The sequence below is a fragment of the Nothoprocta perdicaria genome, unplaced genomic scaffold, assembly GCF_003342845.1.
Source record: "Nothoprocta perdicaria isolate Ctin4 unplaced genomic scaffold, notPer1 scaffold_125, whole genome shotgun sequence".
NCBI classification, from domain to species: domain Eukaryota; kingdom Metazoa; phylum Chordata; class Aves; order Tinamiformes; family Tinamidae; genus Nothoprocta; species Nothoprocta perdicaria.
In genome coordinates, this window is record NW_020454372.1 from 2044391 (window position 1) to 2116479 (window position 72089).

The 72089-nt window shown below is 38.3% G+C and overlaps 1 protein-coding gene across 1 annotated transcript; it reads left to right on the plus strand.

Annotated features, from left to right (window-relative positions):
- Positions 1 to 25306: 25306 nt before the first annotated feature.
- On the plus strand, positions 25307 to 51767 carry PPP1R3A (protein phosphatase 1 regulatory subunit 3A). Its single transcript, XM_026033232.1, has 4 exons — positions 25307 to 26100; positions 46708 to 46766; positions 46878 to 47014; positions 49233 to 51767. The coding sequence occupies exons 1-4, from the start codon at positions 25307 to 25309 to the stop codon at positions 51765 to 51767; spliced, it is 3525 nt and encodes a 1174-aa protein (XP_025889017.1).
- Positions 51768 to 72089: the final 20322 nt, after the last annotated feature.

The window sequence follows — 72089 nt, forward strand, 5'->3', positions numbered from 1 at the left end:
GCGGGAGGTTTATCTTTCAGCGCGATACTTCCACTATGTTCAGTGTCTTTACAAAAGATTTAACCACTGTCACTAGCAAACATGGCCAGCCACTTCTTTCTTCCACAAAAAGCGCTCATTTTCCCCTCAGACTTATTGGTGCAATATTACTATTTTTCTGCTTTTCTAAGTTTTATTTTTAAAATAATAAACATGACTGCTTAAATTTCCGAATATCTTACCAGATTAATACTGCAGCTTACGTGTCAGGTACTAGCATCATTAAAACAAGTTGCTCTGTGGGAAGCAGATTCTATAAACCGGACCCAAAGTCCAAGCTAACACTTAAGCTGAGTCGGGTTTACTCACACAGACTAAAGCCCTGAGCCACGTTAGCATGGCAGTGTAAGTTCAACCAGAATCTGAGGTGCTTTGCAGTCAAATCCCCTTGAAAGAGTGATTCTCTTTTCTACAAATACTGCATTTGTCACTATTTTGGCCTTGCCAAGGGTTTCCTAAGATGTGAGGAAGACTCTTCTGCCTCTTTTGTCCTGCAGACATATGCAAAACACTGGCACAGCCCCATTCACTTTGCAAAGCACCCAGGCTGCAGAGCATTGCCTAAGAATAACACATCTGAGATCTCGTCTAGCGCATGTGCAAATAGAGACTTACGCAAGCAAGCAAACACAATTCAGCATTTTGATAACARCAATAGCAGGAGATTTTCCATGATACTAAAAGCTTCGTTACACTGATTTAGAAAGACTTTTTTAAAATGAATTTATACTTATTATCATTACTTTATGACTCAGTGTTGCTCCCCCTAACAAAGGAAGTGGAAGTCAGTGTACAGGATAAAGCATCCATCTCTTACAGAACTATTTCTGGATGAAACTATATAAAGACAAACTATGCAAATTATTCAGTATTATGTAGGTTATTATAATAATATATATAATATATACATTATAAGCACTTAAATGGACTCACAGAAAGCCTATTTTTTTTGGTGGGAATAGGAGGAAAATGAATTCTGAAAAACAGTACCAGGGTTTTTGTCTACATCAGACTTAGTTCTCTTTTGACTTATCACTATAAATTACAGTGACATCCCCTGAAATTAAGAGATCTACCCCTAAAATCTTCTGCAAAAAGACAGAAGAGTGTAGTTTAGCAGCCATGAGAGAGGACTGCAATAGCAGTTTGGTCATACATCTAATGAAAGTTCTGATCAGGCTAACTAATTTATCAGTATAACTTCTTTGTAAGTGCCCACAAATCCATTGTGGGGTTTCTGAAAGTTCTTTCTTCTGCTGCGTAACCCATAATGAAAAAAAAAAATCAAATTTGTAGTAACTCTGTATTTGTGTCTATGTTAAGATCTTAGTGTGATGCAGAGGAAGCATATGTAGATTTATAACAACTTTATGTTGTCTTGAAATAGAGGCTGAGCTCAACATGTAGTTGAAATAATTTACCATCTATCTAAGTATCACTTGCACAGCTACAAGTGCACATAAGCAGCATTCCTTTCTGAACAAAAATATTTGAGTGATATATCACTCAGTAAACTATTTTGTATAAATGAAATTTCAAATATTCCGGAACTCCAGATCACTGTAGACTTCTGTAAACAAGATAAACCCAGGCTTGCCAGGTTCTTGTGACTGTAAGTTATTACCTGAAAGCCTAATGAAAAGTCCATAGAAATCAACAAGAATCTATTGACCCCCGGGAATTTTAGACCAGGCTTTTGAAGAAGTTTGGTAAATCACCCCTCCTGCACATCACTTCATTCATCTGTTCAGCGACTGCAACGTACCTACACACGCTGTGACAAGTGAGAGTCTGTCAAGTGACTCCCACAGCATTTTCCCCTTTCATCTGGGAAACTCCTTTATTCGCGATAAGCCTCAGCGTCCTGGCATCCACATACCAGCCACGGGGAGGAACCTGTTTGTAAACCAGATGCTTTGACACAGCAAGAACTTGGAAGGGAGGCAGCAGCACTTGGCAAACAAACTTGTAATAAGTGCACTTTGCTCAAAATGTTTATAATTTGTTCTTGAAAAATATGCCAGGAAGATGGGCACTAGACATACTGCTGCACTCTGAGTTTGAAGGTGGGGTTACGGAAAACTGCCCAAGGAACAGTAAAAAAAAAAAAAAAGAAAGAAAAAAAAAAGAAAAAAATCTGGTGCAAAGTACAGGTATAGGTAACTTTTACTATGAAGCACCCCGGCAGCACCCGCTTTCCAAGCCGTAACAATACTCTCAGATCAGGAATACTCTCAGGTCAGAAAAACTCTTGGATCAGCAAAATTAGGCAAATATCTAAGCATAAAGAGAGTCTTATTGATGTCATGTGAACCTCACATTTTCTCAAGAATTAGGCACAAAAGGCATTACTTTGTTGAACTGAGATGTGTGTGATACCTACTAATGATTCATACAATGCTTTTTCCAAGAGAACAGCACCTGGAGCTCTTCCTGAAGACATTCTGTTCAAAGAAATAAAAAATATCTCAGGTGCTCCAAGCACGAAGACTAACCTGAAGGTTTTTGCCCATGACAGTCTGTGCTCTGCAGGCACCGGAGTTGCATGCAGAAATGCTGAAGCGGGGTAGAGGATCATTTTTCTAAAATAAAGTTTGGCAAATTTATTTTATTTAGGTTATTTATTAAGGTTAATGCCTTAACCACTAAGGCTTTTGCTGGAAGGCTGAATGCAGAGTCTGGGAGGAGGATGGGATGGAAAACTAGCTTGGGCCAGTTTTGCTGGCTCTTGAAATGCAACAGCTTAGGCATGAAAAATAAACAGTGCAGACTGTTGTACTCTGGACATGATCAGTGTGACTGTCAGCCGGGCACTCAATGCCACAGAAGAGGAAAAGGACCCAGATTAAACAGTTTTAGAACCACTGACATAGACCTAAGTCTATGATAGGTAAAATGGAAAGAGCTAATCAAAAGAATACCTAAGGATTAATAGAGTAAAAGCAAAGTCATAATCAAAAAAATTTTTTTCTGTGTTTAATTAAGCATGTGAATAGTTTCATTGATACCTACTGGGAATACACATAAGTAAAGATAAACACACAAGATAGAAGTCTGAAATGGCAAATGGTGCATAAACCCAGGAATGATTAATACGGAATAGGAAGGGCTTAGGGGAAAAAAAAAAAGAGAGAGGAAAAAGAGAGGAAAAAAGAGAGAGAGGAAAAAGAGAGAAGAGAGAAAGCCAAATATTTTTAAAAAGAATTAAGTAAATTTCAATCAGTAAAATTAGTACTGTACTGTCTGTTTTCTGGAGATATTTTAAATACATGAAAGCAAATTTAACAGTGATATTATTTTTAAAGGCAGAGCTCAGAATACATTAAAGGAAGTATATTCAGCTTCCTCGGATTAGTAAGCAGGCAAGATTTGCATTTAAAATAAGAGTCCAGATCATGCACTGTCTCAGACAGGGTTAAACCAGACCAGAAAAAATTGCAGGGTCAGGGCCAAGGCAGCTGCCTGCATGGTTGTTATGTCTGTCATTGTTTGTTTTGTCTTTTTGGACTTGTAAGCTCTTCGGGCTAGCAACACTCACCATGGGGCCCATGCAACCTTCCCTGGCTTCGYTGGGCACCAGGGAAGGCTTTGTTAGCCCTGCGTTTAGCCTACGGGAGTCAGCCCCTGATTGAGACTTTTAAGCTATAAATGCAATACAAACTGCGCGACTCTCAATATCAAGCATGGACATTTAGATAAGGCGGTGCTTGTAGGTTGCTTCTGTATTTTGTCACTGTGTCCCACCATGAAGTTGTGCCCGCACAGAGCCAGAAGGAGGTTTCAGGCCCAGGCCACYATTAGGATTAGTGAATACAGTATGAAAAAACAAACAAACAAACAAAAAACACAGTTGAAAAGTCTGTTTAAAAGCAGTTTTCAAAGATGCACGTGCTTATTTTCACACCAGGCCTGGCAGCACAGMCCCCTGGCAATGCCACCGGGCAAAGCTGGGGCAGGAGGGCTCTGCTGGCTCTAGCCTTTGGTGGAGGCAGATGATTTTCCATGTGCCGGGAATACCAAGCGTTGCAACAGCAGGCAGGGGCGAGGGAGGTGCCGCAGAAACGCTGGCCCAGGCCGACCCCCCGCTTGTAAACAGGCCGCTCTCCCGTGGCCAGGGGACACTAGGCCCGCGGCGGCGCCGGGCGCGGGGCGCCGCGCGGCGCTTTGGTGCCCCCGCGTGGCGCGCGGCGGCGCAGGGCTGCGGGCCGCGCTCACCCCGGCCCTGCCCGGCGCCCTGCCGGCTCCTGCCCGCCTCCTGCCCGGCGCCTTGCCCGCCTCCTGCCCGCCTCCTGCCCGGCGCCCTGCCCGCCTCCTGCCCGCGCTAACGGGGCCGAGGCGGGCGCGGCGCTTCCAGCCGGAACCGCCTCGGGATTCCGTGGCATTTATCGAGGAATCGCTTTGTTTCTCACGTGGAATTACATGAGACTTTGCAGAGCTGGGCCTCATGGTGCCGGGGAGCTGGGCGCGGGTGCTTGGAGTTGGGCTTTACTCGAGCCAAAGGGACACGGCGTCGTTGTGCAGCCCCTACATGACACCCCGTGCTGAGTTGGTCGAGTGGTCCACGGTGCCAGGACCACAGCAGATGGACATTTCCTTCTTTGTCTCATGTTATTCACCTAGCCAGTATTCCTGGTTCATCTCRTTGAAGTCCCATGTGTTCTGTGTCTCTAACATTGTGGCAAACATCAGGAATTACTTCTAATACCTTACAAAACTGGAGAGTTTTGAATCAGTTTCAGGCTAARTGTTCTGGAGTGCACTATTTCTGCTGCAAGAAAATTCATTATTGTAATAACCAATGTTTGAATTTAGTCTAGTAGAAAAGGTAGGAACACACAGTGCTTGCYCCAGAAAGAAGATGGACCACTAATTTTATTATACTGCTACAACGAGTAGCAAAAGCTTCTCATAGTGCAGCCTGTTCTCCCATTTGTTCTAAATCTTGCCCTTTCTTCATGACAATGAGCGTCCAAGGAGCTGTGTCCACCTGCTCTGGGCAGTTAGGGTGTGTGGAGAACTGTGTGGGCACCTGGTAAAGGTCTGTGGGGACCCTCAGTGCACCTCATTACAGAGCCTGTTCTTGGACCTCTTGGATTGAAAGCTGAAGGTAGAAGTCAAATGTTGTTTACTGTGTAAATGTTTTAAATGTTGAATGTAACTGCAGACTGCCATTCCTAGAGGTTTTAAAGCCTTTTTTTTTTTTTTTTTTTTTTTTTTTTTTTTTTGTAGTTTTTTTTTTTTTTTTTTTTTTTTTTTTTTTTTTTTTTTTTTTTGGAAAGCAGAATTCTGTAGCTTCTGAGCCATATTTTCAGAGTGTGACCTAAGAAAACAGACTGCAAGTCTAAGTCTGACAGTGGAGAGTAAACTAAAACTTGCATCGAGTCCAGTGGGAATTTTTATTTGAGCTCGTGAAATTCTAGGCTCATTGAAAACAATGGCAAAACTTCTAGGTTTCCAAGAGTCCAATAATTTCCTTCTGTCCCTTGGTTATTAGGAACTACTCTCAGGTAGTGACAAACATTTAATTTCAGAATTATTTCTAGAAGTAATCTGTCTAGAAATTCACTGGTATTATATATGATCCCATGTATTATTTCAGCATATGAATCAGTTTGGGGACTGAATAAAAATGCTCTATATGCCTTATGCCAAGGTTGAACTAAATGTACAGTAATATAAAGGCTACATCCTATCTTGGTCCATGTGTACATCTGCTAGCTTATGACTTATGAATAAAGTCACTTGTAAGTGACTAGAAAAATACATAGAAGGATTCGTATTGAAAAAAAAAAAAAAAAAAAAAAACAGTACAAACATTGCAAACCAAATGAGAACGAATCTATTACCATGTATTTTCTCCAAGTGAGGGCCCAAAGTATTTTGGAATTCAGTGATGGCCCATCCGGCATATCTAAACATCTCCAGGCTGCTTAGAGTTGGCATTAGCTGAGTCATTGGCTACTTCCAATGATAGCTCCCTCATAGAGAAGCTGTATTTAAAAAATCAATAGAGAAATCAATACATTTTTACCCAAGTTATCAGATGTTCTCCAGATACTTAACTTGCTAAATAGTATTTGATTCAAATAAAATGTATCTCACATCCTTTGTATTACAGTGAGAGCCGATATATATTTCTGTTTCCTCCCCCCTCCATCCGCCATTGAGTAGCATTTGCACTGTGGCACCAATTTATGTGGAATTTCAGTGTGTTTGTGAAATAAAATTGATTAGCATTTTCTCTCTTGGAAAAGTATCTTAACATCATCCCAACAATTATAGGAAATCAAGTTGTATAAAAATGCTTTTTAGTTTTATTTTCCAAATAAAGAAGTATAAAAACGCAGCATAATGAAGGGCTACACCAGAGAGCTCTATGAGTAGTTTGAAAAAGCAACAGTCAATGAAGTGGAAAAATGAGGGAACAAAGACTGGATTTCACAGTAAACTGTTTCCATTGCATTTCATCTCTAGATATTACATTGATATTTTATGTGCATACAAATTATATTCCATGGGAACACTAAGGGGTAAATTAACAGTGCATTGCACATAGATTAGACATGCAAATGATAAAAATGGGAGGTAAGTGTGTAGAAAATGTCTCTCTAAATCAGCATGTACTTAACACGTTGACAAACAGAAGCATCAGGAAAGCGTTTTAAGACATGCTCCATTTTCCAGGGAGATGCGCAGCTTTCAGTAAACATTTTGGTAATGCTGTGCTCAAATTCTCTCAGAACAACATAGGTCTTTAATAAAGATGRATAAACATTTTTACAAGCTAATTCTTAAATACAAGAAAAAAGGAAAATCCACAGGCTATAGGGTTTTATAGTGCTAATAGAACACAGCACTTCTGATCTGAAGATGACAGTCACACTGCGATAGCCTCCTTTACTCAACTTTTAGTGAGGAAGGAGTTTCAGTTATTTACCAAGTGTAATAACCAAAGAAACCCATCATTGGAATTTGCAATAGTGATAAATCTTATTGACAGATCTAACCAAGATTTGATGGAATGGGGAAACTGATATTATAAAAGTCTGGGGAAAAGACTGATTGTGTGGGTACTTTATGCTGTGCAATATGGATTGTATCTGTTTAAAGGGATCTGCATCCATGTGATAGAACTGTAGAGTGTGATGTAGCTGGCAGGATCCTCTGGTATTTTTACTCTATTCTGGTCATCAGAAATTCCATCTAACAGTAAGTTGGTAGCAGTGATGTTGAGGTTAGATATCACCTCTAAATATTACATACTACTATAAACTCCTGTCTAGATCAGCTGGACTCTTTAYTTAAAACAATTTTTACAGCATCAAGGTGGTTACAAGTTACATGTCATTAAYTGTTGACTCATATCTGTATCTTAGATCTATATTTGTTCTTCCAGACAGAGGTCTGTGGAAACTGTCCCACAGTTTTTCACTTTCTTTGTGAAAGCAGAGTCAAGATCCTAAGTCATGGAGCTCAGCAACAGTAGTTCAGACATTTTGGAGGAAGTAGTTAGGAAAATGGCAGTGCAGGGTCATACAGAGCTCTCTTGGATAAAAGGATATGAAAATGTCTGAAAGAAAGTTAAGGATTTGTCATACTTGAGCAGTTGGACTGCTGACACAAATTGCCAATATCAGCCATTATTTTGTTTCAGACACCATAGGTGTACAAAAGGACACATCTCTCTACTCATTCACTTGCCTCAGTCAAGAAGATCGATCTTGGACAGTGTTGTGCTTGGCAGCCAGGATACATGTGATTTACCCAGACCCAACTAAGACCTCATAAAGATTGACCTAGCACCCTGCCTTCAAAACCATTTCKAGTTGGCCTTCTGACTCTCAAAACATCTCATTTTGAGATGAATGTCACTGCTGAGAGAGCTGAAAAGCATTACTGCAAATTCCTTAATTAAAAGTCATAGTTCTGACACARTATTATCTAGTATTTATTTCTTTTGAGTCGCAGATCACAGTTTTGTGAACTGGTGGCCCTGTCTGATCTGCTTGTCAGATGTCCTGTTCTTGATTCTCCTGTTGATTCCCCTTGAGTCAGTTCCCCATATAGTGACTGTGCTGTAGACCTGCTTGCCAGCTATATTCAGAAAAGCAAAATCAATATATGCTCATGCACGCTTCTGAATTCAAGTCAAAGAGGAAAAAAATTTCTCAAAAATAACAATTTAGAGGATGTATAGGAAAGAGGAGAGAGCAAAAGCCTTTTCCTTTCCAAGGCCTCCTTCTGGTCACGTAGCCAGCAGAGAAAGGGTGAACTGCAACTGAGAGTGGTATGAGAAAATGCCAGAAGTGGCCAGGAAGATGCTAAGGCAATCAGTGACAGAATGTGCAGATAAACTCTGTTGGAGAACATTACTTCCATGTTGCTGTTACCCTGTACATTGACCTCAACCCTCACTAGCCCCCATTCTGCAAACTGGGAGCATTTCTCTTGTGACTGAGCTGCAGTAGACACGCTGTCCTTACTTCTCTTTCTCTCATAATGTGTTTCCTTTTGGCTCCTCCAGTTCAGAGGAGCAGCTGGTGTCATTCTGTGCCATTTTAAGAYTCTGGGCAGATTTTGAGCTGTCTCCAGGAGCGTGGGACAGTAAAATTCTGTGAGCTGGTCTGCACTGAACCAAGAGTAAAGCCTTTTGAACCTTCTTTTATACAAAATAATGGTGTTGGCACTTTTAGGAAAATAGAAATCGTTTGTTTCAACTGTCAGATCATATATTTTGGTGAAAAGCCATGAATATTGAATATATTGAGCACCTTTCTCCCCACACAGTTAAGAAAGTATATGATTCTATATAGCAGGTAAGCAAACCCATCATTTAGTCTGTCACCCCTTATAGGTCACAGAACATAGAAATACATAAAGGCATATTCAACATTGAAGTCTTCAAAACTTAAGTCTTTAAAACACATACTATTCTTTTTGTAATGAATAAAGATATGCAAATGGTCTTTGCCTGGATGAGAAAATTCCAAACAAAGACAGGATTTTGTTTGGATACCTTGCAAAAATTTGCAAACCTGCAGATAAAGAAGTCTTACTTTTTCAGAACTGCTGACTGCAAACTTAATTTGCCTTTAAAAAGCAAAATGCTGTTTTCTGTTAGAATAAATATTTTGTTTATTCTTTTAATATATACCCACTGTAATTTACCATCTAAATTAAAGCATACATTCACAGAAATATCCACATGTTCTGTTAGGCCATGCTTTTTCTTTGATCTTTCAAGTGAGAAAATTCCATTGAAGTACAGTTAGCAAAATTAATCTCTCCAGTTGCTTTTTGCATGTATACATCAAACTGTCATTCCAAAGAGCAATTCATTTGCCTGATATATTGGATCTTGGACACTTATCAGATTACTTTGTTAATTGCAGAAGTTTAGTAAGCACCTTGTTTGTTCAACGGCATTTCATTCATCTCTTCATGTTCTATTAAATAGATTTCCTTTGATCATGGAGACTCTGATTTGGACCTTCATACATTTTCCTCTTGTTAATTATTTTAAACATTTGGTGGCAGCTTGTGTAAAGGAACTGCCAAATGTTTGTACAATCATTGCCCTCTTGCAGTGCAAAGAGAAACAGCTTCAGTAGAAATATTAGCTTGGAGAACATCTAATAATCCATTAAGTTGTGCATGTTCATCTAAACCATGGTTCAAGTCTTCTGAAGATAGAAGAAATGCAGCKAAGTGCTTAAAAACTGATCTAAAAAATAGTTTTGAATTTAATTTAAACAAATATGCATCAAAAATAGTATTGTTTTCTCAGTTTTAAGATACATCGGATTGGCCTAAAGTCTTTATGCTTTTGATACACACTAGTCACCAAGATAGCTGCAGAATTATTTCCTTATAAGATCATTTAACTTCAAAACTTCATACTATACAGGTCACATGTTCTGATGATATTCAGAAGGGAATTGTCACTTTCAGACACCTAATATCAGTCATTCTTCTGTCTAWATTTGGATTGCAGGCTCAGGAAAGTGTGATGGCAGTTATTAACTGCTCTCAAGAAATCCACTTTCAAGATGGATTTATTTCTTGATTAATGATGGAGATTATCCAAGTATTAATCCTAGTTTTTTTATAATATCACAAACTTGATATCATTCTTGTTCTCTCCACCCTTAAAATTACTATGATTACTCTAATTGTTAGAAAGCTATTATTTGATTCAGATTTGCAGAGTAATTATCAGCTAGTAGCACATCTGCCATTTCTTACTAAATTTTGGTTTGTATTGTTGCATCTCAATTAACAAAAGATTTACAAACTGAAGCATTGCTGCATGAATTCTAGTAAGGCTTTCAAGCATGACATAAATTTTGCCCTGATTGATTATGACTTTTACTGTGTGTCATTTAATTTGTTGCATTGCATTTCAGAATTGTTCCGTGGACTCAGTGGTTGGTGTTTTACACAATGATTTCTCAGTCTGCCTCAATGAGATGTGTGTGCAGAGTTTTTAAGTGATGGAGCACTCTTTATGACATTATTTTTACTTCTGTTTTGCAGGTTGTGTTCACATGATCTTTTTTCTTTGATTGTGTCACAGGCTACAGGGATTAAACAGAATTACAGTTTTAATCTCAGCTCTAAGGTGGTACTACTAACATAATGGGATAATTATCTCCACATATCTAGCTTATTTTTCGTGAACAAGAGGAAAAGTGAAGGCAGCAGACAGAGTCCCTCTTAATAGTGAGGGATCACTGATTTGTTTTTTTTATACCACTGATACTTCTTACAGATAGTTGTTCAACTTGTTGCAAAATTATCAACCACTTAAGAATGCCAACATTTTGAGCATTTGAGCATTCATTTATAGACATATACATACACAGATGCTCACATACACACACTCACTCACATGCATATAGATATAGCTATATATACTTCTAATGTCTGTGAGCATTTCTACATCAAATTAAAAGCTCTCTACCTTAAATTGTTCAAAATGTATCAAAAATTTACTAATAGTTTGGTTGATAAGCAATGCTGCTTTCTCAAAACTGTATACACTGCTACATCATCAAGTTCAGTTATGTATGTGTTTCCTATAAAAATGCTTTCAAGATTTTTTTATAAGCTATTCTCAGATAAAATCTGTTTCAAAATATCTGCATGCTTTTCCCAAATGCTTTCTGCAATCTCTGTTTTTAAAACAGGGAACCATTTGGAAATATAGCAGGCCTGGCACTTTCTCTTGTTTTTGCTGGATCACCTGTTCAGTCTTAGCCCTAYAGATACCAGGTTATTGCTCCACAAATATAAACTAAGCCAGGCCATGTCTTCAGAGGGTCCGAGTAGGTGTGATATGTGTTGAAAACACACCACTAAAATGTATGTTAAAGCAGTTAAATAAAAATGGTACAGATTTTTTTTTTCTGAAAGCTCCAAAAGGTTTTTTTTAAGAGCTGACTATCCTGTCTGGAYAAAAAATAAATCTCTATATTTAAACTGACTTCCCAGGAGCAAGTCTTATAATGGAGACTTTGTTTGCTGAGCTACCATATTTTAGTAAAGTCTGTTACATATTCCTGTGCTGAGGAATCCATCAGAGACAAAATTGAAATAAAGTCCATGAGCCTGCACCTAACCAATTTAATGCTGTCTTCGTTCCAGTGAAATTTATCCCTATTTCCATGGTTGTCGGTAGGATCAGAGTCAGACCTTATGTCATCTTTCTGCACTATTAGGAACTACATTGTATCTTAGTGTAGTTGTTGAAAGTCTTGTTCCAGTATGTCTAAAGAATTCTTGATTTATCACTGAGGTCCTTGAAATTTTGGGATCTAAAGTTCCTTTATGGTGGTGCTGGTAGGGCCATATCTAAATGGTAACACAGTAGAGTCACAGGAAAATTCAAAGTGAGAAATTTAGACTACCACTGGAAGACAGCAAAGTGAACACAGGAACAGAGTGTAAACTGGCAGAAGAGCAAGAAATAATTGACACAGCTGGCTAGATCCTTGGTTGTACCAGAAACAAGTAAGACAGAGAGCTGCTATTCATGGGTTTTGTATTCAACTTTCTACCTAAATCCATCCTAAACCCAACCTAAAACAGCCTTAAAGATCACTGGAGAACCCAGCCTCCAGCTTCTTGCCGACACATACTTTATACCAAAGTAACGCTGGGACAACATGGTGCATGAGGCAATGAGGTGGCATTCAGCTGGTTGAGGTGCCCCTTTTGAAGGACTTCTTCTGTGCCTGGGTGCTCCCAACCAGTAGTCTGTGCTGGCAGAAAGGATCAAAATTGGTTCATGATACAAAAATTTGTTTTAACCCATGTCCCCATGACCCATACCTAAATCCTCCTTAGCTCAGATAAATTTATAAGTAAATTTTACAGTTTGGCATATAATATGTATTAGGCATATTATAACTACTGTGCAGTTGTGACACTCAACGACTGGATAATACCAATCTGGGAAGGTCCTGGATAAAATTAGACTTCAAAGAAATTCAAAAGTTTAGGTACAGGAGGGTACGTTTAAACCCACCAACCATAACTGTATGCTGTAGGGAGGCTGTACCGTTTTTCTGTGGTTATGGTTGAAGCATTTTCACTTTCATACTCTCTTTTTAGATAATGCTAACTCTCACAGATGCTTTGAATGTGCCTTTTTTCTTCCCTCATGGTGTCACTACAGCCCAAATTTGCCATATCCTCATGGATCCACATATCCAAGTCTCAGCACAGCGGCAGAAGGCACTTGTGTTTGGTTCTCCTCCAAGGGGAASCTTTCTCTCCCCTACATTGCTGCAGGGACCACATGACCTGGGTAAATGTTGGGTGAACATAAATTACATAGGTTTTAATAGCTGGACGGGTTAGTGCCTTTTTTAATTTTTATTTTTTTTTTAGCTTTCATTTGTGCTTCTGAGTGGTGGGGTTCTTTTCAATATGAAAGACGTTGTGTCTCAAAGTTAGCACTCGTGCTGGGCAGCAAATGTATCAGAAATTAAACTGTGTACTACTTTATGGAATTAAACATTTGACTCAACTTTTAAAACGAGCATTTGTATAAACTGGTGAAGGTTAACTGCAAGAGAGTGTTATTAATTGACTTTTAATAAGTGTTGTTAAAAAAAGAGGTTTCCATTTTCAGGCCTAGGTTTCATTTTACTTTTCATGAAGATAAAGTTTATTGAAAGCAATAGCAAATGTATAATTTCAAGCACGATTTCATTAGGTGCAAGTTATTTTCTTTAGCACAAGAGAGAAGAGAGCAATTGGCACAATTTGTTTATAAGGGCCTACGTGACCCCATTGCAGCTATTTATGTCATACACTGGCATTTCATCTGTGTACTCCTGAAGTAGATCTGCTGTAAAAAGATGACCTCTCTCGTTTATGCACACAACAGAGGTGAAAATGGTCAAAATGCTGAGATTATGTCTTCTTGATATTTTTACCAACCTCAATAATGCATTTCAGATGGAAAATATTGCAGTTGTCAATATGCAATTTGGGGTTATTGTGTTAATGTCACATTTTCTGTAGTTCAGCATTTGTACATTTTGTTTTCACTAAGAGAACACATCACATGTACTGCCTCAACATTCCTGTACAAGTGTATTCACCCATTTTATTTTCATGAACCTTTCTGCCTTCTCATTAAATAGTAATTTCCTGTGTGGAAATCTAATGTTCTTGCTAATTGTAGGATGGTATTTCAAAATCAGGAAATTATGTAGTTTTAGATGTTGGATGGATTTGGGGTTTTGGAATTAAGACAAAATGCCTAACTTCAATTGTTTCTTATTTCTTTAAAATTTTCACTTCTGATTGTTTGCAAATTACTACTTTGACATTTCCGTCACAAAATGACATACCAACCCTACCCCTTTTGCTGTGATAAAAAAACATTATTAAGATTACAATGTCAACCTTTCAAAAGTATGGAAAAGATGACATTTTATCTAATTTGTGCCTTCCTTACTTGGTTCTCACCTCAGTTGAAAGCATTCTAATACAGCTTTTAATTATATGAAAGCATCATTTTTTTCTGTTATTTAATATACAAAATAAACATGTTCCAGAGGTAAAATAGAAATGTGCAATGAAGAAATGTTGGATTTTGTAGCACAAGATGAAAAGTGTGCAGTGAACTGGGTTGAGGATTAAGGAAGAAAACAGGTTGTCAGTGTTGCAGGCTGTCTAGAGAGGTTGTGGAGCCTCCTTCTCTGGTTGTTCAAAACCTACCAGGACGCGACCCTGTGCCACTTGCTCTGGGTGACCCTGTCTGAGCAGGGGGGTTGGACTAGAGGATCTCTAGAGGTCCCTTCCAACCTCAACCATTTTGTGATTTTGTGAAGCAATTAAAGTCTGCCTTGGGAAATGTACTTCACTCAACTACTGCAGGATTGCTAGACATGTTATTCATATCACACTTTTCACAACTGGTCACTGATTCACTTCTGATTCATACTACAAATACTCTGAACATTCAGCTAAAAACAGGGTATTAGGAGCTGAGCTTTAAGCATATAATATGGTACACAATGGTTTTACAAATGTAATGTCCAAAATCAGCATGTGCATTTTACTTCAGTTCTTCTGAGTCCAAATTTCAAAATGGTCATCTGTCAACATAAAATGTTCTGCATTTCTCAGCATATTGAAAATAATTCATATTAGGATTTTGAAGGTTTAGAAAACAGCAATTGAATACTTCTGTCTTCATAGCAGGCTTATATATGGTAAATAAGCCACAGATACACTCTGAATGAAGATGATAAAAAAAAATGGTTACTCACTGCATGAGTGGAATCCTCCTTCATTGGGGAATGCACGTGTTATAYAAAAAGTTAAAACATATTCAAGAAAGCTTAAGAAAGTATATTGACAGCCACATAATCAGTCTGGAAATATTTAAGTTGGGAGTTTCCAGACTATGGTATGTGTACCACTAGTGGTATGAAAGTTATTTCAAAGTGGTCTTCAAATAAAATCTGAGCATTTGAAAAGAAGAATGTCTTTTTTTTTTGGCTTGTGAATTCCTGATACCACATTTCCACAGGAAACCTAGACCTGGAAGCGTGTGTATGGTTCAATATGTGACACATTTCCACCATGATTAGCATGTAAAGCTCTATTCTCTTTCCACAGCAAACTACAATTGATTACTTAAGATTTAAGGAGTGTCCCTATAAGCAACAGGTCACAGTACCTCAAGTGCTTTTCTTTTTTAGGCTTCTTCCATTCCTCCTTCCTTASTTTAGCACAGAAACCGAGTAAAATGGCAGTGTATGCTTCTAGGAATATCCTCAGGTGCACTTCACAGGGTTTTGCCAAGTGAGCTAATGGAGCAAGTGAGAACAGTAGTAACTTGTTGTCCTGTGTAATTTTAATTTGCTGACTACTGAAGAGTGGTGAGCATTAAATTTCACCCCAGGCATTCTGGTACATACTGCAGTCAGAGACTTTTTTTTCACTTGCTACAACTCAAATCTGTCCCTGTCCCTCCTCATCCCTGTTTCATTCTAATCCGACTATAATTGCCTGTCATTTGCAGTTTGCTTTTCTCAGACTTCTCACAGCTCCTGCTTTCCCACCCAGCACATCTGTGCTCCTTGTCCCAAGCCTGATTGCACTCTCCTCACCCAAGCACATCCCCCGATCCCACCTTCCCCAGGCTTTGTCCCCGTCTCAACTTTGGCCATGCACTGGGACTCTTCATGCATTAGGCACAGCAGAACCCTTGCAGCTTTTACCTCTCAAATACACATTTTCAGTGAGCAAATATTTCAAAACAAATTTCACTACGTGTTTATAACTTGGCAAGAGATGGATGTTCTTATGGGAATGTTTGCTCTGCTTGCCTGATGAAAAAAAACCTTCAGTATTTAAATTTCAAGTGCTGCTCCTATAATATGTAGACAGGGRAATGTTTATTTCCACCCTCGGCCTCATGTATTTCTCAAAATGCTCAAAAATTTTAGATGTAATTAAGAATAAATAATAAATATGGGAAAAGGCAAATCATCAGAAGGCAGATTCTTTGCAAAAGTGCAGCAAATTGTTAAGCAACTGAAAATAAAGTTAGCGATAAAAAAAATTCTCAAGAATCAATGTAGGGAGCTCCCATATAACAGAGCTTAATTTCTTTCAATGTGTTTCTCAGCCATAAGTATGAAACTATTCTGAGTGTTACAATACAAAACCTAATTTAATGTTCTTTTTACAGTAGGTTACTGGATAGACATATACATTTAACAAATATGTACCTAAATACTCACCTACGTTTAACAAATGAGCACCTAATATCATCCTATATTCTATGACAGTGTAAACACTTATGTAAAAACACAACTCAAAATTTAAAGCATAGATATAAACTTAAGCAATAATACTACATTTTTTACAATGAAGTGCATTTTGTATAGGTGACATTGCTCGAAAAGTGACTATTTCTTAAAGAGTATTCTTAAAAAATGGAAAAACTAGTATTTTACTAGTGTAAAATACAATGATTGGCAGACTAACACACACAGTATTTCCACTAGGTTAGGTGATCACTAACATTTCAAAGACATTCACAGCTGACATTGGAAACATGTATTCCTGCCTACTTCCTACTCTATAGAATATAAATGTAAATATGTGGGTGTACTTGTTTGAAATATATAGTTAAAATACATATACATATGTATTAATTTGAATGCAATAGAACAGCAATCTGATTAATACTGGGCAACTTAAAAGAAATTCATTGGCAATCATGAATAATGGATTTACTCTTACACCAAATAATCTACCTGCTGCAGCTGATAAGCAAAATTATTAAAATAATTTCAAGCTAATACATTTTGGTAATAATCATTGCTAATCATTGCCTTACATAAGCAAGTACTGTCTTTTGCTATTTTGAAGTGTACATACAAAATGATACAATATATATTAAAACAGTGCATCTAGACAGAGTCCTAAACAGAATTTCCCATAAAGTTGTAGGACTTCAAGGGCAGGAGATGTCCTTTATAGTACTTACAGATGTATCTGTTTAAGAAGTTTGCTGCTCCTTCTGAGAAAACAAGTGAATTAGGGAATGGCCATTGAATATTTAGAAAAATGTTCTGCTGCATGGCTGAAGTAGTAGGAGATGTGTAAAACCAGTCAACAGGAATGCTCTGAGCTTCATCTGATGGTAATAGAGGTGCAAACTTCCCCATAACTAAATCATAATTTACATTCCATTTTTGGTATTCATTCACAAACTGCAGTCTGTCAGCATACAGCATTCTCCACAAAGGATCCAGCAGATAATGTGCTTGATACAGAGAATTTGGTGCTGCGGAGAAAGGATAGTGTTCCCAAGGCATGAAATAACTCAYAGCAAAGCAAGTCTCCAGCTCCTTCTGATGTCCTCGCTTTCGTGACTTTCGGTGTTGCCTGAAGTCCCCGTGTACAAAGGCAGTTAAGTTTGATGGGTGGATACTCCAGTAATTTCCTTTGCCATCCTCACATCTTCCCACTTTGATGAAACAATCATTTAATGAGAGATTGTGCCTTACACTATTTCTCCAACCTCGACCTTTGCTCCTGTAGAAAGGAAAATTATCTTCAATGTATTTGTAAATGGCAGCTAAATTCAGTTTATTTGCAGGGGAGGAGAGAATTGCCTTTGCAATCAAGGCTATGTAAGATAGAGGTGGTTTTTCCAAAAAAAATCCTTCATTTATACCCATAGAAAGACTGGTTTTGTTGCATAAAGGAGATTTGGAACTTCTAGGTGGGATACTGCAAATCAGTTTTCCTTCTTCTCCTTCTCCAAATGCACGAATTTCTGGAATTCCTTCTCTCTTTTCAGAAATATCTTCGGTCATTATAGCAGCATGAAGTCTAGCCTTTGTTTTAAGCGTCCTGATATTTCACTGTAAGTACTCAGATGAAAAATTGATTCATCGAATATAAACTGCAGGTGGAATGTAAGTTCGACTCTAAATGTGCAGCACTAATGTACCCAGATTCCTATTTTATACTCTGTTAAGTCAACATCCTTACCAGTGAAAACTGAACCGCCTATGTTTACAAAAGTCAAGGTGCAAGTCCTAGCTGAATGAAGAAAATACAAAATAATGATACTACGTTAAGTATGAAGATAAACAGACTGTGACGTTAGCCTTTCATTTCATTATAATCTGAGAAAACACCCTTCAGTGTTCCCCACTGAAATGTAATGATTAATGAAACAATGATTGTGGTTAGATAGAGTTGTGAAAGGATTAGACCCTTTACTGATATGCAGAACAAACTGAAATAACATGTTGGTTCCTGTGCTCTACACTTATTCAAGCATGTTGTATTTAGTACAATAAACATTTGTTTTGTGCCCTAACAGAAAGCACTGTGTGAAATGAAACTTGCTATCAAATTTCTAGTTGTAGTATACCTATTCATGGTGAAACGGAATTAAAGCACAAATTGCTCCCTCTCCACCATTTTTTTTCCTCTTAACTCTTTGATAATAATTGTGCAACTGTTTTTCAAGCAGAGTATATGCGGGACCAGTCCTGCTGGTCCAAGAAACTACTTGAGTGAATGAGTACCACTCAGAGCAAGTGAGCACTGTACACTGGGACCTGAAAAGTATGAGCTGTGACATTGCCTTCAGAGTTCTAAAGTCTGGTACCACTCAGGATAAGATGATGACTAATCTGGASTCATCTGATTAGTCATAGAAGCTAATTAACTATGTTTTCATATGCTTTAAAGTAAAGCAAAATTAAATAGAAGTTTAAAAGGATAAACTTGCTCTTCAGAGGAATAATTCGCTTTGTTTACTGTATTGTCTTCACAAAATCACAAAATGGCTGAGGTTGGAAGGGACCTCTAGAGATCATGTAGTCCAACTTCCTGGCTCACGCAGGGACACCTACAGCATGTGGCACAGGGCGGCATCCAGGCAGGTTTTGAAGACCTGCAGAGAAGGAGACTCCACAACCTCTCTGGCCAGCCTGTTCCAGGGCTCTGTCACGTGCACAGTGAAAAAGTTCCTCCTCACATGGAGATGAAACTTACTATGTTTTAATTTGTGCCTATTAGCCCTGGGTTTGTCACTGGCCACCACTGAGAAGAGTTTGGCCCCATCCTCTTTACATTCTCCCCTCAGATATTTGTACATACTGGTAAGATCCCCTCTCAGTCCTCTCTTTTCCAGGCTAAGGAGGCCCAGCTCGCTTAGTCTTTCCTCAKACAATGGATGCTCCAGTCCCCTTCATCATCTTCATTGCTGTACGCTGGAATGTCTCTACAAGTTCCACATATCTGTTGTACTGGGGAGCCAAGAACTGCACACAATATTCCAGGTGTCTTCTTTTGCTTTTTTATTTTGTTGTTGTTGTTCAAATGTGTAGTTTACATTGGCAAATGAGATCAGTTCTTCAGAGCATCCACAGCTGCTGTGAGGGGGAAGTCTTTTCAGGGGGAAGTTGATGCCGTTCTTCAGGGTCTGTGGGCCTCCAAAAGAAACTCAGGTCATTTCCTTTGACCACTAACCTTGGCACACAGAGAGACAGAGAGAGARACACTGGAAGTCCTACTAAGCTAATCTCTTATCACATGATATTGGAGCACATCCTAGTTCATGCTTATTCTGATCGGGCAATTTTAGGATATTTCCCAAGATAGATTATGGTCTTTCAGTCCCCAAGGCTATCTTTTAGTTATTCCCCAGAGTGTTTTTAGATTAGGGAGAAAAAAAAAAAAAAAACCAAAACCAAACCTTAGGATATAACATTCACTTTGGGACATTTTTGGTCATCTAGTATAGAAGTACCTAGGTCATCTAGTATAGAAGTATCTAGTATAGAAGTACCAACTGCTTGCTTGCAAGTTTATATTTAATAGACAAGTTTTCTACTAATCATGTGAATGTGTGTGCCTAGTCTTACCTATATTTTATATAAGTATGTGTATTGTACCCTTATATCTAATTCAAGAAGCCTTGGGTTGTTCAAAAATCTTAGTGATGCTAAGATCTGAGCGAGAAAATATTTCTGTGCAGCCTGGGGGTGGGTCTCAGAATGTCTTCTTTAGATATTCATCTGCCTCTCAATTACTTGTGCTTTGCCTGGCACATCCCAAAGTTGCCATTAATCAYTGCAATCAAAGCTGCAATGAAATCAAGAATAAGTGAACATATATTTTTAAGGCTTTCAGTTTTAAGGACATGCTTTCACAAACTAGTGGAAATGGTTAATAATGGACCCAAACTGCAGAGTTCAGAAATTCAAATGTAGCAAAGGCTTTACCTGTAAGTCAAAGCACAAAAGTTGAACTTGTATCCTAAGCAAAAAGCAAAAATGTAAAGGAAAGGGCTCCATGTTTGAACAGCTGAATAATCGCTTCAGAAGGGATATTATCAGTGCAAGTAGATTCTGCAAGGAGTGAAACATAAAAGGTAAGCAGAAGGAGCTATATCTTGGAGGGCTGAAAGTCCTGATCTCCAAGATATGTATATATATATTTTCCAGATATGCTCTTAAGCAAAATATTCACCCCATACATCTGGGCATCTTGCTTTCTCCCTCTCTTCAGGCCATTTCAGGAGCTAACTGTTTTTTTTTTTTCCCTCTGAGTCCTGTCTTTAAAGATGAAAGAGCAAAAATCTGTTCCTTCTTTCCCCAAATTGAGGTTCCTTCTACAAAATATAAAGCAAAAAATCATGTTTTATGCTTATTCTTTTTATGAGTCTTCTTGTCACTACCTGAAATATCTGCAAAACATTGACATTGCAGTGGGAATCACCTTTACTTGCTCGAAGTCCAGTTTAATCTGAAATGAAAAATCAGAGGAAAATATAATAAAGAGTGGGATAGTTTTCATATCAGATAGACTAATTGTTTGTCATAGTGATTTGACAATACATTAAATATTTAGATAATCTACTGTAATAATGCAGTCTCTGTTCTGAATTTTGACTGTGCCAAAAATCGTCTTCTCTCTGTCAATGTTTTGCTGTGTCATTAATTTAAGTTAAAGAGAATTTTGTCATTGACTCTATTAAAGGCAGAATATCTCCTTACAATAATACTATTTTTTTTTTGCTTTTTTTTTTTTTTTTTTTTTTTTTTTTTTTAAAGCACAAAGACCACAATTATTACTCCTGGCACTGTGAAACTAGAACAGTTTTATAGATTGAGATGGTTTCTACTCAGAGTCACAAAATGATAATGATAACAACTTGTTCTTAGTCACAGGACCAAATTTCATAAAACTTATGAAATGATATATAATCCATAAGTGAGAGCAGAAAACAACTAAGGGCAATGTTTGTCCTCATACTTTATTCCTAATATTTAACCTAAATCATGTGGTATTTAGAAAGAATATCTTGTTAAGTGAGATGTTGTTTTTTACCTAACCTCCACATACTTTAAAAAGACATTGCTATTTCAAAATAACTCCCTACTATACCAGTGATATTTCTTCTAAAGGATACAACCTTTAAAATATTTCCTCCACCTCTTCACCACTTTTGACCATTTCTACAGGGTGAAGGTGTTTTTTATTTTTAACAGCTTGGCCTAACAGATTTATTGAATCTATTGAAAGGAAGTAATATATCTCATACTCTCAGCTGAAGTAGTGCAGTTTTCTAGGGCACTAGGGATTTCACTATTAGGAAGCCAAGTGGAACCAGATTTTATACTGCTCATCTTTAGTCCGTTCTTAAGAAATAATTGTTTTTCAGTTGACACAGGTATCTTTCCTTCCAGATAAGGCCAAGGAAGATCAGGCAGGCAGGCCAAATAATAGATATCCCCCTACACCGCCCCCTCCTCAAAAAGAAAAGAGGCAGGTGCAAGTAATTTTTAATTAAAAGGCTACTTGGCTGTGCTTTTGATGTTATGTTGTGTATTTAATTAAGTATCAAGCCTGCTGCCTCTGTGACATTCTCTTGTTCTCTCTGGGATCATTTACTGTTTATAGCAGTTACTGCACATAGAACTATGCTTTTCTTTTTCTTTTTTTTTCCTTTTTTTTTTGCTTTCTTCCTCATTTCCACTGTCTACCTCATTTTCACTGTTGCTTAAAAAGTGCTTAAGAACATCTAGAAAGCATTTGTCTTGATCCAATATTTGAATTTGGAGCATCCAAAAATAGTAAGGGAGATGAGACTTCAGAAAAGAAGTGCTTAGAGAAGCTGTCCTGTAAAGATGTTCTCATAAAACCTGTTGCTGGTACAGTCTGAAAGGAAATACTTATTGTTCCTTGATTTAGGTATATTTGGGAGGGTTCATGAATATAGATAAAAGAAGTATCACTTTTCATTATATATTTACCCACCTTAGACCTTAGAAAAGCCTAATCCAGTGCAAATTGGCTGAGCAAGTCCTTGATCAGACCTGCTCTTCTGAAACCACAGGTTGTGGATGGGAAACCGCTTTCACAAAAGTGTGGTGTTCCTGTTTTCACCTTGTTTTCTGATTTTCATCCTTATGGCCATGAGCATTTCTTTCCTATGTAAAGATAAWATCTTTTCTTTTTCCTGTATTGTTTATTTCTTATACAACACTTTCCTGTTTCTTATTTTTACTGACCATGCTAAGTTCATACTGCTTCTCTTTCTTGATAGTAGCGCAAGATTAAAGACTTTTATCACTCAATGCAGCATTTAGGCTAAAATCCAAACTAAGCCTTTGGTTCCATGTTTCTTTAAATCCAGGATACAAGAAAAGGAGGCGATCTCAATGAATGACAAGACAGGTAYAGATGCACAGATGGGCAGTTACAGGTACACATAATGTCAGTCAATTAAAGTCTTTTTCTTCAAAAGAATGTCCTTGAATATACCTTTGTTTTCAGAACATGCTGCAGCTTATCGTTTCTTCATAAGCATCCATTGTAATGGCATGTAGTGATTTTTTTAATGTCTTAGTCCGAGTGTCTAGCTCTACCTGCTAAAAGTTAATGGAAAGACTGTCTTTGAGGGAACTGGTACTGGGCTGGATCTGGAAAATGAAATACTGATTTTGGCAAGCTTTAAGAAAACAAAAGATACAACAAGAATAATCAAGAGCAAAATTCTCTTTAACCAGACTTAAGCCTGGTTAGTCTTCATACAGTCTAACAAGAACACTAGTTTCCATGGTTTTTACTTTTTTGCTCTTCTCCTTCCCTTTTCAGCTAGCAATGAATAAAGAGCACACCTTGGTCTGAGACAAGCCCTTCTCGCTTCCATTTGCTCCCAGAGGCATCCCTGCCTTTCTGCCTAATCCACCTAGTGAGTGGCCTGTTAGAGTTCCCTGGGGAGTTAGCTTCTCGTTTGCATTTGTCTCTTCAGATTTTTATAAAAACACATACAGAATAAAAAAGGGAAATGGCCTGTAACAGAAATAGGTGCTACCATTATGGAAACAGCATCATAAACAAGTTCTCCTTGTTTACATAATTACTACAAATAGTAGTTTATTGGATTATGTTGGCACAAGAAATTGAGTTGCCATGAGAGTACGAAGCTTCATTTCCCAAACTATACCCGATTCACACAGCTCAAAACCAAAATGTGGATACAGCAGGTTAGCTATGTGCAGAACAGTAAGGGAGAAGAGGCCTAAGTGATGCTTCTAGGCGTAACTGAGAGCAAGTGACTCTGGACTCTCTGAGGCTGCCCTGGAGATCTCATTCCATTTTTTTTAAGCAGGTATCAGCTTATAGCTGGATAGCACTCTCACCTGTCTTTCAACAGGAAACCTTTAATGCTTTTGCTATTGGCTCTTGTTGAGAAATATCATATTTGACAGTACTCGCTCAAAATCAGCAATATGCCAGAGGTTATGTGGTTTATGAGAGAAAACTATTTTATAAATCTCTCCTTATATTCTTTTACCTCAAAGGATGGTAGTAATAGGAAAGTATGGATGATTTTATGATAACGGATGAGGCAGCTGTGGAGAGTTTAAAGTGGAGAAGCAATGGAAAGACCTAGAGATGTCATCTTGGGGTGAGAGATTGCCTCATCAGAAAAGGGAATTCATGGGGAAGAGTTTACCCTGTTGTCTGATAATAGACATACCCAGGTCAGCTTTAAAGGAAAGTACTAGTGACATGGTAACAACATGGTAACAACAAAAAAAAGGATTCAAATCAGCCTGCAAGACCTGAACCATTTGAAAGTCTGAATGAAGAGTTAGTTAGATTTCTAGCCTGAACTGAGATTTCTGATGATGCCAGTAATGCCATCAGTTTCTGATCTGGGTAATTCAAAGCAAGTCCTGCTATATTTATTAGCTTATCCTGCACCATTAGATTATCAGCTTAGCCTTTGAAAGAGACGCAGAGGAAACAGAAGAGGCTAGGTAATATGAAGGAAAAATGTGACATTTTAAGTTCATGCTCTTTGTCCCACGAATGCTGCATCTTTCCACATGTGGGATGCCATCAAAGTGAAAGCCAAATGCCAAGTGATTAAGTAGACTGAGATGCCAGTTTCATATCACATCATGGGAAGCTATGCTCAAAGGTTGAAAGCTCTTTAAACAGTGCAGCGTTTTTCTTCCCCCTGTTTACAGCTTTGGGGCACAGGGTTTGTGTTTCAGGATGAGCTGCACAAGTTAATGCTGTGCCTTGCTTTTCTCTCCATTTGTCTGAATAATACTAAATGCAAACTAGCATTTTATATTACTCTTGTTTAATTAAAGTTGTCTTGGCTTATCCTTTGCTAGAATAAATTGTCATAGCCTTAGGATCTGGCCCAGTGCGTTAGCTTGGTATAAAGACATGGCAGAACGAGACAATGCACTTTTATATCTGAAAACACTGCAAATAATGGTCTTGAAAATGAACACAGGAATCATTTACAACACAGAAACTGTTTAGTTGATAAAGTAYACATCCTATCTATCCTAATAGGAGATTAATACCTCTTTATTTGTGTAATGTGATGAATTTGTTTTGCAATATAAACTGATTTCTAAAAATAGCTTAGTTTACACAGCTTGACTATGCAATGAGGTTAGATTTTTAATATTAGTCCCTTTTTTCTTTCCACATAAATCTATGTAAAAATACTGAATGCAATATCTGAAACATATTGTTGAAATCATAACGCTTAATACTATCAGACTGGAGAACAGACCAACATAGCTAACACACCATAGAATCTATTAATAGGCTTGACTCCCTTTTGCAATGTCAACTGTAACATTAATCCTTGTTTTAAACCACAGTGTCTCAAATATCAGCTGCTACTAGTTGTACAGTTGTCTTTCAGTTTATATCGGAGAGCCCAATGGAGTCTTTTGAAGGACCTAGACGGGTCAGTGGGCATAAATTATTAGAAATCCCTACTCTAAATGATTTCTCTTCAGAAGACGAAGATGTTAAAAGTACCCTTAAACCTCGTTTTTCTCCACTGCCCCGAAGGCGGAGTTCTGCTTCTTCAGAGGAAGAGGAGGCAGACCCCCCTGGTACCATTGCAAGGAAAGTTTCATTTGCTGATGCATTTGGGTTTGATCTTGTGTCTGTTAAAGAGTTTGATACCTGGGAAGTTCCAGTTATATCACAAAATGATTACAAGGAAGATGACGTTTTCCCCGAGGAGGAGTTTTTTTTATCTCAGCTGTTTACACTACCTGCTTCACAAGAAGAACTTTTGCAAAAAGTGCGTGAGCAAAAAGTACTGTTGGAGTCGATTGTGTTCCAGCCTGGGGTYACCTGTATGAATGGCATTATACGAGTCCTCAATATATCTTTTGAAAAAACGGTTTATGTTCGGATGACACTGGATGACTGGCGGAGTTACTATGATATCTTAGCAGAGTTCATGCCCAATTCTTGTGGCAATGAGACTGACCAGTTCTGCTTTAAGATTTCTCTGGTGCCTCCTTACCAGAAAGATGGAGCTAAAGTGGAGTTCTGTATCCGGTACGAGACATCAGCCGGCATATTTTGGGCAAACAACGATGACAAAAATTACACGCTTATTTGTCATAGGAAAGAAAATGCACCCAAGGTGGATAATAAAGCCCACAGAGAGGCTAGCGATAGACATCTTAAAGGCTGCTTAAAGACAACACCAACCAGGTGAGGTTACATCTTACCTTTTGCTAATTTACAGTATAGTTGACTAATTCTGATTTTCTAATTGTGTCTGCTGAATCTAAGACTTCTCATACTGTTTTTTGTTTTGATTTGTTTTTGTTTTGTTTTCTTTTTGTTTTGTTTTGTTTCTAAATGATAAGCAAGACGTGGTTGCATAACATATTTGTGTATATCAGACAACTGTTTCCTGCAGACCGGTTGGTTGTGTCAAATATCATCATTACAAAAATATAGCATGCCTGCCRTGTGTTTGAAAAGTAATGTGGTTTCTACAAATTGTGGACTGTGTACTGATTTTAGTCTCTGTCATGTAAAGTGTGTTGACATTATTGAGAGGTCTGATAGAATCATAGAATCATTAACATTGGAAGGGACCTTTGGAAATCATCTAGTCCAACCCCCCTGCACACGCAGGGTCACCCAGGGCATGTGGCACAGGATCGTCTCCAAGCAGGTTTTGAACATCTCCAGAGAAGGAGACTCCACAACCTCTCTGGGAAGCCTGTTCCAGGGCTCTGTCACCTTCACTGCTAAGAAATTTTTCCTTAACTGTAAACTGAAATCACCATGCAGTTAAAAGTACTGCATTCAGGTCTTTGTTAGGTCACCAAGATTTTAAAAAAAAAAAAAAAAAAAAAAAAAAAAAAAAAAAAGAAAAAAAAAACCAATTTCACTTGGTTCATTGTGTATGGACGTTCTCTAAATACGCTTATTAAAACTGAAGGAGTAATGGAGGTTCAGGAGCCGACAACCAGGCGAGGGTTTCTGTTGCAATTAGAATAGCTGGTACAAACTTTTCTGCCATAAGTTGGGCTGTTCTGCAAGCTGGATCTTGAGAAAGGCCTCCTCGATGCTACTGGTGGAGGTGTCTGTGATCAGGCTGACAACAGCCCTGCCCATTATGAGCTGTAAAATGAATAATGATGTGGATGGCAGAATTGGTGGTATTTTAAAGAAAAAAAATAGAGAATTTATCTGATAGGTATTATTAGAATAATTAAATGTCAGCAAGTGCTATGCTAATTATAGAGTAAGATGACAATGAATAACTTATAACTTAATGACACAAAACCAGAGAGGCTCAGAAAGAGTAACTTTTGGCTTCCTACTCTGAGTTTAACTTTTCTTTGTGTAAGTAAAGCAATGCTGCCCGTGAAAGTCCAGTTCTCAATATATTGCTCAGCAAACTTCCTAGAAACCCACAGCAGAATTCTAGCATTGCAGAGTGAAATCTGCATTTTATCTGTAGCATCCGTTGCAATATTTCAGTTCCAGAAGTGAATTCACGTGGAACTTCCAGTACTCGTCCTCTTCCCCAGCAGGATGGTGCTGGTTTATTTTCTTGTCTTTAGTTGACTGTAGTTTCCCCAGCAGGATGGTGCTGGTTTATTTTCATGCCTTTAGTTGACTGTAGTCTGCACTCTTGCACTGCGCTGAGTGGATGGGGAAGGCAAAGCAAAGCAGCAGCAGAGGCTGGGAGCCTGAGAAGGCTTCRCCTGCCAGGTGGCTACATCCTGACATGTGTGCCTAGTTTTGTATGTTGTTTCTGTCCTACCAACATGGATCATGAGATCCAGCCTGGCTGGATAAGATGGCCTTGGTGCAGAGAGGCCTTGATATGAGCTCCCCACATGAGCAGAGGCTGGGTGATTCCCAGTGGGATTCAGGAAGCCTCTGTGGGTGGGATGGATGYACACAGGAAAAAATGGGAAAGGAAGAAACAAGATTACCCCATAACATAAAATTACCTTGTCTCCTATCACAGTGTAAAGTTGTTTCCCTCCATTTGAGGCTGCAGAAAAAAAAATATATGTACATACATATGTCTATGTGCATACCTATGTATATATTTGAGGGAGTATGTATACACATATATGTGAGTATGAACACTCATATGTATATTTGTGCACATACACATGTGCACAAACATGTTTATTTGTGATAACGTTAAAAATAAAATGGTCTTGTTTTTGTTAAGACCTGCTACACGTTTTTGGTAAAAATTAACATTTCTTTCATAACTTTTACAACATAATTTTCAAGACTCTTTTTTAGTGGCAGAAGAATGTAAAGGGACCTGATGATAAGTGGAAAAATGAGCTGGAATATATTTTCAGTGGCCACCTCAGCTTCTAAAAAGCAGCTCTGGCAAGTCATAATCTAGGACCAGTTTTATGCTACAGGGACTTCACTGACTTCATAGGAGTTACAACTTTCACCAGTGTAAATGAGGGCCTCCCGTTCTGAAAGAGCTAAGATGCCACCCTCCATCGCTCGCTGGTTTTTCAAAGTGTCTTTGTGTGTGCTGCCCCTTTGAGTGAGCAGGAACACCCTGCAGACATCTGCAAAAGCACCTCGTTATTCTCCTTCAGACCCTCATTAAAACTCCTTTGCTTTGATGTCTAGGAAAAAGCACAACAAAAACAACCCCCCCAAAAACTGGCAAAGTGAGGCTGCTGATGTGCTGTGACTACCTCATGTCATGTTGAGCAGTACTGCCCATTTCCCAGCTCTCCTCCACCACTCCGTCCATCTCGTGTCTCTTGTTTTATGCTCTGATTGAAAATACTGCAGAGTTTATAATCAYTACTCTGTGTGTTTATAGAGCATTTTATAAAATGGGGTTCTGGGCCATAAGTGGGTGCCGGAAGAGCTGTAGTGATGCAAACATCTACACTGAAATAAGAACAATTTTGCTTGTGGTTCATACAATAAATATACAAGGAGGGAATACTGCTATCTATGTCCACAATCCGGAGGATTTTAATTAAAGATTTTGTTAAAACAATGCAAATGCAAGGATAATTAAAAGGCACTAAAGGCCTAAATAAAGGCCTTTTTATCATTAGACTCAARTTTAGAAATGTAACTGTTACAACATTTTTCAAAATCTTGTCTCTGAGATGTTTAAATTTGCTCCCAAAACAGATCATTTMCCTCTTCAGTTGAAAAATAGGACGGTTAAATAATTATGTTTTTTAAGCAGATTATCTGATCCACTTTAGAGCATACTTGTGTGGCTCTTTCAGTGTCATTAGTGAGTATTTGTTGCATTAGTAAAATGAAAGGAATAATATGCATTTTTGGAGGCAGTCAATGAGGAAGCACAATATGACTGTATTATGTAACCCATGAGGGCAAGAGCCACTACAAAGTGGTGTCAATGAGGGCAGTTGGGAGGCACTGGGAGACACCATTATTAAAAAAAAATAATTAAAAAATGAATCAATCCTCAAAATTTGCACCTGCAGAAATTGATAAGGAAAAGCACAGCTGCATGGAATAATTAATGTGGAAGCTCATCTAGATTTGTGTGATCAAAACCGTATGAGTTAAAATCCTGCCCATTCTCTCRGTGTTTCATTTGCTGGTACTTTTATGTCTAGACATGAAAAAATAGTCTACCAAACTTTTATACAGGTTTTTGTCTCTACCTGCATTTTTCCAAGCTAAAAATAATTCCAAAATGAATTTTAATATAACTGTTTGCATTTTCAAAATTCTTTAAAGATTCATGGGCATAAAATACAGCCTGAAAACAATAATGTTTGAATTGTTTTTTTTTTCTAGCCTACATGGAAGTGTGTATTCAACTTACATATGCTCAAAAATATATTTTGGAAAAAAAATTGACTTCTAAAAATTCATAACTAATCTTGAACTGATATCATTAAGTATGAAACTGTGGATACTTTTTGTTCCATCAGATTGGATGTCGGGAATATGCCCATAATGGATAGTAGTGAGTACATTCAGAAAAGAAAAAAAAAAGGCAATTGAATTCTATCAATATATTTTCTTTCTTTTTTCCTTTTTTTTTTTTTTTTTTTTTTTTGCATATATGTATTTTTTGCTTTGGGGATGTGGATAATGATTTTGAACATAAATTTCTCATGGTCCTAATATCTGGCATGTGAATTCCTCGTTGATTGAGGCTCCAGGCTCCTGCATAGGTCTGATGCAAGGGGCTGGCTGTCTTGACCTTTTTCCATGGTTGGCCTAGTTTGCCATCTGTCAGGAGATCAGCGTGACTAGGAACACAAGGAATGTGTCTGATAGGCTTTCTGATAGTGATATAGTCCAACAGTGGTAATTGTTTCTCAGTACTGTAGGACATCTATGTAGACTCATCCTCTGAAAAGGAAGGTAAAGATCAGTATTTTACTATAACTGTTATAACTTATACTGTTATAACTGTTATAACTTATCATCCACTTACCTGTCTGAGCCTTCAGGTTGTCCCTCTGAACTGTTTCTGGTTCTATACTTATTTCTTAATTTCTTAATTCTTGGACTGCATCTGTCTCTGAGTGGTTATACGTCGATTCATTTGTCTCAGTGATGCCTGTTTGAAACAGGATACAAACTAGGACTCTGCCTCATATAAATGGTGCTCTATGTGAAATACCCACTGGGAAGGAAGAGTGAAAAAAACAGCATTTTTTTACAGTTTCAGCAGCATTAGGTACTGAATGCTCTTAAAGAAAAGCTGTTGAGAACATTTCTTTTGTGCATGAGTGCTGCTTTCCTGGTCAAAAGCTGTCCGAGGCTGCTTTCCTGTCCTCAGCTCAGATCTCACCCCGTTTCTGATGGAAGGCAAAGGATGTGAGCTGCTGAAGGCAGAGCCCAGCAGGGTTGTCCTGTGTTCACTCGTCCACTGGCAGGTGGTAGACAGGAGCCTCAAGTGCCCTGGCAAATGTGGTTCTGCATCAGCTCCCTCCCCTTGGCCTTTCCCATGAGCCCATGATGTGATTAGAAAATCACAGACTTCTGAGGAAGCTGTCTGGAAATAGCGCTGCAAACACTCTGCTAGGAGGAACAACTGCATTATTGCCCGGTAATTCATTTAAAATATGGCCTTTAAATTATGTTCCTTTTTAATCTTTGTTCTTTCCATTATTGGCACATCGTATATGACAAGAGAAGAAGAGAGCAGAGAAGCTGTTAAACCTTACATCGTCTTTGTGTTCTGCTATTTAACCTCAAGGTTGTTTCTGGTATCTCAAGTCACAAGTTACACCTTGTATACAGACGTGGGATTTGACTAAAGTTTATTCCTATTCTTAGGAAGTGACCACAGTCACTGTTTTTACCAGGAGAGCAGCTGCGAGGGAAGTTATCCATTCACAGGCAGCCAGATGAAAGCAGCACTCATCTGCAGATCAACCTGACCCAGTATCCCCAACCCTTCTCTTGCCTCCTCCCTGGCATTGCCAGTCTATGCCAATTGCAGAAATAAATAGCATTGGCACCAAAATAACACTTCTCCAAGCTTGCTTGGAGAGCATGCTATGAGGGACACAGGGCGATTGTTTGAAGGCTGTCTATAACACATTATTCAGGCAAGCAGGAGGATAAAAGGAAGCTGTGGAACTGCAATTAGGTGTTAGGAAATGCCTCTTAATATTGCTTTCTATAAGACTGTAGAATTAACTCCAAAGTAAATTGTTACACTCATACTCTCCAAAGTTAATTAAAATAAGGTAAGAAAAATTACTGGAAAAGGGTGTTTTATGGGGAATAGTCCTGCTTGGCCAGGAACTGCACTCAGTGACTTTTAATGACTTTTTTCTATATGTCAAATCACAATTATTTCAAAATATAGGCACACCTAATAATCATGAAATATACTAAAGGGCCTAGAGATAGTAAGTTAATGGCATAAAGTTGTGAATGCTGTCACAGGAATGCTTAGGAAATAGRTGGAATTTACAGATGAGAAGGGCATGCACACAGCAGATAAACACCTGCTACCGTACCTGTGGGCTCTTAATTGCAGAATACCCTAGGGCTGAAAAACTCACTAACTTTTGCAGTTGTTGACTGTGAGCCGTGCTACTCTGTCTCCATATATACACTCTTCTGTGAATATCAAAAGAAGCTTCTAAAGTTTTAAATAACAACATCTGAAAATAACCTAGGCTGGCAGTCTTAGTGTAGCATTTACTCAGTTTTGCCAGTGGTTTGCTGTTCATAGTGTCTCCAGATCTGCTGGAAAAACTGCTATCACCAACAAAAGAGAAATCTGCTCTAACATGTGAAAAAATTTATTTGCTCTGGAGTATGTTTGCTTGTTTGTTTACAACATACACAACTCATGCTTTGTAATATGAGTATCATTTCTCAGCCATATGATGAGCAAGTACTTGTAATTATACGTGCTTTGCTTGGATTTACACCTGTGAGATTTTCTGCAGTTGCTAAAGTTTCGTCAATTTGTTTAAATGGCGTATTGTAGTGCTATTAAAACTGACTCTTGGAGCTATTTAGTGCAGCAACTGGCTTGATCCTGCAGCGGGCCCCTACATAACTTAATGAACATCAAGAGTCACGCTGAACTTTGCCAGATTCTGCATACGTAAAGCTGCTCATGAACATTAATATTTACAGGACCATAGCTTATTTTTGCATAACTTATACTCTGTGATAAAAAACTTTGGAAAAATAAAAATATGTTGCTGAAGGAGATCCCATATTTCATTGACTCTCAAGTTTAGTGAGATATCTGTTTTGCCAAATGAACCAGGCTGGTAACAAACATGTCAGTGGTCTGTTGCTTCTCTGATGCTCAACTATGGCCGTTCATAAATGTTCAGCTGGAAAAATATATTCTACTACATTCACCTGGGCTAAATGTTAGTGCTGAAAAGACATTTAAAGCCAGTGAAACATTAACTGAGAGCACCAGAGTCATATTTAATCAATGCATTCACTACCAGTGTCATCTGAGCTGTTTATTCTGATTATGAACTTTAAGCCGTGACCAGCCACAGCACTGCAGCTCTGAAATGGAAGCAGTTGATTTCAGCTGCTACAGAGCAAGTCCAGGGAGCCAATAACCTGCTGTTTTTTTAATATAAAATGTGGATTTTCTCCCCAATAACAAAACACAGAAGAATGGTCCAAACAAGCATTTTGCCAAGGCAGATGCAGTGCCTGCCTTAGGGGAAAGGATGAAGTAAARCATTTTAAACACCAAGTGAATGCAGGATGTCAGAAGTGGATATTTGATCTGTAGTTCTTCAGTGATTCACCAGAAAATATTAGGTGCCATGCTGTAGTCGGGGGCTTGGTTTTTCTGACGGTCTCTCCACTGTCTTCCTGATCTGATACTCTGACACTAAAGCTGAAGATTTATTATTAATGGTTACTCACAACAGTCCTAAGGAGCACTGAGCTGGACAACTGAGTGTGGTGCTACGTGAGGAGTCCATGAGAGCTACATACCTGCATGCAACTTCTCACCTTGCACATAGATCTACGAAGTGGATTTAGCTTTGCGTTTTGCTTTGATGCATAGCAGCTGCCCGTGCAATAAGCTGGCCTGAAATCAGCTGGGCTATTTATTAGCAGATCTTCAAGACCTGGATCCCCTCACGCTGTCAAAAAGGTGTTGTGGAGTTGGGCGGTCTCAAGTCTCTGTCCAAGTAAATCTGCACCAATATCAGTAAAAGTCTCCTAGGCCATTTTCTAAGTCTTCCTGATAGAGCAATTGATAAGTACCACAGATTGATTTTCTTACTGCATTGTAGTAAAACAGCCTACTAAAAAATATATATATATATATTTTAAAAGTTATGAAAAATCTCTTATTTGTAGAGGTAACACTTGGGAATTTTGGCACACTGAGATATAACTGTTTTTCAAGTTACCGACCATCGTTGTCCTCTCTCAAAAATGACTGAGTAAGACTTTCTGTGGTCACTCATTCTGTCCTCCTTCCTAGGGATGGTATCTGTGTCTGTGTCTCACCTGACTGCCATCCATCTATCTACAGTCTCCTTAAGGCATCTGTCATCTTCCTGCATACGTGCCTAGCATGCTGCCATCAGCCTCTAGGAAATGACTCTCTCCTGATATTCCTGATATGCTAGCAGAGGACTCTCTCTCACTCACTCTCTTTTTGCCTTTTTTTCTTTTTTCTTTTTTTTCCATTTCAGATCCATGGAAACACCAGGTATCGTGGGTATCAGAGCTTAAGGCTTAAGGCTTTTTTTTTTTTTCACCCCCCCTTTTAGAACTATATAAAATGAATTTAACTTGGAAGAAACCTGTAGATGTAAAGTTGTTTTTCTCTCCCTCTCTCTTGTAAAACAGTGGTAGAAAGAAGGAGAATAGTTCTCAACCTCCAGCTCCTCTCTATAACAGAATTTTGATACTGGACCATACTCATCCCAGGCCAAATGACAATTGTCCCAGTTAGGTCCTTTGGTGATGTATGTGGGAATAGTCTGTTCTGAACTCAGTTGAAGTTTAGACCATGTGAAACCTAACTCTTGACTCAGCTTTCTCTCTGTCTCAGCAGCTCTACACTGGCAATAGGCACCACAATAAAAATATATTGCATTATTATTTTGCAGCAGTTTGATAATAGAGCTGTCAACAGATCTTCTAGCCTTGCACAGGGGAATCTTCCTTTCAAGAATTTCCTGATATTGCCTCTGAAGTCGTTAACTGACCATGTGGAGGGGAATAGCAATTTTGCGACCAATCTTGGCACAAAAAAAACCTATGTAACAAGACCACAAAAGAATGGGTTTCTTCTCAACATTGTTATGCAGATAATTTAATCTATAAAGGTGACAGAGGTATCTGATCAAAGTTCTGGTCTTCCTGGGTAAAGTTGCTGTAGCTTAGTTCAAAGTATAAGCTACATGAGCTTTTCTGCAGCCTTTGTGCATGTAATCATGAGATTTGGGGACAGATGGGGCTATGTTGAAGGTCTGAGCCTGACATCAAATTGGTGCTGGGCTCATRTTTAGACTTTTGGCACTAAAGCCTTCAAATGGACAGTTATTCATCTATATTTAAAAATAAAAGTATAAATGTTTTGCTATTAAAACTCAAGGTCTTTTATAATGAGCTGGAAAATAAAGACTAATTTCTTGGGACTCTGTTTGCTTTGAGGCTATGATTATTCTCATCCCAAACCAGGGCAATGCGTTTTGTTCTGTGCCACCTATGTCCCTGCTTCAATCATAAACTAAGACTGAAAAATGAAAATATTAGTAATTGGAAAATATAATCCCCTGGATATCACCAACCCAATAATCTTAATAAAAATAGGTTTATTACAAACATTGCCTGAACCCTACTGGGAATTATCTTTTCAGAAAAAAACACTCAAGATTCCTCTCAGCTGCTCTCTTGATCAATTGTCCCCCTCGATACTATTAATCATCATACTATATACCTCTTATTCTGAGCATCTTTTTCTGCTTCACATTTTAAACTTCCTTTCCAATTTCTTCTTGTTTGGAAGTTACTGACAGTCTTTTATTGTTCTTTTGGCAGGCCTGCTTTTTCTCCTTTTCCTCTTTTAGCAACTTTTCTAAGACGAGTCCACCAAAACAGAGGGGTATTTCTTTGAGGAAATACCACAGATTAATATGAGATCACATTCTTGTTCTCAGCATTCACACATTTTACTAGAGCTTCTTTGTGAATCTATTTTTGTGTGCAAAATCTGTGAATGCTAAACTGCTTCTTGTGATAATGCAATCTTCTCTTCATGGCATAGTTTCAAAATAGAAGACACAGTGCAAACTTCCCCTGCCTTGCCAGTGTGCAGATGTCCTCACTGCAGCTCGAATGGTGAGAGGGTCATGCTGCCTCTGTGCCTCTATCCTGTGAGTCCTGGCTATCAACAAGGGAGCTAATTAGTGTCAGTCGTGTTTGTTTGGTGACACCTATATACTAGGAACTAGATTGAGCCTTCTTAAAGACTGCTGGTAGTTGAAGGTCACATAAGAAAATCGATCTCGTCTAGATTTGTAATAACGTTTCTGATTTTATATATTGCTTTGTTCTAATAAGCTCACTTGTAATGTCATAATGTTTTAAAATATTATTCAGTATTTTCTGCTCTTCTACTATTTATTTGTGGTTGTCATTGTCCTTTGAGCTTTTTTCTTTTTTTGCAGTTTTTGCTTTTTTTTTTTTCTGAATCTGAAATTTAATCCTCATTCTGTTGTGCTTCCAAGGAATCTATTTTTTAAATGTCTGCCTAACAAATTGAACTTACAAACAGAAGACATTGACACTGGCATACATGACATGCAATAGCAGCCTCATGGTTCATGCATGCACAGGACCTTGTTCTAGTGAGCGATCTTTTGAAGCCAAGGCCAAAATCCCGTCAGGCAGGAATGGGCTGTGTGTGTAGGTAAAGCCACCTGGCAAGTAGCATTTAAGACTAATTCTGTGCGTGGGCTGAGGCCGCAGCCCCTCATGGGCTGTGCTGCCCAGCACCCCACGGGGTCTTTGGCTGTGCACAACTGGTTTCCAGCACAGCTGTGACACCCCTGCCTCAAGCACATGCATTAAGATCTGCTTCTCTTAACAGTGTGTAAAAGCCTGAAAACAACTCAGAACATTTCCCTGAAAAGCAGTACAGCTGAGTACTTAGTTTCCTCGTAACTTTCTTTCAGAGCCACTTTACTGATTTTTTTCCCCCTACTAATGGATTTGGTACTTTAGGGCTTGCCCATGCTACAGTGCTGACAGTGCCTGCCTTTTGGCTGGCTGCTCTCTTTGTTCTGCCGCACACCTTGTCCTCACTTCTCAGACCATAGACAGACTCTGTTGGGATTTATGTGCCTCATACTTCTTGGAGGGTTAGAATTCTTTGTGCACTTGTTTGGGATAAASTCCATAGAGTTAATAGCTGAATTTTGTCTCACTGGATTATCCTTACATCCTCTCTGAAAAAGGCAGAGGACCATTTAATGTTCTCCTATAGTAATATCTCTTTTTATATTGTCTTCATATTTACTATAGGCTATCACAATATATCTTCTTGCACAATATGGAACATCCTTTTTATATAGCCTAATCTTCATATGCTACAAAACTAGTTTGAATGATTGAAATACATCAGCAATCATAACCTCCGCCCTCCCCTTTTTCTCAATTTAGGTAATTCCTAAGGAAAAAAAATGTGTTACCTTATTTTCTAGCAAATTCTTACCAATACTTTTATATTCAAATGGTTATAAAGATAAGCTATTCTTATCTAATGGTTTCTAGGAGTTTAAGATTGTCTCAGCAGGAGTTGCTGAGGGATGAAACTTCTAATGATGATTTAAAGCAGTGAAGTGTGTAGGCTGAAACTGAAATAATTATTGCTGTAACCCTCTAAGCACTCTGAGTTCCTCAAGAGAAAATACTTTGTTCAGAACAGACCCTGAACAACAAAATGCTAAAAAAGTAAAATAATAAAAAAAAAAAAACCTTGAAGCAGGATGATAATTTAGAATTAGAATCAGTATAATGTGAGGATGTTCTCAACAACTGCTCACAAATGCCTCAGACATCACAATTAAAAAGGAATAATAATTATGGTCCCATTCTAAAGTATGTAATATTCTATTCCATTCAATAAGCCATGAACACTTTAAAACCATCAGTGTAATCCACAAACCTATATTTACAACATTAAACTGGATGTTCTGCCTTTTCAATAACTGTCATCTCATCTCTATTATTTTCACCTCAGACTCTAATTGTTTCTTTTATAGGAGCTAACCTACCAGTGTCCTTGGCAGTACAGTTTATGGCTCATGCATTTACAGTAATTGTTTGGGCAATTTGCCACACGGTATAACAATCTTCACATCACAATCAGTTTTTATAATAAACAGCATTAGTTGTGAAAAAAATACAAGTGATGCATGATTCTTATGGTAGATAAAGGGCACTGAAGATGCCCTTTAGAAAAGAAAGGAGAATGCTCAAGCCTTGAACTGCTTGAGAAAAATACTGATGTCACAATAGAGCTAATTAATTTGATGGTACAAACAAGAGGGGGAAAGGGCCTTGCATTCATTAGTGTCAATTCCAAATGAGAGCATACCGCTCATAAAAATAATATTCAGCCTCATTTCAGGCAAAATGTGCAGGTAAACAAATCAGAAATAAGTGCCGGTTCCTGCAGTAGCAAGTTCTTTATAAAGGGCCTTTCTCTTAGCTGCAGCATGTTGAAATCATGGTACAACTTAGCTCCTGTGGAGACCCTGGGGTGGCCAGCGCTGCTTTAGTGCTTGCTACCCGCCTGCCCCTGAAAAACTGAGTGCTTTTGAGCTTGTCTCCAGGGGAAAGAAGTGCTTGCACCTAAAGATCTCTTACTGCCTGGGGACTTGCTGCAGGTATTTGGTGGCCTCTCCGTTTTATAGGCATCCAGAAGGGAAAGGTCAGGCAGTGCTGGGTGGGGAGGTGTTTGGTTCACCTCCAACAGGCACTGCCTCCTGTGCTAGAAACTCTCCAGCAGCAGAAAGAGGGCACATGCCCTCGTCTGCTTGTGTAGGAATGGCACAAACTTGTGGCCTAAGCCCCCTTGTTGCTGACAACTGACAACTCTCACTTGTGCTAGGCCCCATGAAGCACAAAGATGGCTTAAATCCAAGGCTGAACCTCTCCCTCTTGAGCTCCACTGTGCATTCTTTGGCAGCACTAGGCTTTGAGACCAATATTTATAGGGTGTTGGCACCATATGTGATAAGAAATCTTGGAGAGGTTGTATTATAAGTCTTTATCTTCAACAATTGATAACATGGGCGTCAATTTAAATCATTAAGAGACTTATCCCTGTAGTGAGTTTTGGACTGAGCTTTATGAAAGCAAGGAACAAATTTGTCTTTATTCATTAAGTGTTTAATTCATATATTAACTGAGGGAAATAGACTAGAATTAAATACGGAGATTCCAGCACAAGAAATGTCCAAGTGCACACTTCAGAGCACGCCAGGATCCTTGGTAGATATGAACCTCACTTTTTTGAGTTTTGTGCAAAGAAAGGGAGACCTAGACATGATTTTTATCCAATCTTAGCAGGTGGGTAGGATGTGTTTTTAGTACTAGCCTCATCAAGATAATAAGATTGAATTTATCCTTTTCATTTTTGTATATTACCAATCTTTCTCACCTTCTTGAATTTTTCCTCTCCAGTAATTTGTTTGGTCAGGATTTTTTTCCCTTGTCCCACTAGTACTCTAGCACAAATACTAGCATAAATAGAGGAATGTGTTAAATGTATTCTTCCAGTAAACCAGCTGTTTAGGGGATTTATGCTTATATAAAATGAATTGAATTCTTACCTGACTGTGTCACACAAATCAATGAATAGAACATTGAAGTTCTGCTTATGCAGGCTTTATGTACACACTGTTTCTTTCCCAATTTCCTACTTCCTTAGAAATGTATTTTTGTTGTACAATAGTGGATTTTGAACAAAATTACATAGAATACTATTGATATTCACAGTTATTCTGGAAAAGACTGGGAATTCTGGAAATTCTGGAAAAAAACTTCTCCAAACTGTTTACAGGCTTTCTGTTTCAAATGTGCTTGTAATTTTTTAAAAAATATTTTGGTTCATTCTTTGAAAAATAATTTAGTATTTTCTCTTGTATTTCCTTTTGATAGATTATTTGTTGCTTATGATTTAAAAGCAACCAGTCAAACCAATAGCCCTTCCTTCCAATCTCCTTCAGTTCTCAGAGGATTCAGTCTGAAGGTCTCTGTCTCCAGTGACATCTCAGTCCTGACCACTTACCTACACTAATTTACTTTTTGCTCTTCTCAGTCTCATTAAATGGTACTGAAACATTTAACTATTTCTTTTCAGCTATCTCCTTTTTTATTATATCACAGTGGCATCATTCTTCAGCAAGGCTAGCTATTTTCAATTCTAGATCCAAAAGCAGTAGTTGTAGTAAAGACTGCTGCTCCATTAGAGTCCAGTTAGAGATAGGTTTAACTGGAAATTAAAATTGAATTGCGGCTTGGATAGCTATTGGTTCTTGACAGTTTGTCTCATGAAGACATTTTAGCTTCAATTCAGCTAAAAAAAAAAAAAAGGCAAGAAAGATCCTATGAGAGTCTAATCCTTTCTAGATATGTGAAAAGAATTTGATCTTCTATTTTATAGATATTTTTACATAAATATTTGAGAAATATATTCTTTTAATATCTTAATTTTAGTTTACCATTTAAAATTTCAGACTAAATAAAATATGCACGTATTTTCTTTTAAATACGAGGTAATGTAAAATTGCTTACATTGTATTAATTTCAAGAACTTTACTGGTACATTTCTATCATTCCATACTTCATGTTCCAACAATTTTAGCCTTTTGACACACCTTGCCAATTAAATACTTCCTGTTTCAGATATTAGCATAAATGAATGTAACATACAACAATGTGAATTATGTTACAAGTTATACAAATATGCAGAGATAACTTCTGCCAAAATTATATGAATTAAAATCACAACAAGCTGTAACAGATCCACCCATTATAAAGGGATTGGTAGCTTCTGGATGTAGGCCTAAATCCATCTCACACCCAACCGATGCACCTGCTATGCTATGGTGAAGTTTGCACATATGAAAAAGTACCTCTTGGAGCATCTAATAGCTTAGCAACATATGCAATAAGTCTGGATTAAACTCTAGGATCATGAAATCTTTTCCCTGGCAGTCCAAGGGAAGCATGTTGGATAATTCATCCCATTTGTAATCATATATCCATGAATATCTTCACACTGAAGTCTCCTCAGTTTCTCGTTCCTGCTTTCTGCACAAACAAACAAGCAAAATTGCCAGGATTACTTTTCTACTGCATACAGATCTTTCTTTAAATTTCTACTCAGATGTTTTTGTGAACCATTTCTAGTAAAATATTAGAAGAGTTATGCTCTTTAATGTCTTTTCTCCCTTTTCAATACTTATCCCTTTCGTATTTTATGCTGGGCATTTATTTCCCTTCTCAGATTTTGTTTTGCTGCTCTAAAAATAGAAATACTCATTTTGTCTTCTCAACTAAGATAGATTTTTCATTCCCCCAGTCTTCATATAGTCTTCTGCACCTGTTCCAGTTTGAAATAATATTTCTTGATCATTGTGTACAATTGCTCCAGAAGAGTTCTCTGGAGTGCCAGGTACTTTAACCTGAATGTTTCCTGAACATTTTTTTATTACTGATAATACTTTGTCTGACATATTACTGCAGAATGCAGTTTGCCTTTGCACCATGTGCAGCTGGAAATGGTGGCTTGCAAGTGGTGTCCAGTAAAAAAAAAAAAAAACACTTTTCTTGTTCATCTGCTTCTTTTAACGCCCTGATTTTATAGCAGAAATTCTTTCAAGTCCCTAAATGTATGACCTAACACTTTATAATTTTGATTTTCATCCCATATCTATTAGTCTGATCCTCCAGGCCACCCTTTTCTTTCAATCCTCCTCTGTGTTGGTGATGTCTCCCAACTTCATATTTTCACAAACTTAATTTAACTTTGACTTTTTGTGCCATAATCTTTAATAAAATTACTAAGAAAGTCTGATCACAAGATCAGTCTGTATGAATTCCACCGTGATGTCTACTCAGCTCAACAGCTCCATTCAGACCAGCTCACAGACCTTCTCTTAGTAGAGAGCTCCTTGCCCACCTCAGCACTCTTGCACTAATCTCCCTCTTCTCCAGTTTAATTAATAAATTCCCCAGGTGACTGCATTGCAAATGCTTTAATGAAGTCCAGATAGAGTAGATAACTGATTTTTAGACAAGGGAAATATAGTAATCTTGTCAAAGAAAGATACTGTCAGGTGAGCTTGGCATATTTATGATCTTTTCCATTTATCTTTATTCTCTTTTTAAAGTTTTGTTCTGAATTTACTGTGAAGACTTTTTGATAACACCTGATCCTGCAGTTGCCCAAACTCTACCTTCCCAAATATAACTACTATTTTTCCTGTTCTTCTGATATTGCAACAATAGTATCAGGACCAATAGATTTGACTAAAAAAGTTTTTAAACTAAGATGTGATTTCTTCTAATTTGGTTTTTCAATATTTGGGGTTGGAGGTTACCTGTTCCTTTTAAGGGGTGTATTTAAACCCAAAATTCTGCCTTCAGACTAGATTAAATAATATTCTTCTCTAAATCTATTCCTATCAGTTATGAACCACTAATCCTGTTCTTCTGAATACGACTGTACCCCATTACTAGCACTGTGGTAGAAAAGTTTTAGAAGAGTCTTTTAATTTGAGAGTCACAGATGGATTTTCTTAAATCTAGAGCAAATCTCACTTTTTCTTCTTCTTCTAAAAAAAATCTATTTCATTTAAAAAGCATGATTCCGAAGTCTTACTTTATCCCTACCCATTCTGAAGTCAGAGGTATGTTTTCATTGGCTAATTTTTTTTTTTTTTTTTATTTTAGATATTCAACCTTGACTTTTTTTTTTCCATTTGAGATGCAAATTGTACATAGTTTTGGGACTTCTGAGCTCATTCACATGATATCTATCAACTTCTCAGTTCTTTCAGTCTTACTAAGTAGTACTCAAAGCTCGCATTTGTTCCTCTTACATGAAAAGTTGCAGTCATAACCTACTTTCATTTTGCTTTCTATTTCATCACTCAGTCCAAGTGAATGTAGTTCCATCAAGAATAAATCATGAGCATAAATATTTTTTGAACTTAGTAGAAATTCTTAAATTCCTTATGTACTTTATGAAGATGTATTCCATTTGTCTGAATGAGAAAAAGCAACTAAGCTTCTTCAGGTATACAGGTATTTATGTTGGAAGGGAATGTGGATTTTTCTAGCTCAAATCATCAGAATATAAAGGTTCACTTAGAAAAAAAATAAAAACAAACATTTTAAGGCTGAAGAGAAATTTTCTATCTCTCAGTACCATACAGGCCCATTTAGATACCTGTAGCCAAACACAATGATCATCAATTAAAAACAAAGTAAAACAAAAGATGAGTTAAAATTACTGACAACAAATCTGGCTAATGGAATTTTAATTCTGAGCTAGGAACTTTGCAGAGAAATAAGGAGAAAAAACAGTAAGTCAAAACCCTTACTGATTGGACAAACACTTTGCGTAGACTGCAAGGAAGAAAGGATGCAGTGGAAAGCAATGTGATCAGATGTTTTGGTAGTAGAGATTTTTGCTATGTACTTTTCAGTGCTTGATGAAAGGGCTAATATTTAAGGCTTATCTGGAGGCTTGGCAGACCAAGTTCCCTCTCAAAATGCTTTGAACTACTTTAGGCATTTAGGATATGCTTGTATATATTGCAAGAAAAAAAAAGAATGAAACCTGAATTAAAGTTACGAATTATAAGTTGTGAAAGACAAGTGGTGAAGCAGAGTTACAAAACAATTTTATAAGATACTGCTAAAACATGGTCTAAATTGCTTTTATTCTGCTTCTACCATTGTAAAGGAAAGTATATAACTGTAAATGAATGTTAAAGATGGTGATTACAAGTAGACTGCAAAATGCATTGTATTTTTTCTTCATCATGTGTGTATAAGGTGTATAAGGTATATAAAGGTGTAGAAGGTATATAAACCTTGACAGTTTTTCAGTTATGGTATTGAAATTGTACTAGTGTGTGTCAAATATTCCATGCTTCAAGACATACATGTATATCTGAGAGTATTGTACACGTTGCATCAACCTGTAGATTCAGCATCTTCATATCACCATATGAAGGCAGTCCTGCTAAATGACTGTTGTTTTATGTGCATTTTGATTCCCAAAGACTACAATGACAATATCCTCAATTTAGGTTAATTTTAGATTTTCCGCTAGAATAATTATGTAAGGACAGATACCTCTGATATAGATGTGAAATAAAGAAATAGCTGTTACAGTGAAGTAAAATTGAGGTGCTGAGGTCACACATTACATGTCAAATAAAACCCTAGCCATTTACCATGGAGCCTCGCTGCCTACATTCCAGTTTGAATTTCGATTCACAATGTGGGATTCACTTCAGATAATTTTGGTAATCTGAAACTGAATTTCTGAGGCAGACACTGCAGATTCCCTTTGTAGTCAGTCTTGTGCCAAGAAAGAGAAACACCTTGAAACACCTTCAAGGATGTTTCATTCCATCTCACCAGTGACATCTAGGACAGATGGAGCAGTTGTCCGTTTTGTAATGTTATTCTTCCTCCATTGATGACAGAGAGAGTCTACAAGACTGCCTTAAGCATGGGTGCTTAGAAAGGTAAAGTTAGATAAGATGGATCCCTTCTTTACCACATGGATCCAGCTCTAAGCAGCTTTGTCCTTGTCCATTTAAAGAATTATAGAATAGATGCACCTACCTGGCACCCTTGCTTAAGTGTTTTCTGGGCAGTGTGGACAGCGTACATGTGCTTTAGAAGCATTGCTTCCTACCTTTTATATCAGCAGCCTTTTTTCTTTCTTTCTTTTTTTTTTTTTTTTTTTGAATATGTGTCACTGTTCAAGAAATATTTTAGTGTCAAGGAGGAGAGTGCAATTAGCTGAAACACTTCCCCTAAGGGAGGGGTTATCTGGAGACCCAGATTCAAAGACAGTGTCTGTATTTTGCACTAAGCAGCAGTTTATCAAAAATAGAAAATAATCACTGAGCAGGGAATAATCAGAGGGAAGAGAGTCCGGGATCTCTTTTTTTTTTTTTTTCAAGGAATGAAGAGTGAATTAAAGAGTCAGGCTCTTGCTTGGATATCCAGTTTCAAGAGGAGTAGGCAAAATGTTCCCTCCAATTTCTCCTGAAATAGTCTGCACCCTGGTAATTTGTGCACTTTCTGGAAATGTGTGCAGTGTGATTTTCAGCCTCCTCTGCTTGTGATAGAAATTGAGTGTGCCCCACTACATCTTGGATGAGAGTTCCAGCTGCCAGTCGACTATTAAATAAAACATAAGCATCAAGGTCTCTCCTCCTGGGAATGTTGGTTGCAAGAAGCAAGAGGATCTATCTCCACTCTTGTAATGAGCAGACGAGAGCCCCTTCCAGCAGCAAAGGAGTCCAGGCTTGGTTCCCTTGAGTGGTGTCCACTTGACTGAAAGCTGCAGGTGGCCAGGTACATTCAAAGAACCGCTGTTCACAACCTTGGCTCCTAACTCAAGGCTTTTGCAGATACACTTTTAAGCACCTAGGTGCTTTACTGTTTCTGTCTCACAGTTATGGCCCCAAACTAGTCAGTGTCTAGGCTTATGAAAGCAGGTGGATGAAAAAGGTGCAATGGTGCAGAACAAAACCAGAGAGCAGATGTAACACTGAAATAAGAATTTGTACAATACAAGAAATGAAAGGTGACGGACAAAAAATAAGCAGTGATGATCTACCTTAAAAATCCACAGGTCTACCACTAATCAGACCTTGCTCTGCCAGCCTTTTGAAAATGAAATGCAGATTAGGCTGGTGGCGAAATGTGCAGCGTGGTGCGAGTAGGAGAGTGAGAACTGTGTGGAGGCCATCCATTTAGCAGAATTCAGTAGTGACATTCATATGGATATCAAGAATATTCAGCATTATCATAATTAATGGTGAAAAAGAACTGTGGAAAGGATGTTAAATCTTGTGCTTCAAGGACAGACTGTAACAACAAAAGACCAAGTGGAAGCTTAATAAGGCAGTGTAGATTACCCCATATCTTTTGCTACAAGAACTTTACATTTTGCTCTGAAGTATCTGATGGTGGCTGGTGTCGGAGATCAGATACTGGACTGGATGGGTCTGCTGTCTGCTTTTGTCTGATAACCCAGCTTATAAAGCCTGGCTTTTAAAAAGTTGGTGACAGTCGATGTCTAGATTCTTTTAACAATGTGTAAATTTAGCATCCTCCTTCTGAATTAAGCATTTTGGGTGACAGAGTTAATGTTATATCAATTTGAAGAAAGAAACTAGGATAAAATAGAAGGGGAAAAGATTAATATTTGAAAATTAGAAAGTAATTTCCAGTAACACAGGTGGACGGCTGGTTCAAAAATGCATAAATTAAGACTGACAAAAAGAATCCTTCTCGTTGGGAGGGAATTATGAAAGATATAATAATTTACATCTTACATAAGTGACATTCCTTTTACATTTTTCCCTTTTTTTACTAAAGGTTACATGCCTATAAGCACACAATTCAAAGGGCTATTGCTTTGCATTGATATCGCTGAGGACTGTCAGCACTCAGCATCTCCCTTCAGGTGGTTGTCTTTTAGGACCTGGCCTTTGTGTTCAAAGGCAGCAAAGCAACAGAAAAAAAAAAATGCACTGGCTGCAGGGAAGCAGGATTCATTCCTACCGGACAGGCATAGCTTAGCAACAGGGTTTATTCTGTGTACATGCAGCAAGACTCTTTTGATTTATTTCAAGTAACAAAGATGTCTTTTTTCTATGATCTCTGTATACACACAATTTTTTGAAAAATATAAGCAGCAGAGCTAGTCTCCCAAACACATATATCCTTCCAGACCCTTGCCTGACCCCAAAGTTACACTCTTCTGTCACTGACCCATCTAATCACCTTTGTGTTGCTTTCTGAGAAAAGGCCTGAGAAAATCCATCACCTTTGCAATGTTATCTGAAGGTCAACACATTTTCATTTTCCGGGCTAATTCTTTCTTTGACCAAGTCTTAATATCAGGTCATTTAAACAAGCTCTATTTACTAAAGTTGCTACCTTCAGAATTTCAAATAGCATTCAAAATTTTGTGTAATTAATTAGCTGTCTTTATACCTAAATCTAAAAGGAATCAGAACAACAATTTCTGCAGAATAATGCAAATTTATTTTTGTTTAACAGCAAAGAAGAAATATCAACAACGTCTGACAATGGCATATGGAATAATTCAAGGACTTCAGGTACAGCACCCAGTTTAATTACTTCTTCCTTACTGCACATGTTAATTATAAAGATATTGTAACATACAAACTCATAGAAAATACTCAAGTATATTTTTGTTAACTTTTCAGAAACAAACATCCCAGAGATTGTTTATACACAAGTGGAAGACAAAGACACTGAGCCAGCTAATGAAAATATAAAAGGTAAAAATGCAGAATACAACCGGGGCGATCACGGAGATGATGAAAAAGAATTAGAGTTGCTGGTAAGTGTTATACAATTATATCTACAGTATTAAATGATATGAATCCATTTACGCTTCAAAGCTGGTGAAATGTCCCCTTTTAAGAGAGCTGACTGATGTACTAATTTACAAATGTAAAGCCTTGGTCTGTACTTTCGTTGAATCTCTAACTGATTCGACAATAGAAGGTGCTTTGATTTCAGTATACTGCCTCAACTTTTGCTGGTCTTAAATTAATGACTTCTCCCTTTCACTTCTTTACCAGAGGCTCTAAGTGACAGTTTGAAGGCATTAGAAGAGTAACATTTCAAAAATCTCTCTTGTAGGTGGATATATTCTTACATAAATGCTTTATATTTGGCAAAAACATCTTACATTTATGGCACTGTTAGCCTTTTGGATTTTTCAAAGGATAACAATGTAATGTGCTATATGAAGAAAATAAATATATATATATTTATACAGCACATTTTTCTAAATCAGTATTTGGCATTAAATTTGTTACAATAAATTTCACACTCAGTGAACATTCAATCTATTTGGATTTGTGTGTGTGCATGTGTGTGTGTGTGGTTTGCATTTTTCAGCATGAAAGAAAAAATGGCAATAAATGAGACACATAGCAATCTATTATTCTCAGTGTCTATTCTCAGCTCATATCATTTGAGTGCATGGATTCATAATCATAGATTATAATAGCTATCACCTGTGAAAATGTGAACGCTGAATCAGACAGGAGAGGAAGATGAGAACCATTCTTTTTTTCTTCTTAATAGAGAGGGAAAGAAAAAATTTCTCTTACTTAAATAGAAATTTTTCTTGTCTTTTACTTGAAGAAAGTTCAGAATTTTTACCAATTGTGGAAGCTTTTGCTGCCTGAAAGTCAACATCTCCTTTTTTTTTCAATGGTGAAACATAAAACAGAGGACCTCTAAAATCACTTGTATTTTTCTCAGTTCACCCTGCTACAAAAAGCAGGATCAAGTATAACCATTTGTTTATCAATTGCCAGGGTTGTCCTTACATTAAATGAAGGGGGAGCTATAATTTAGATGTTAATTTGCACTATGCGCTCTTTAATGAATTAAACAATGAGGGCTTATAATAGATGGAAATAAAGCCGAGTCTTTGAAACACACAGGCATTGGCTCACAAGACAGCTGTGCAGTTGACAAGTAACATGAGCCTTATGTGAGAAGAAGGGGAAATCGTAAGATTTGCATATAATTATTGAGATCATGCAAATGTCAGTTATGAGGAGGGGAAAAAAACACAGGCATCTCACTGTTAAATCCTGACAGTTGGCATCACCGAAGAACTCAAATACACTTGAGCACTGGTTGGCAGAGGGTCATTAAAACAGAATTTGCAGAGACATTAGCTCCCTCACTTTTCTTTGAGTGACGTTTTACTATTAATAGTTTGCAGAGGCTTTGCAGAAAACATATTAATAAGAGAAACTGTAATGGGGGTATCTACAGCAAGTGCAAGTGTATAAAAGGGTGCCCAAGAAGCTAGCCTCTAATTGATCAGCTAGTGCTCTCACTGTGGCTATGCTAAAGCGAGAGAGAGTGCACTGACAAGCAGGCATGGCTGAATAATACAATATGATATTTGAGAGCTGGGAGGGAAAGTGATTAGTTTCTGGCCTTTTACTTCACTAATCTCATTTCCAACTCATGTCTTACCAGATTGTCTAAAAACAGTCTGATTTGAAGCCTGTAAAATAGTCCCTGAGAGAAATGAAGCAAAGATAATCCTTACAGTATTTGTCAGTGTGAAATGTGTCTTTGTTTTACTGGACAATACTGTACGTTACCAGGCTTTGATGTATGGTACCAATGCCCTCATTTAGGCACCCCCCCCTCCACACACACACCCGCTTCTCTCTTCCCAAACCTAGAACCGAATGTGTAGAGAATGAATTAGCCTCCCTTTAGGTGAATATTCTCTTAAGATTTAATATGTATAAAATGCACTAGCAGCTTACTGCACTCATGAATAAAAAGAGAGGGTTCTGAATTCTGCTTTATTTCCTGTTCTTTTCAGTACCACCATAAAGCTCATTACCTATGTTAAAAAATACGTACAATGCAAATTTTGCAAGTAGTTTGGAACGCGTTTCTATAAAAGCTTTGTTACTAAAAACAAAACTTCCCATCACGAAATCCTGCCCCGTTCATTTAGCATGTTTTTGTGAAGTGTTTTTTGATCATTCTTTTCTATTCTATTGTTTCAGCTAAATCAGCACTTCACAGGAGCTAGAGGTACCTCTTCCAGAGATGAAAGGAATTTATACACAACTGAACCAGTTAATTTTCCAAATGAAACCGAAGGATTGGAGAGAAAGCTAACCTACATAGAAACGAGCAGTGACTTGCTGAGGCACCCTGTGCCTATCAGTTCCTTGTGTGAAAATACTTCACAAGAGATAGGAGAAAAATTAAACGATAACAGAAAGTATTCCGTAAGAGATTATAACAGTCAGCCGTCAGGAAAGGAAGTTACTGCTGGGTCTGTAAACAGCACCAAGCAGTCTTTGGAATGCACCGATGCCAGGGAAACCCTTTCATTGGCAAAAAATTTTCCCAGCACAAAGCAGAATGAGGCTACCAATATTACAACTACTGTCTCAAGCTGGCAAGGAGAGAGCTACACAGATATTTCAAAAGGTGAAACAGAAAGCGCCTCAGGAAGCAAAATGATGGAGAGGTTATTCATCAGTGAGGATGCTGCCGATCCCTCTGAAGAGGCCCGTGAAATGAATCCAGAAACATCGGAGCATGATGAATCAGTGCAATTAAATGCGCGCGTAACAGAAGCACTGGATGGCAATGCTAATCCAGCTCCAGAGCACCAGGCGACGCAAATGCCTCACCAAACTCTGGATTCATCGTCGTCACACGCTGACAAAAATGAAGGAAAAATCAAGATGATTGAAAGCAAAGGCTGGGGACACTTGAGAGGAGATTTATATGCAGATAACTTGGCACATTCTGCTGTCTCGATAGATGCCACAAAAAGCCAATATACCCACAGAACAGAAGTCGGTGAAATGTCCCCAAACTATAACACAGAGACAGAAAAAGAGAAGAAAGTCATTGAAGTGGCAGACTTAGCACTAATCGGAGAGGAAGAAGTACCCATACCTTTTAACTCTTATAGAAAACATACTGCTGAAACGCTCAACACAACATTTCTGTCAACTGAAGGCAACCACTGTGTACCCAGGCCTGCACAAACAGATCCTCTGACTTCCTCTCCAGCTGAGGAAAGAAGACCTGAAGACACTCAGGAACACAGAGGATTCACAAGGTTAAAAGACAGAGGAAAGTCAGACCACAAAAATCAAGGGAGAATGATAGAAAAAGAAAGTGAATCAAACATACTGGAACAGATAAGGGAGCAAACAGACAGTGAGGTTAGGTGGGGTATGAGCAGTAATACAGGGTTTCTGAACACTGCTTCCACAAAAGAATTGTTTACCTGCCAAGAGACAGAGAGTTGTGAAAAGTCTTCTGTCTCTGAGCATGGTATTACAGGGAAAGCAGAGGCAGGTACAGCTTATATAATTAAAACAACATCAGAAAGTACTCCAGAAAAAATGTCTGCCGGTGAAAAAGCGGTAATTGCTAAGCTACCTCAAGAGACTGCACTAAGTGACAGGCCCACAGAGGAAAAGGAAACAGCGTTTGATACACATGAAGGGAGAAATGATGGTTCACATTATGCTCTTTGTCAACTCAACACAGTGGGTGTATTATATGACACTGAATTTGAAAAGGAATCAGTTTTAGATATTTATAATGCACGCGTACATGAAACACTGCAAGGAGAAACGATGTCTGTATGCAATAGCAGGGAAAAACGTGCCAAAGCAGAGCCAGACATTGGCAATATTCTACCTGTAGAGCAAGCGGCAAGGGCTTCTGCTTCAGCAAAGAAGGAAGCTTTGGGACAGGGTTTTTATTCAGAAGAAGCATCTAAATATCCCCTGAGTGTCCAGAAGCATTTATACAGCAAGGAGGCAGAAGAGCGCGAGGAGGAAAGCTATGCCGGAACACTTTCCGAGCTGTGTGCTAGCTTTGAAACAAAAATGCCATCTTCTGGGGCAAATGCTGTGCCCATTTACCACTCTAAAAGCTCTTTTGTGACAGCTTCTGCAGAGTCCACTGAGGCAGGAGAGCATCCATACAGAGACTTTGAGTTTGCAGCCATTGACAAGGCTGCTGCTGAGTCAGGATATAATTCAAGACGACGAAATGAAATGACATGTATTAATAAAATCCTCTCTCCTGAAGCTGAAAGAAAAGAAGTTCCTTCCAGTTCAGACATAAAGTTCTCTAGAAAAGGTAGAGGGAGGAATATAGGTCAATGTTTCCATCAAGCAGAGTTCAAACGAGAGAATTCATTAAGGCCAGGAGTTTTAATTAGTGAACCTACTCAAGAAGTTGAAGGGGCAGGCTCTGAATCTGACAGTTTGATAACTGAGGGGAATACACTGAACTGGCTTGATGACTCAGAGGATGAAAAACAGCACATTTCTGGTTCTGCAGCTATTTCTCACCAGAAGAATGAAGAACATGAGATACCCAGTGAGTCTCCAGCTTTAAAACATATTGGCTACAAAATCTGTTATTTCTTTTTCTTTCTTGTATTTGCTGGAACACTCTACCACTATGATTTAATGGTGTGTCTTGCACTCTACCTGTTCTCCCTGTACTGGCTATACTGGGAAGGTGCAAGAAGCAAGGAGGCTGTCAAGAAGGAATAACACTGATCATCAGAGGTGCTTAAGATCCATTGCCAATAGTCTCCAGCTTCTCCAAAACATTTTCACTGTTAAAGAGCTTTTTCATGGTTAGAACCAAAGCAAGTTTTCCACTGAAACATCTTTTTAAAAAGATTACATATGAAACTTGAGCTTTCATATGAGTAATTATTCTATATAGGACCATTATGTTTGGATCATTAAATACCTATAGGAATATGAGATCTGAAGCACGTCAAGTTAAAATGAAGTACAGCTGTTGCTCCTTAGCAGACTATGAAGATGCAATGCTTCATATCTCTTTAGCACTTAAAAACATCATTTTTCTGCATTAATTTCTTTTGCAGTAAAGCTTCATATTTTTCTGGGAGATTTTCTAAGGGTTTGTGTAGTAGATGACAACACAAGGAATGGAATTGCAACTAACAGTATTTTGATACTGACATTGCAATTGATCTGTCAGTGTAATTAACCAACATGCTAAGAAATCTGAAATCTGTAGATAGGATTTTTTTTCAAAATTTTATTTTGTTTTTCTGAGTTAGTGCTCCAGTGATACCCGTAGTTGAAAAACTTAAGGCTTTGGCTCCAGGAACATCATATAACTTTTTAAATGTAATTGTGTAGCAGAATAAATTTGCTGTTTCCACCCTGAGGAGCTGAAATAGATGGAAGGCCACAGCCACAAGCCTCCTATCATTCGTTTTCTGGCTTTTGTAAATGAAGACTATGTAATGTGATTGAGAATTTTCTGAACTGTTATTCTAGACAAATGCTTTGAATGATATTTTTTCACCTATACTGCTCCAGCATATCTACAAAGCTTTTAATAAATATTACAAAGGAGTGCTACGACTGTGTTGAGCATCTCTGAATTAGGCATATTGATTTTTTTTCTATATCTTGTGACCAAGACCTAACCAAACGCTAAGTGAAAGCACAGGACGTTAGTCTGGTTTTCAGTAAGTCTACCTTGTGCATTTTGGGTGAGGCAGAACAGTTCAGTCCCTGCTCTAACAAGAACACAGAGATCGTGCATAGCAGGCATCCCTGTGGCAGGCATGTGAGATGCTCTTCTGCTCCACTGCCACTTGAGTTCCGTGTATGGTCGTTGCTGAAGTCTGTTAGAAAGGAAAGGAGATGGACATTTTCTGGATGATGGTCACAAAGACCATTGTAGGCCGTATTGAAAGAGGCAGCACAGATACACAGTGTTACCAAAGCCCTAGAATTTAAGAAGAATAAAAAATTGATTAAAGCCATATTTGTTTCCATCTTTTCAGCTCATTACTTCCATTGTGAAGTGTCATGTTGACTTGACTGCAATGTATGGTTGAAACTACCAGGTTATTTGATTGTTATTTTAGATCAGAAATAATTTTGTTTAAATTCAGCTTAAAACTTAGGTACAGTTTCAGAAAGTTAGGAGACTGACGCAACCTCAGGGGAGACCTCAGCAACCCTTTTCGCCAGGAGGGCAAAACTTTGGAGCATCGTGGAAATGATGCAGTCAGTGGTTTGAGCAAACATGCGGATGGCCTATTGCTGGTGTGTGTGCTGATGGCTGGATATCTGGACAAATTTTTACAGCAATCCATACATGAATTACAGTGCAAGGCTAGGTATCTAGGAGCTAAATGTACCTTGAAGTAAAGAAATTCAAAAGGCATTTGAAGCTAGATCCAACAAAAAGTTTAGGCTTAGTCTTAAAGCAAGTCTGAGGTAGAAACTGTGTCAAGTCCAAAATAATGATCTTTAACTAGAGACCCCAAGTGCTGGAAGTATCTGGCCATATGTAATGCACACAGGATCTTTCAAATAGCATGACATTCCCTTAACTTTGGAAGTTCACTCTCAGCATTTGACAAGTCCCCAGCTTAAGTGGTTCAGCATTTAAGTCTCACTGGGGCATAGAACTAGGTATTGCTTCACTTACCAGTACAGTGGGAGTTCTCAGGTGGTATCTAATATATTCTGACAGGATCAAGGTCCTCACTTAGAGGGCTGCAAAGGTGAAGAAAGCACACTGCATCTGCTCTGCTGAAACTGTCACTGTGCAGTCAAGTACATGACTCCCGGGGCTAGAAAGAACAAGCACATAAGACACATTATAGTCTGATAGTCAAAACAATCATGCCAGAAAGAAGACGCTTTAGATACAGTTCCCAGTTCAGAGCTTTTTTTTTTAGTCTAATTACTCTATAACTATTTAAAACAAAATTCAGAAAATTCAGCATGTGGACCAAAACACGAATTCCTGTCCTGTTAATAAATGTTCTAACCACTGAAGTTCAGGGTTAAAACCCATGGTTAAATATCCTCAGCTAAGGAATTTATTAAACTCAGGCCTTTCATCTGGTAGTATGTACTTTAACAATGGTTAAGATTATTGTTATTTTGAGGAGAATTCTGTCCCTCAGACTTGGAATTATCTCTAAGCACAGGGAGACTCTACTTTCCTCTGTGATTTAGATATTCATAAGTGGATCCCTACTCAAAAAAAAAATAGCTATTTTGCTTTCCATTTAGAGGTATAGACTTTTCATTGGCAACTCATATCCCAGGAGAATTTTCTTCTCTGGGAGATTTGGTCCTAAAAGAGGAAGGGTGTAGGCTTCTGCGATGTCTGTTTTTTGGAGAAATCTAAGTCCTCTCCCAGATCTTGTATAAATGATTAAGCAGCTGTGGTAGCTAAATAGCTTGAATATTTTGGGCACAGGCCTTATTGCAAGCAGAAGTGAATAACCCAGCCACCATGGAATGGGCTAAGTTACCTAAGAACTCAAAGAAATTGACAGTTTGGGGAAGCTCTTGCTCTTTGCTCTTTTTTGGCCAGGTTACCCTAGAACCATGGGAACATGGTGTGGTGGTCCTGTGAATGTGGTTTCTCTCATTTATTTCAACTCAGAATATGTTGTCAGTTGTCAAAGATTCAGGTCAAATGGTTGGACAGCAAGAAAAAGAGATCAGGGATAAATGAAGGACCCAGGATTACAGGTGGAAAAAAAGTCATTGGGATGAATGTAAATCAGTCTTTGAAAAATGGACAAAAAAATCTTATGGAGAGCCCAGGAGAAGCAAAGGGACTGAAAAAAAAAAAAAAAAAAAAAAACACCAGATAACAGAGAAGATCTATTAATATAGAAATTCATTCAAATTTCTAAAAAGGTTTAATCAGTCACTAAATATCAGCTAAAACTAATACAAGTTGCTTCAATGTCTACAGACAGCTTGCTCCAAATAGCTAGCTTTTTCCTATTCCAGTAGATTGAATGCATCGATCTGCCATTTTATCATGTATTGCCATTCATAATTGGAATTTGGGGTAAATATTTGAATGTTATAAAGAGCATATTTTGTCCATATACAAGTGGAATACTGTTAGCATTTCTCAGATTTTGAATGGGATTTCTACGTTGTATATTTAAGATATATAGTCAGTGTATTGTACCTTTGATTGCAAAACAGGACTCTAGACTAATCTGTGAGCACAGGTGCCCGATCTTTTAAGTACTTATGTACTTAAAATAACAAAGCAAATCTTTTTTTTTTTTTATTTATCATTTGATAAGCTGTCTGTTAAAAATCCTCTTACTTTGTTTGTGGTATGAAAACAGCGCTTTTATTACACTGGCGAAATATTCGACTTTTACTTATTTCACAGAAGAAATGGTATGTTGCATTTTTGCAGTAATTCACATTTAGCTTGCCCAGTAGGCCTCAGTTATAACTTTCATTTCTAGTAATAGTTATTTCTTCAGACTACAAAAAAAGAGAAGTATGAGTCTGCAGCCGATGGCCACCAAAGGCTCAGCTCTGATGTAATATAAAGACCGAAAATAATACTGTGAGAAAAGGCTTGCTTGCATTACTTCAGATCTGTGAGGTAAGGTATGTCCCATGGCTGTTTTCTGAACTGTACGTGTAACAAAAAATTAATTTTCTTATTGCAGCATCTCTAATTTTTTGAATTGACTTAGCTCTGAATTTAGGGGAAGGAGGAGAAGAGTGGAAGGGGAAGCTCTGTATCCACATACCTCATTAGAAGACAGTGAGAACAAGCTACATCATTAATGTCCAAAATGTCTGATGCTGGTAAGAGCTGGCTGCTCCTTTTCCACCAGTGGCTTTGATTTGATGCTACGTGGACTGCAAAAACAATCTATGCTCTTTTAAAGGTCTATTTAATGGTGGAAATGAAAGACAAGGAAGACAAGAGTATGAACTAAATGCACAGAGGAAGATTAATAAGATAATGTTCTGTGTTAGCCTACTAAATTTTTGATCCCTAAGTCATATGTACATCTTTGAATTAACATCTAAGTACTCTAGTTATCAAATCTAGAAATGTGAATCAAAATAGACAAAATTTTCAATAGGGAGTTACCCAAGTTATCTAATAGGAAATACTGATGGTAGTCTTGGGTCTTACATTCTCTTTCTGTCAGAAGGATTAGATGCTTTGCCATTAGATGTCATTAAGTGGCAGGAAAATGCCTTTGTCAGATTAGATTTCAGATTTACAGCCCTTTTGTGCATTGGCATACCTGTGCTGTTGCCTTCAGAGACAGAACATTTTGCAGAAAACAATCCCAGAGTTTTGTGGCTGAAGAAAGGAAAAGTTTAACCCCTTAAATCAGGGACTGAGACGTTCATCTAAGACGGGGAATTTGTATATATTCCATTTCCAGGAGCAGTCTGTGCTTTTATGTGAATTTCTAATTAGATAAAAAAACAAACAAACAAAAAGGAATCTTCATATCAAGATAACCCTAACTAAGTTATCTTCTTCACTGATCTATAAAATCACTCTTCCAGCCTTATTCTAGTGCCTCTTGAATCTTTTAGTTCTGGAATCTTTTCTAGAATCTTCTAGTACTGGAAAATTGTTCTGGATATGAAAGTATCATAGGAAAGGGGGTATCGTCTCCAGTGGCTGAGCTGAATGTATATGTTAAGTAACTCAAACCCATAACTGCATATTGAAGTCAAGCCTTTCCTGATCAAGCACAGGCAGTATTGGTCTGCTGAGTTACACATACTGGACCAAAGAAATTGACAGGTAAAATATCCATATGTCTAAAAAGACAAATTTTTGTGGATTCCTCTCTTAGACCTACATATGTGCTTAAATTTCTATGTTGTTCCGTTTTAGGCACCGATATTCTTTGGTGGATTCAGCTGAGCTCTTAAGAATAGCAGCTTTTGTGAGAGTACTTTGTGAAGAGCCATAGGGATACATGGATAGCAAAGGGACTCAAGATGTTTTACTGATTTTGGAGGTCTTTATGTAGCTGAAGGTGCAGAACTGAGGGCATAATGTTTGAGTAAGGACAAAAGGAGGGAATAGATTTTGTGAAAAGGGACGGATAGATTGAAGGGAAATGGTGTTTTTAATGTTCTAAGCAGGGTTGACATGGGTAAGCTGAGTCTTTTAGTGAGTGAGGTATGTATGGTACATATGAGATAGCATGTGCGTGTGTGTGAATATGTGAGTGGGTGGCATGGGTACAAGGGGGTGGAAAGATGAGGACTAGACTTCATGGATGAGTGGAGGAGAAATAATGAACAGAACTGCTAATTGGAAAGTTTCTGAACAGCCTTCTCTAAAGACATGACAGTTTAATGAGTTCTGAGTAGGCTGAACAGAAAACATAAATACAGTATTAGCTATATAGATTAAAGAAGGAATAGTTAAAGTATTCGCTAACTTTTATCAAGTAAAACTTTTACTAATTACTATTTAATGGAATTATAGTGGAGAATTTCTTGCCCTTGACCTCAATATTCAGTCATTCAAGATTAGAGCATGCTGTGCAGGGCAAAATCATTGGCTCTTTCTCAGAATACTATGCCCTCCCAGGAGGGACAGTATCCTGTTCGAGTCACAAACCTGCTTTGTGGACAGTTGCTCAGGTCAATCTCCAAGGAGATAAAGCCATGGGTATCAACTGTAAACAAGAAATTCATAGTACTCATCAACCTGTAGGGGTTAGTGTGGAAATATCTGTACAACTTTAAGCTCCTCCAGTTCCCCCTTTGTCTAGTGTAGTCCAGAGCCACCCAGGAGCTTCTTTAGTTTGGTTTTTACTATCCACAGCTGTAGGAGGGTATCACGATTCCCAGGGACCATTGAGTATGAGAACATGCCTTGGATCTTCTCTCATGTATGATGACAAGGAGTTCACAGGACATACGGTCTCATACAAGCTGCTATACTGCTTGCATTTCATGTGTAAATTTTTTTCTCTTCTTCACCAGAGGATCTTTTAGGGGCTGAGTGTGCCAACCACTGTTATTATCAGCGCTACATGGCAAGGCAGATGGTTGTCCCATACTGTCATCCTTCCCAGGTGTCTCAGTGGAGAATGAAAACTTGGCCAAGGCATTGAAAAGCCATCTTACTAACAGAGGTCCTTTAGTGGAGAGAACTACTCACAGGACAATTAAGCACAGTTAGGAAAAGCATGAACTCTTTAAACACAGCAGCAGTAACTTGCCAGGGGAAAGTCCTCAGAAGCTCCATATCTCTTCATGCAAGCTACATCTTTCAATCACTGTATGTAGGCCAACAGATGGGCCAAGATGTGTGACTGAAAGCTGCTAGGATAGGAAGCCTTTTGTGTCACTTTCTTACCTCCTTGAGCAGTCTAGGCTATTGAATGGCTCGTGGACAGCTAGACACACTAAACATGCCTTGATGGACCTCAGAATTAGGCAAGCCTGTGTGAAAAGAACTGCTAGTCATAGGAGCAATTGTCCTATCGTAATTTCATTAGAGGAGGAATGGGTTAGACTTTTATTTCTATAACATTTTGTGTTAAGCTAGGAACTGGTTTAAAAATATCCATGGACCCTCTAAGTACTATTATCCTTTACTCATTTTTTGATGTAATTTATGTGTAATCCTTTTATATCGCAAAGTATTTTTATAGAATTGTTGCACAATGATTAATAAAGGACCTTAAAAAACAAAGGAAAGAAAGGAAGAGAGAGAGAGAAGGCTGCAAAAGAGAAAGTAAGAGAAAAAGTAATGCCTGCATTGAAACGGGATTATTATCTTGTTCTACATTCAGGTTGAAATTTTGATTAACATGTCACGGTTCCCTAAAACATGCCACACTCCAGAAGAAGGCACAAAGCCAGACAAGTCTTTTAATTTTTTTTTCCCACAGATAAATAAATAAATAAGAGCAAAAGCATCAGTAAAAGAAGGCTACTTAATGAAGATTGGGTTTTTAGACATAAAGGCAAAGCCTGTATTTGCCTGGGAGGCTAGCTAGGCTGTGGTAAGTGCAGAGCATTTGGATATGGAATGGCCAGTATGTGCTAAAAGCCAGCTTACACTTCCACATTTCACATACACCCGTTCATGTGACCCTTATTGATCACTTAACCTCTTATGTCCTGGAGCAGAGATATTTGCCTTCAGTTTTACGCTAGAATGCATGGTAGACTGCAAATACAGTAATATACTGTTTTACTTATTACATAGTGTATAATTTGGTACAAATAAATGTTTAAATAAACTGTTCATTAGCTTGAAAATACAAAATGTTGCAAGATGAAAGTGCAAGAAACTCAACACTAGCAACTGCTGCTGCGACCTTTTAGACCAGCTGATCTGGACAAACTTACACCTGTAGCTGTACATCAACTTTTAATGTAGACATACTAAGGAAGAAGCAAACATAATGATTTTTCAAGTGTGTGTTGTCTGATACTGCATAAGGCAATAGCATGATTTGCCATGAAACAAATATAATTTCCTTTTGATTCTATAAAATTCAAGAACTTACAAATTCAATGAAAACTGATTATAAACTAGATTATTATGATTAGATAAATAGATTAATGATAAATAGATTAATGATTAATGCTTAACTGTAATCTCATTATTTCTAATTTTAATAAAACAGTGCTAAACCATGTTCTATTGTGTGGATGCAAAGCTACATTTTTTACTAACATGCTAGCCATTACAAATTTTTATTTTAATTTGTCCTTGGGATATTAAAGATAGTGAAATTGTAGTGGGCAACTCCACAGTCTACAGTCCATAGGTCTTGATCCAAAGAAGGACCTAGTTGCCTATGAACTGGGATCTTAATCCAGAGCCCTGAGCAAGGCCTCTGTACCCTCTATACAATGGAATGGAAAGACTAGTTGTTTCAAAGTGACATGTCAGAAACCCACTCACCTACTTACTCATCTCTGCTTTGAATAGAAAGGCACCTCTTGAGTCTAGAAAAATCCAGAATTTAAGTCATGGCTGAGTCCATGCAGTGGGTAGAGGAGCCAATATTGTGCAAAGTCTCACGTCTGAAGGATTCCCTGCTCTGAACTTCCCCAGATTCCCCAGATTGGGGAAGTCTGAGCTGTCCCACCACTCCTCCACACATCTGTTTTCCTGCTTAAGGATGGCTGGGAGGAAGGGAACTGTTTATGTCTGATCTCCTCAATGGATGCACAGGGCATCAGATCTCAGAGCACGCTGTGGTTTGACCCTTCCATACAGCATAGACCTGTTGCAACTAATTGGATTTTAGTTTTGGATTTAGGTACCTCAGCTCCACCTAATTCTCACTTTAAGCACCTGATGATACCTTTATTCAATAGACTAAAATTATCCAGCCTCTCCTTCGCATGAGAAGAGAGTGTTTTGAAACAGACTTTAATGTTACTCTTAAATAAATTAGTAATAAAAAGTTGCAATTTCCCTTCAATAATTACCTTATAGTCTTGACAATATTTTGGCTCATTTGGTACCGTAACTATAATTAAGAGAACTTTATTTCCAGGTGCCCAGTTATTAATACCCATATCCTTTTAGACGTTCTTATTCTGCAAGCACTTACATTCAGTTCAATGTTAGGCAGCGTACATTTGGCTTTGCACACTTCTGCTTAGCACAAAAGCATATTCAAGGAAAGATAGAGCAGATATTTTACTCACAAACAAATAAAATCTTCAAGATTATTTCATTTATTACCATTAGGTTAATGACAGGCAAATCATAGCCCAAAGCAGACACTCTGGCACCAGCAGCCTAGCAGATAGAGCTCTGCTATGGAGACTCTAGGAAGAAGTGTCTACACAGACAGAGAAATTTAACTCCTGACATTGCAGTGTCTGCTCTTCTGAAGAAAAAGGAGCTCTTCCAATACTGAAGATGCTGAAGAACTCAGGGAAGAACCAAATCATAAAGAATTTAAAATCCCTTTCAATTACATACCTTGATGTCTTCACAACATCTTGCCTCCTATTTGGTGTCAAGGGCAAACCTACTTATAAATATGTGGGCCCCTTTTCCCTTCTGACATATGGGTCCGAGCAAAAACTGTCCTGTCCCTGTAGGTGTTTCTAAATGGTGCATTGCAGACAAGTGAAAATGTGGTCAGCACATACTCTGAGTCAGCATGGACATGTTCTTTCCAGGTCCTGTTCTGAACTGCTCAAAATCCAGTGAACATGGTTAAGCAAAAATCCACATATGATCAGCAACATTCCTTGGGCTGAATTACTTTGAACCACTGGAATAAGGATATGATCTTTGGTCCAAAGCACAGCAGAAAGAGCTTATGCTTGGAACAAAGAATGAAATAGCTCATATATTGACTGAATAATGCAGAAGATGCTCAGAAACTGAAGGTGGCTGGAAGAACTTAATACCATCCCAAGTTAATAATTTCACAGATTTTGCCTTGGTGCTGTATGGTATTTTGGGTGATTTTGGCTACAGATTTTATTATATGCTATAGTGACCATCTATTTCATGACCCAATATTAACAGCACTTGTTGTTAATACTTGCGCTCTCTATTATAAAGCCTGTGTTTTGTAAGCTGAATATTTTCCTAGAAGAAGATATTCAGAAGTACAACTGCATCTCCAATCTTTGTAACTGAGAGGAATTTAAAAACACTGAATAAAATTCCAGATAAAACAACGACGCTTTTTTTGAGGGTTCTATTCCAGGAGCTGTACACTATGGAAAGAGAAGAAAGGAGAAGACAGGACAGATGGAAGACAGATATAAGACATCACAGCACAGTCCCCTTGTTCTTGGGTGGATTTCCAAACAGAAGCCCCTACCTGACTTAAACATACTGTTCAGGCCAGTCATACCCCTTCTTAAGATCTATCCTCCTGCAGTGCCTGGAGAATGGGATTAAGGTAGGCCAGGTTTGGGTGCAAGTCCTCCTACAGCTGGCTCTGTCCTTCAGGGAGCACGTGGGCATCACCAGAGCTGCTCTGCTTATTTCTGTGCCCGGGCAGAGGCAGCTCCAGTTCACACCCACATCCAGCACAGCGAGGGCTAGCAAATGCCAAGGGCAAAAATGGAGAGAAGCCTGTGTAGGAGTGGGATTTGGCTCGCTTCTATGCTGTGAGCATGGAGGAGTGCATTTAACTCAGTGTTTAAACAACACGTAGCATTGGCAAGGCCCAAATACTGAAGCCTAATAAGCAACAGCTATGTTTTTAAAGGTACTAAGGCAATGACATCAGTGAAAGATGGCTAAAGATGGCACTTCTAAACTGAGCTCTTACATCTTAGTTAAAGATATGTGATAAGATTAAGGACAAGATTTTAAAGGTAAGGTGGGAGAGGATAGCAGGGCAAATGCTAGAGAGAGGTAGATCAAACAGGGACAGATATCTCTAAAACTTGCTACTGTTTAATTTGCTGTCCAAGGGGAAGCATTATAGGTCAATGGCAGCTGGCATGACCCCAAACCTGGGGATGAAGCATATGAGTATCCCAGGAGTGTCCCAGGTAAACAATCTGTGCCCTCTCTGTCAAAAGGAGACCATCATCTTTACAAACTGCAGCACTGCAGAGATCACTGAGTTTCAAATAACAGTCTCAGTTGAAAGACTGCGTGTATTAAAATGGGGCTTGTCTTGATTTCAAGAGGATGATGGAAAATGCATTACATCCTTTGATAATCTGTGGCAGTGGTTAATTAGTCTCACTGTCAAAAATGTTTTTTTTTTTTTTCTTGCTTGGATCCGTATGCTAATTTCAAACAGGTGTTTGCTTTTGATTGCACAGTTAAAACACTATGGAGAAATCCACATGGCACTTTAGATAAATGGAGGTTCTAAAACACTTTCTTCTTATAACTTTGCAATGGTATAATTACGATAAAACAGTTTTTCACCTCTCCCTCCACCTGGTTTCTAAAGATTTTCTGAGAGAATTGGCATTTTAAAATTATAATTAGGTAGGTAAAACATAAGACATTTCCATGTCTTATCGGGGGAAACGTTCTTAGTTAGTAGCTTAGGATCAGCTTAACTCATCAAGCACACGTGTCCCTTTGCCCAGCCACCCTCATGATGCACAGCACGGCTCTGCCCACCCCCCAGGACTTCCTCCCTAGCAGTATTGCTTGGAGCAGACCCTGCAGGGCCAGGACACACAGAGGGCTGGGGCTGCATCTGCACCGTCCAGCACTGCCTCTTCCAGCGAGCTTAGACAGGCTGTTTGATAGTACCTCAAATCAGCCTTTATGCCTTAGACTTAATCCCTCCTAGGTAACATTTGCCACCTGTCTATATTTTAGGCTACAATTTTTAACAATTTAGAGGAAACCTTCCCTTGCAAGCGCAAGGGAACATCTGCATGTATAATGTACGTAATCGTAATAGGTGATTCTCTTTTCTTTTTTCTTTCATAGTGCTTTCTCTCTTACTGCAGGAGCCTGATTGTCCCAAAGCGGTTCCAGGCACCAGGTGGGTATGAAGCCCCACTGGAAAGAGAGATTAGTAAGCAAGCTTGGCTGCTTTGAGGAACTGAATGAATAACATTCAAAACAAATATATAACTGATAGCAGTGATGAAACCTTCTTTTGTGTGGACTCTCAGTCTTATTCTCTTTCACTTTCCTACAGAAAAAGCAACTACTTTTCCCTTATCCCCTTCATCATGAGTATGCTGGGGACCCTGGTGCACCCTTAGCTTCCTCCCATCCTCTCAGCGAACTGCATTTCCTTCCCAAACACACCAAATTCCTTCTCCATCCTGTCTCGCTGAGGCAGGGGCCCCATGTGGGAGTATGAGCAGGTTTATGGGCCTGCTGGCTCTCACGTGCTCCTGCTGCCACTTGCACCACACGGACAAGTCTGGGTGCCGCTCTCTGCACATCCCTCTTCCTTCAGCTGAGGTGATCATTTGAAATTTTCTCTTCTGTTTAATCACTCTTTTTCAACATATTATGGAAATATAATCTCTTAGTGACTGTTACTCCTATTTCAAAATTGGTTGAAAGGGGCCAACAGGTTAAAAAGTACTAGGTGGAAAGGACACAGATAAAGTAACTGTGTAAGACTGATTTTTTTAGGAAGTGAGTAAAAAAAAAATGTCTGGCTCTATTTCCATTACAAACAGAGTGTGCAACTGTTCAGAACACCTGTCAAATGGAACAACTGGTGAAAGAGAAGTGAAAAGGAGTATATTAAAAGATAGATTTCCAGAGGCCACAAAATCTGAACACTTGGTCTTAAATCAAGGTAGCATGACATATGTTCCAGCTGGTCACCCTGGAATATAACAGTTCCTAAGAGCACTAATTAAGTGCTGTGTGGGGTGGCTGTGATGGTGGTGATAGCAATGGCTCAGGAGGGGAACCTGCAAAAGGCTGGAGCCAGGCAGGACACTCACAGGCAGAGCACAGCGTGGGGAGCAGCACTGTGGCATCAGCACCCTGCTGCTGCCAGAATCCCCACACAAGGAGAGAGTTGTGACTGGGGAGATGCTGGAATTCATGCTCTAAGAGAGTGCGCAAGAGACATGGATGCTGGGATGACACATCCACCACCTTTGGGATGATGTCCAATCACTATTGGACATGCATGTGGACAAGTCTGTTTACTCTTTTGGTTTATCTCTTCAAAGGCCAGCCTTATATTTAATTATGTCTTCATAGCATATCCTACCATATTTTCCATGAATGGGCTGAATGTGATTCCGTTGCTCTGCATGTGCATTATTCTCAATAGCAGTTTGTAACATCTCAGAGAGCAGAACTTCCTCATTGTAGCAGAATCTTCCTTTCCAGATCAAAACCAAATGTGGACATAGAGAGCCCCTAGATCAGACCAAGTATGGTTGGGGCTGCCCTCTGCTCTCTGTGTGGTGGCTCAGGAGGTAGAAGAAAAGTAGCAGCATGGAAAGCGAAGCCTCTGCTGAACCAGAACTATCTCCTGAGTGAATCTAAACAGCCCTGGTGGCAGCTTAGACCAGCTGCAGTGCAAGGCCTGCCAGCAGACCGTCAGTTGAGGATGTGACTTTAAGCTAGCCAGTGGGAATAAATGATAGGGGAGCTCACAAGCGAAATGTCAAGGAAAGAGGCACAGCGTTTGGCACATTTGTGAAAGTGCCTTGTGATTTTGGGTACTCGGTTGAAATAGAATATGAGCTAGACCCAGAAGTTGCTTTTGGAAATATTAGCTGTGATGTCTTACACATGATGCGGTCTCACAGCAGTCAGCAGGGTGCTGTAGGTCATGAGACAGCACAGAATTTACACCTGTAGCATTTGCACAGAGGGGCCTCATTTTTGCTTTCACATCTGTGTAAATCAAAATGCACTTCAAGTCAGTAAGCTGACTCGTTTAAAATCATTGCGATTAAGATCATGCCGTAAATAGTGATTGTACAATTCTTCAGTTATTAGTTTACACTAAAACATAAAATGACAGCATAAACATTTTGTTTAGTTATTTCAAACTGACTTGATCTTACTCATTATAATTGTTGCTATGCCTATAGTAAGTAAAGCTAAATGAGAATGAGATTTATGGATTAATATTACCTTAAGAGCTAATTTATCATTAATTATTTTTATATCACGAACTATTTCTGCATCCTGAATTACCCAGAAACTTATTTTATAAAAGTATTATCTTGTTCCTGGGAGATACGCTTGTGAGTCACACTGTGGTGAGAAAAACAATGTTGTATTAGTAAGCCCACAGCACTGATGTAGCTACAGAAGAGTGAGCTGTGTCCTAGGCACTGCATGAATCTTTAACAAGGCTCTCAGTACTCCACCTAGATACTATAGTTATGGTCACATTAGAAATAACAGCTAAAACTGTACAGATATGTGGTTTCCAAATCATTAATGAGGATACTTATGTACTAGATTTGGCAGAAAAAATATAAATTGAATTTCCAATGTCCAAACATAGCCAAGCTGAGTTGTCAGTGAAAAAAAAAAAAAAAAAAAGATTTTGACCTTGTAAAGTGAGCATACAACTTTCTTATGTGAATTTATTCAAATTTCATATTTTCAAATAGCATATGTGCACCTATGGTTTTAAACTCTAAACAGTAAGAATACAAGAAGAAAATAAGTATGCCTGCTATTTTAAATGGCACAAGTTTTTTGGCTTTCATATATTACTTTCAGAGTCTCAATACCATTAGTCTCAATCCTTTTTAGCCACCACACCAGTGAAGTGAGCTAGGCAAAGTGAGTAAGTGAATTCTCCATCATTCACTTCTTTATGCTATTGTCAGGATCAATAAATGGCCATTCAAAGGAACTGAGGTTAAGCCACTCATTAATCCTACCTCACAGACTTTCTGAAATATGATTTTCTTGTCTTTGTGATCACCTTTCAACCATGCAAATGCAATTTATGGAAATTGGGAATAATACAGAAAAGAACTTGATGGAAGATTAACCAAGTTTTGCATGGGAAAACTTGCTGTTCATAGACCAAGTACTCTTTTAATCTGTAGTTTGGTTACTTGTAAATCTCTTTTTTTATTTTTATTTTTTTCCCTAGGACCTGAGATTAGGTAATTGCAAAAATATGTGTTGCTTCCATGACAAAAAAATCTTTAGGTGTAAATGGCATTTTGGGAACTTTTTTTTTTTTTTAAATAAAATAATTGGAATGTAAACAAAAGGAGAAAAGGAGGGTTTTTTTTTTTTCCATTTATTTTTAACCCTATGATTTCTATCCTCTTTTAGTGCTCTCTTCAGTAAGAGGGCTACCAGTGGCACTTTGGAGGCTGAAATATCAGTGTGACTGCCCAGCTCTTCTCCTCTGTCACCTATAGCAAAATGCCTCCCCTTGCAGCACACCTGGCAAGGAGCTTGTCCTTGCCCGGCTGCACTGCTCGGAGCAGCAGGCGCTCCAGCTGCTTGAACAGCACCGTGTGGACCAGCTATCAGTCAGGCCTGGTTCTGTTCGATTTGGTGTTTGTTTTGGCAGATCCCCTAGAGCTACTGCTTGCTACTCTAAAACAACTTCAAATCTTGCTTGGGACTGAACCACTTGGGGAAGGTACAAACAGATATGTATCTATCTGAGCTGGAATATACCCTGGCTTGGAAATGGGATAGCTACACATGCCTGAACTAATAACCTACCTTGGAATATGAGTAAAGCAAATTTGGCTCTGTTTGCACCCAACTGCTTAGACATGGCCTACATTCACTCGGGTCCATATCCACCTACAACACCAGAAATACAAATAAATTGGTATCTGAATCTGGGAAGTGCCTGTGTGACAGAGAAGAAGGAAGCTTGCAGCTGGAGGCAGAGGGACAAGGTAGCCAGTCTTTTCAACAGCAGTTAACTTTAAAATCAACTCTCAGCCTGAATCCCATCGATGTTATATACGATCAGAAATATTTTGTAATGCAAAATTAGAAATCAAGGATTTAAAAAAAAAAAAAAAGAGAAAAAAAAAGGGGAGGATTTAATGGGGAATTACTTTAGTTTCTTCAGAATAGATAATTTTTAAACTTCCATAATTCTGCATTTCCTAGAGGATGGCTACAGGAGTAGCCATCTTCTACATTTAATTTCTGTGAGAAGTTGTTGAATTTGTATGAAAATCTAGTCACATACCCAGTACGAGTGAGAGAGAAGTATGTATAGTGCTTTTTGTCTAGATAATTCATTGCAGTAGCAACCCTATTCTGTGATGTTAATGGGATACTGTACATGACTTCCACTGTATAGGAAACCACTCTTAAATCCATTCATCTCCTTTCCACCACAGCCACAGGAAAAGAAAGACAATAGCAGGATAGATTTTATGTCTATTCAGTTACATTTTGTACACAAAGAGAATACAAATATATTGTTAGTCTTGCTCTATATTAATTGCCTCCCAGGCTATTGACTCAAGCTCAGGTGGTATATTTTTCAAAAGCCTTAATAACTTCTTTTGTATTTCTAGCCCAGTGATCCTCAGTCTTTTCAGAATGATGACTCCTTGTTTCAAGTCAAAATTACAACCACTCTGCTAACACTTATTGTAGAGTAAGAGTAAAAAATGTTTGCACATGATAATAGCAGTGAGCTAGTTTAGTGCAATGGGTTTTGAGAGAATGGCCATGCCTAAAATCAACAGCAAGTGGCATGCCTGGGGCTTGTGTACTTGACTGTCTAGGTGTGGGGCATGACCCACATGTGCTCTGCAGAGTGCCCAGGTTATCTGCCCGCACCAGGAGCAATGGCACACATCATACAGCTCCTGCACCTCTTCAGAGAAGAGATTTGCACCCACTTTGGAGAGCTAGGAAGCACCCTGCATTCTTTTTTTCCAAACTGGTGAACAACAGTCTCATAAAGCTGAAACCCTGTAGGGAGTGAAATAGCAGGGAAAGGTCAGACATGGTGGCTGAGAGGAGCAGTTCTCAGACCCTGAAGGTTCTGACATCGTGAGAGTTACTCTGGGACTTCTTTTCTTTGACATGTATTGTATTCATACCTCTAGCTCTCCATAGACACACTCATTTTGCCGTCGGTCAGGAATTCCCGTGGGGTAATGATGATCCAGCACTGCTGCTGCAGGCAGCCCGTGCCGGTGTCCGATATCCGATTCTGCTGTTCTCCCAATATTAATAGAAGCCAGCATTTCCTTGGGAAGCCACATGTACGTGCGGGTTCAGCCATAACCACAGTGCTTCCTTTCACTGCAGCTCAGACTTCAACTGGCCTTTTAATTTTGTGAAGTGCTCTTTCTCTGGGCCAACACTGGCACCAATTCACTGCGGTCACCTAGGTAAACCAGACTGCATTTCTGCATGTGAATCAGTTCCTCCTTGAAGCCATCACAGGGTGGTGCAGTCACCAGTCAGCCTTTTAAAATCACATAGTATTAACTCAATGCAAAGGCCTTTCAGAGTATTAACAGCCTTCAATATCTGAAATATTGGGCAGCTAGTGCTGCTGAGTTGTACTGAAACTCAGGTAATATGACTGAAGGGACTGTAGGCATTCTGCTGTCTGTGCGAGGAGATAGTCTGAGTCTAGTTGGTATTACTAGTTTTGGTTCATGTTTCTAAATCTTCTCTGATTCCTGGAGAGTTAGGAAACAACTCTGTCCTGGAACTGTGCATCTAGAAGACTTACTGGGCTGCACAAATTGCTGTCCTGAGATGGTTGTTGTGCTCCGATTGTATTGGATCCAAGTTCAAAGTCCTTGTAGGGTAAGTGTAGAATACTGTGACCAACAAACAAATTAGTGGAGCAACATGGATTCCATTCAGGTCCTACCTGACCAGAGCACATCAGTGTAGCAGGAGCCAGACTGATTCCATGGGAAGCTCCTGGGTGTTGCTGTGATTTTTCTAAGTGTTCCCAATTCTGAAAATGCTTGGATGATTTGCAAGCATTTGTTCTCCATGAAGCCAGCTAAGTTTATTGTCTTCTTGGGAAGCAGTCATGGTCTTCCTCACCCTACCTGACCCACGAAGCCAGAGTTGAGAAGCAGTGCTCTGAAACTGCTGTACCTAAACTGTTTGCATCTAGGACATGGACAAACCAGAGTCAAAATAGTATTATCATAGATGCAATCGTCTTCAAAAAATGTATACACAAACAATTCACTAGGTTGTCCCTTGTGCTTCCTGGTATTCCAAAGGACTTCAAGGATGACTGTGTGATCTGTTCATCTTGGTTTGATGCTTTTTAGTTTTCAGGTGGCATATCTGTGGGGCAGTGTGTTTTAAATCTCCTTATGCTCTAACCTAGGAAAATGTAGGTGTTTCCTCTTTAGGAACTTGAGTTTCCCTGACCTTTCAAAATGCTTGTTACCATCAGTCTTCCACCTCTGGGATTTGCCTATGTTTACTTCATAGTGTCTCTAGATAGCGCATTAAGTGTTCTTTAGCATGCCTGCTCAGCCAGAAATGCTGTAATCTGCAAGCCTCAGAGGGCACTTTTGTAATGCTCTGTTTATAATATGTTTGAAGAGGCTAAGTTTCTGTAACATAGGTTTCGCTTGTATTCAGGAACATTTATTCTAGGAATGAATGGACTTCAAAAGCCTACTTTAAAATGGAAATACAACGCACAGGGTATGACTTTGAAGGCGATTCCAGTTATTATCAAGTCCGAAGTTTAGTTTATCACTGCATTACTACACTCTGTAAAGGAAATCTAATATGGCACCATGTAAAGCAAACCCAGATATGGTGAAAATGTGTATCAGTGTTCCTAAGATAAGTACAGCTTAATGTGAAGTATTTGTGTTCAGACTTATTTTCTTTCATGGAAACAGCAATAGGTCAAAAGACAGATAAACTTGCTTGAAATGGAAAAGGCACAGTACACAAATGATAGGTATGATAGGAAAAACACCATCAAAATTTCAAATGTAAAGTTACATTGTATCATGTTTTGCATAAAAATTGTGCTACTTTAAACTAAGATATCTTTCCTAATTATCAGTAGAAGTTTTATCATCACATATTTTATATGCATCTGGAATATTTAATTTCATAATGCAGCAAAATATGAAACTGTACAATAAAAAGAAAATGCAATATGTACAGATGATACAATAACATACAGAATGGAATGGACATAAAATTGGCCATAAAATACAATTAATCCTGTTCTGAGGAAAGACCTTAGTAACTGTCAAGTCATGATCTCATTAGTGAGTTATAGGGATTTCCACAGGAGCAAGGGAATTGTGTATAATGGTTGCCCATTACATACCCTATTTATTCTTAGGGTGTCTAAAAAGCTATCCTCCACAATTAGATCAGGGCTAGGAAGGAAAAAAAAGAGAAACATAATATTCACCTGAATTTTCATTTCATTGACTAAACAGTTTGACCAAACAAGTAAGAATTCCTTTTTTTTTTCCCCCCCAAGAAAAAGTAAGTTATTTTTCCCCTCTAGAATTCTCCCAAGAGGGAAAAAAAAGTGTTGTTACCCTATCTGGTGATCTGGGTATGTTCTGTGTATGTCCATTTTGCAAACAAAAGGACAAAAACCACACCGCTGCCTTAAGTTTCTGCAAATTTTTTCAGCATCAAATTTCCGACTACAAAAAATTGTCACACTTATGACAGTAAGACCAAGAAGTGGCTCTACAGTAGCATAACAAAACCAAAATGCTCTATTTTATAAGTATTAGCAAATATTTTCCTCTCAAGAAATCTATATAAGTTACTACGTCTATTATTATCTCAGAACTGAAGAAGGAAAAGTCAAAGCTACAGAAATAGCTGGCAAGAGATGGAGGCAGTGAAAATATCCCTTAATTGTTCTCAAGCACTGCTGAATTGAGGCTGTTTATATAATAACAGTTTGAAATAATACAAACATGGGTCAGCAACAAGCAAGATCCTGTGAGACACTCCATTAGTCAGCTTTCATCTGATTAACACAACATTTGAGAGTTTTGCTTGTTTGTTTCTCTGATTCAGGCATGATTTTCTCTGATTTAGGTGGTAACAGAGATCAAAAAGGAGAAATTCATTTTTTTTTCTCTGAATTTCAGTTCCATTGCATTTCCATGCAATGAAAAGATAAAGGAGACCTGTAAAAGCTGGAAACTTCATAATACTTAACAGAATAAAATTGGAATATCAAAGTGCTGGGTTAGCATTTGTGGTACAAATCGTAGCAAAGATAGATTTAGTAAATTGTGGGGTTTTTGAAAATAGATTTTTTGAGGATTGCTTATGTTCTATATTGTTTTCTTCTAAGAATTTCCACCACCACCCCCAAAATGTCAGTACCTTTTCATAAATCTGGTACAAATTTTCTCCAATTCTAGTTTTAATAATAATAATATTAGTAAAATAAAATATTTTCAAACAATTCACACTGTATTAAGATTCTGAATTCCCTCAATGTGAGTTCCAACAAAATATTTTGATAATGTTGCTTGAACTTGAAATACAGAGAAACCTTTCACAATAAATCACACATTATATCCTCAACAGATAGAATACAGTTCAGGTTAGCTTGCTCGGCTCTTAATGGAAAGAAGTGCTTTCTGTCTGTAGTCCCTCTTCTCATGCACCTGTCTTAAAAATAACATCAATAAAGA